The sequence below is a fragment of the Manacus vitellinus genome, unplaced genomic scaffold, assembly GCF_001715985.3.
Source record: "Manacus vitellinus isolate BGI_N305 unplaced genomic scaffold, ASM171598v3 scaffold_48_pilon, whole genome shotgun sequence".
Classification (NCBI taxonomy): domain Eukaryota; kingdom Metazoa; phylum Chordata; class Aves; order Passeriformes; family Pipridae; genus Manacus; species Manacus vitellinus.
This window is the reverse complement of record NW_021940593.1, coordinates 2,142,374-2,213,217: the sequence shown is the minus strand read 5'-3', so window position 1 is coordinate 2,213,217 and position 70,844 is coordinate 2,142,374. Positions and strand designations below refer to the sequence as shown.

The 70,844-nt window shown below is 47.2% G+C and overlaps 3 protein-coding genes across 3 annotated transcripts in view; 1 reads left to right on the top strand and 2 right to left on the bottom strand.

The window, feature by feature from the left end:
• Nucleotides 1-12,201, bottom strand: part of TSPAN15 (tetraspanin 15) — a 16,176-nt gene extending 3,975 nt beyond the window's left edge. Inside the window, 7 exon segments of the mRNA XM_029962623.1 lie at nt 1,577-1,693; nt 3,287-3,382; nt 5,334-5,408; nt 7,301-7,486; nt 12,107-12,118; nt 12,120-12,177; nt 12,179-12,201. Of these exon segments, the coding sequence (XP_029818483.1) occupies nt 1,577-1,693; nt 3,287-3,382; nt 5,334-5,408; nt 7,301-7,486; nt 12,107-12,118; nt 12,120-12,177; nt 12,179-12,201 (567 nt within the window).
• Nucleotides 12,202-16,872: 4,671 nt separating this feature from the next.
• On the top strand, nt 16,873-26,455 carry TACR2 (tachykinin receptor 2). The gene is made up of 5 exons (XM_018079855.2): nt 16,873-17,270; nt 20,869-21,063; nt 24,128-24,284; nt 24,899-25,095; nt 26,260-26,455. The coding sequence occupies exons 1-5, from the start codon at nt 16,873-16,875 to the stop codon at nt 26,453-26,455; spliced, it is 1,143 nt and encodes a 380-aa protein (XP_017935344.1).
• A 2,410-nt stretch (nt 26,456-28,865) lies between these two features.
• Nucleotides 28,866-65,537, bottom strand: LOC103764998 (hexokinase-1). Its single transcript, XM_029962577.1, has 18 exons — nt 65,368-65,537; nt 58,562-58,724; nt 53,785-53,933; nt 48,953-49,072; nt 46,234-46,329; nt 44,966-45,065; nt 44,677-44,860; nt 44,306-44,461; nt 42,552-42,785; nt 40,778-41,082; nt 40,030-40,178; nt 39,808-39,927; nt 38,926-39,021; nt 38,019-38,118; nt 35,912-36,095; nt 33,735-33,890; nt 32,797-33,030; nt 28,866-32,073 (listed from the first exon to the last, which is right to left on the bottom strand). The coding sequence occupies exons 1-18, from the start codon at nt 65,428-65,430 to the stop codon at nt 31,929-31,931; spliced, it is 2,754 nt and encodes a 917-aa protein (XP_029818437.1). The 5' UTR covers nt 65,431-65,537; the 3' UTR covers nt 28,866-31,928.
• Between the last annotated feature and the right edge of the window lie 5,307 nt (nt 65,538-70,844).

Sequence of the window (70,844 nt, the reverse complement as noted above, 5' to 3'; positions counted from 1 at the left end):
AGAGAAAACAGCCTGTATTTGGAAGCATTTGTCAAACATACAAGATTTATGCATCCTCTGGTTGGCTTTTCCCCGAGGCAGCCATCCTTGCAGCCCGGTGTTGGTGTTACCCTGACGAGCAGCATCCGCGCCGCTCGGACTCCACAAGGCCCAGCAACACCATGAGTGTGGCAAAGCCATGAGCCCTAAGGCACTGCAGCATCCTGATCAACAGCCTGTGCTTAAATATGAAGCTTGTTTATGATTTGGGGGCTTCTCCTTGCCTCTCAACTAACCTCCCTGAGCTTACCACTTTACAAGTAGCCTCACCCTCCCATCTCCAGCTGTCAGTGAAGCACATGGAGAGTATATTTTCCCTTGGAGAAGTTTTTATTTTAGTGCTTTCCCTTTCCTGAGGGCAAAATCCTGAGTTCTTCTGCTCCATGCAGTTCTGTCTGCAGATCAGCAGACACCATCTTCATATACACAAATTTCTTACTCTCAAACACCCAAGACTCAAAGCATAACTGTTTAGCTTTGGTTCCTGAGAACAAAACTGTTTAGCTTTGGTTCCTGAGAAGCTCACCACGGATTTAAACAGACCCTTTCTCACGCACCAAAAATGTGTAAGCACATGTAATAAACACCTTCATATGAGACACATTTCTCAGGAACACCTACTGATGCAGCTATTGCGTTTATTTTCCCTGTTTGTAATTAAACAGCCGTGCTCAAGGCAGATGTTGAGAGGGCAGCCCAAAGCAGCCACAGCAGGCACCACGAGCTCTGCTGTGTCTCCTCTTACACACTCAATTTTTCTGCCTCAATTTCTCTTTGTTCTGTGTTCAGAACAAAGACAAAAACCCAGCGAGGCAGGGATTGCCTGGACTGGTTTTAAATTGAGGAATAATTCTTTATCAAATTCAGCATTGTACATCCCTCAAAGAGCAATGAATTATAAGATTGAAACATATTTATATGAAACTCAATGCCTGCTCCTCCTGCTGTCAGCACCAGTTAATACCAGTTCATCATAGATGGAGAAACTGGTCCAGACCCCAGTCCTTCCAGGATTTTAGAGAGTGGGAAGGCAGGTAGTTTTCAAGGACAGGTTAGGGCCGAGCAGCAGCTCCAGTCTAGACCTGTGTCCACAAGCATGCCCTGACCCTAGGTCAGTTGCCCACATTTCTGGAATAATCTGGATGACGAGGTCACTCTGGGTTTTAACTCACACAGCAGCTGGTGCACATCACTGCAACCCCCACCCACGGAAGCAATCAGGGCCCAGGCTTCCTGGCAAAGCTGGAACAGCAAACCCTGGGGAAAACACCAGCAAAACTTTAAGCAGCTCTTGTTCAGGCTCGCCATGAGATTAGAGGAGCTCCCAAGATCCCTTCTGGGGCTGTGTGGTGGGTCAGTACAATGAAGCAGAGCCAACACATCTAACTCATTTTATTTTCTCCTTTCCAAGCTGTCAAGACCCACAGATCCATTAGGGGAGGGAAGGACCCATTTTCCTTCACTTCTCACCCCAGAATTCCTAAAGTAAGGTACCTTTCTAAGCCAACCCCAGTGATGCTGAGGGGCCAGGACTTACCTTATTTCTGATGCAGCAAGTGTAGGGCACCCCACAGGCCAGCGGGCCCGGCGCCCCACAGCTGTGGTAGGCATTTTGGGACCAATCCTTGTAATCTTCCCCACCACAGCACTTAAACTGGAAAAAAAACCAACACAAAACTCAATGATCTTAAAGGTCTTTTCCAACCTAAATGGTTCTATGATTCTAAAAGGTAAAAGGGGGGGAAAAAATTGTATCTTGAACTCTTTGAATAAGTAGAAAACAAAGGTAGAATAAAACAATTTAAAAAGCCCTGAGCCACCCAAAAAATCTGCCCTTTTGTCAGCAAGGCACATATGAATGTATATTATAGACAGAATTAAAAAGAATTATGGATATAAGTGGCACTCCTCCATCATTCATTGAGCTGGGGTGCCAGAGCAAAGTAAAGGTGTAAGTTCCACTTCCCATCTTTTCCAAGTTGAAAAATTATCTTTCCGGGTCTGGACATCACTAAGCAATGTTTTTAAATTCATTCTATCTTGACCTGTAATAAATTTCTGCAGCTGCTTGAAGGATTATGACTACATTTCCAACTGGGTCTAAAAGACAAAAGCATTGCTATAAGGCATAAATCAATCTCACCAAAACATTGTGAGTGTAATTTAGAAGAACTGAAATCTGACAAACAAATACTGTAAGTTTATGCTGACTTCATACAAATATTCACTTTATAATTTAAACAAAGGGAAAAGCAGCAGTTCATTTAATCAGTAAGATGTATACTGGCTGTATGTATCCATAACTTTGGGCAGTGCATGGAAAGTTTAAAGCATTATGAAGTCTAATGACAAAATTTCCTCGGGATGGTTTGCTTTTGACAGACTTTCCATGCTAACTTTGTTTTTCAAAGCAGGCTGCCATCTCCATAACGATGTCCTAAAACACATGTAACACTTCCTAAGTTAATTTTTTTTTTTTTTAATAATTATTTGGCACAGTCACGGACATCACAGGGGCCCTGACATCACATTTCTGAACATTTTCTGCTTCTTCTATAGTCTCTGAACTGCATGGCAGAACTCTTCAATAACCCAATAAACATTTCAACAGACCAGCTTATTAAAAAAAAAAAAAAAAGGCTATGAGTCAACTTCACATGCCATTAAGTAATGCTCAGCTGGGCTCAACAGCATTTCTGAAGTTTAATTACAGGTATATACAGTTCCACGGGCATTTCCTTCCAATAACCACCTTGTTGGAGAGCTCTTTGGGTGCCCTCAAGTGAGAACACAACATGTTGTGTTCTAACAGCCTAAATGCCACCTCAATTCTCTTTATCCAGTGCCTCCTGTTAACGAGATGCTTCTGAATCTCTTGGACCAGCAGAAACACTGAGTGCAAGGCCTTGGGTGGAATTTAGGCTGAGCTTGTCTGAATCCAGCTGTGGGGCCTCCATAAGCCCACGTGTTTGTAGGATCTGACCTTGAGCATCTGAATTGCACCTGCCAAGGCAAAAGCTGCATTTTGGCCCCCTGTTTTTGCAGTGATGTAGAGGGTTTTAAATGCCAGCTGGAATGCTGGATGAGCCCTGATCTCAGCGAGACCAGAACAGAGACACACAAGATCCCACCCCCCTCATCAGGGACAACTTGATTATCACATCACCAGAAAAACTCAAAGCTGTTGCCGAGGACCTGCTGCATCTCGGCACCAGGTTAGTCCCAGGGAAAAAACCCAACAACAAACCTGCTTTTGAACAGAATCCATGATGTTCTTGAAGTCTAAATCATCGTAGTAATTCTCAATTCCTCTTCTAATGTTATCGTTCAAAAACTTGATTGTCTGAAAAGCAAAAGGAGAACAAGATTCGTGGGTTGCACACACAGAAACAAAATTAGAAGAGCAGGTTAAAGTGACAGGTGTAACTGATGGGCACAAAAGAAAAGGCTTTTTTCTTTAAGGAAAAACAAACCCTAGTTAAAAACAAATCTTAGCTCAGCCCTGCAGGGACCAACCATCTGTTCTTTCTTATGGAAGCAGCCACACTGCTGGGTTTGTGATGGGAAGTGCCAACAGTGCAACACTTCTCTTCTCTGAGACTCTCCAAGCACCTCCCAGACGTGGTCCCGTTATACCCAGGCAGGATCCCTCCCTTTGGGCACTTGGGATCCTCACCACCACTTGGGTGACAGAACAGTGGATCTTGGGTCTGCACCACACCCCGAGCAACAACACCACCTTCCATAAATTTTATTTTCTGCGAATTTTCCACTAATTTGATTTTACAAGGAGTCCATAACTGCCAGATAAGGAGCTTTATTTCACCTTAAGCAGGAAAAAAGTATATCTGCACGTTTTACAGTGGTTCTTTTGAGAAATATGGCAGCGGATTGGCAGATATAAGATGGTATCTCCTCAGCATGGCAAATTAGAAATTTAAGCAATAAAACATCTTTAGAGTTCAGAAGATGAGGACAAAGAAAAAAGTATTTGGTTTTCAAGACCAATCACAGCACAGCAAACACAGGGACTAATCATGACCAGAATGTAACGACTTCCCTTTCAATCCAGCTGCTAAAATGCCCAAACCTAAAAACCCTTATAGGTCAGAAAACCTGAAATACACCTACTCGTCTTCTCAGTATTACAAACTGCAACACTTACAGACAAACCAGAACAAAAAGCATTAGCACACTGGTGATGAGAAATAACAACTTGCAGGACCATCCTAACTCACCAAGACCCTACAGATCTGAGAAGGCAGTAGAGAAAGAACTGGGGAAAAAAATCAGTGAGACATGCAAGACAAACAGCACCTCAGTAGAGGCTGCTACCCTAAGCTTTTATAAATACTTCCTTGTCCTCTCCATACTGACCTGAACATCTCCATTAACTTTGAAAAACAAAGAAAGAAACCTGTCCCTAAGCACAGCTGTCCTGCTTTGGTCCAGTATGGAGTAAGAAGAAAGCACCAGCCAGAGAGAACACAGTATTACCTCAAAATACAAAGTTATTGCTTTTTTTAAAAAAAAATCTTTTTTTAAGTTTGGTGGTGTTTTTTTTAATATCACATGTACATATGTGGTAAAGCCACATGGCTTTTGTGGAAAATGAGCTTGGTAGGATTGGGCTGGGGAGGGAACATATCTTACTATTCAGCATCTCCTTTTAATGCTCATATTTTGCAAGATTAGAAAAATAAATCAAACCACAGCAATCCAGTACTTGCCATAGCGAATACATTTATGTTTTAAAGCATTTCTAACTGAAAAGAATAGTATGCTGCTTTCTGTCTAGAAAAATCCAAGGTTTTAATATAGTAATAGCATGGTTGTGAATGATGGAGTCTCCTATATAAATTAGTTACGTTGCTTATGGATGTGGGCAGGGAAAAGCTGTCCTTTAGGTGAGGTAAAACATTTTGGGCACTAAAAAATAAAGTCTCCAAATCCATCTGGAAACTTCCCAAATCAGCAGTCAGACCCAGATGGCAAAACAGAAGAAAGCACTCTGTAATACACGAAGAGCTGGAAACACGTTTTGCCTGTATTGCACACTCGTAGTTACCAGATTTTCTTCAAATTCTTTAATCTGGAATTCATCTCCAGAGCAGATGAATGGCAAATCCCACCACTGCTGAACCCTGAAGGCCCTGAAAAGCCTGGAGCTTTCTTCAGATCTCCATCAATTACTGCCCAGTGACAATTTTAACACCTTTTATATTGCACACCTGTAACTTCATGGATATTAAGTCACGTTCTCTGTGATCAAAACCTAAACACAAGGAGCTCACCTGGTTTCTGAAGATCAGGGCCACCACTCCACCGGTCAGCTCGATCAGCAAGCAGATACCAAGGATGTACATGAACTGCAGAAAAACAAGTGCAAGTGAGTCATTAGACAGAACAAACCTCAATTATTCTTTCAATTAGTGCCCCTAAGTCTAACATTCAGTTGCCAAGAGATCTGGCTTTCAGCAAAGAAGATGGCATTTTAAAAGAAGATATGAAATTATGGGTCTGTTCTTATAAAACTCTACATGTCACGAGAAAGCCTTTTTTCCTTGCTTGAGTTATTTTGGGTTTTGCCCAATTGGCAAACGCGTTATTTGTCTGCTTTGAATGGACTCAAAACCATTAGATGTATTTATCATGCCGAGACACTTCTTTCCACAACAGCATCGCAGAGAAGCACACTGATGGACTGCTACAAAACTTCATGGTTTTATGTCTCCTACAAAACCAGTGCTTACCTGTTTGCTTTCAATTAGTGGGTGAAACAGCACCTTAAGATAATCCAAACCACCTTCCACTAAATTGCCAGTGCTAAATCAAAGCAAAGTTCCAGGCTCAGTACCTTTTAGTGTGCTGCTGTACACATTTATTTGTGTGTGTACCTGCAGATGCTCACAGATGCACTCACACCACATGTGCAGCCGTGGCTGCTCATCCAAGCATGTGCAAAATACGAATAACATGAAGAAATCCACAGCACCATGAGATGGTTGCAAGGTACCAGCACTTGAAATGTTTTTCCAACGCTTCAGGCATAAAAGATGGCTGTTATGTGAATTTGGGTCTGCTGTGGAACAATGAACTTCATCGGGAACGGAGTTTTATGATCCCTCGTCTGAAAATAACCCCTGATGCTCACCTCTGAAAGCTGGTTTAACTTCTGTGTGCTCTGTGCCCAGTATCAGTGTCACGAATTCACCAGACAGTATCTTTTCTCCTGCTAAATCTGGAATCAGCCTGAGAAGCAGGAATCAGGGACTGGCTTTGTTAAATACCCATCTGGGTTTGCTACCAGAATGGGAATGGAAAATGTTCTCAGCATCAGACACACCACCACACTCAGTGGGAGAGAAGCCCAAGGATGGGATCTCAGCAAAATTCCAGCATCATTTCAGAATCCACCGTTACTTCTGGCTTTGTGTGTTGTGGTCCCCCACAACATACCACGTATTCAGAATTTCATTGGACTGAGCTGGCATGACAAGGCCAGGCTGGGTTGGGTTTTGAACAACATGGTCTAGTGCAAGGTGTCCCTACTCATTCCAAGGGAGTTGGACTAGATGGCCTTTAAAAGGTCCCCTCCAAACCAAACTATCTATGATTCTGTGGAGGTGAAAAAGATGTTTTCACACTTTATTTTTAATTAGTCGCATGTGCAACCACAGCATTATCCAGGAATTCCCCTAAAATTTACTCTTTCAGAGGCACTGGAGAGAAAAACCTTGTCCCTTTCATTTCACCCTCAGGGCCCTTCTCTCAAAGGCCCAAGCTACTCAGGTAACCTTGTACCATGCATTTCCACATCTACCCCTACATTCTGCTTCTCGGGGAGGACAGACAGACTCCAGCCACCACCAGACATCAGCCTGAGCCAGGGTTTCCTTCTTGAGATCCTTCCTCCAGGTCCAAATGAGAAGCCAGTGTCAAATGGTATGTCAACAGCTGAGTTTGCACAACATACACACTGACTGACAATAATAAACATTCCTGGGTATTTTCCATAAAAACCTTAACTACTGGGAAGCTGGTTTTCTCAGCACAGGGGTCAGACCCTCGCCGGTCCTGTCGCTGGCTACTGCTCCCTGATGGAGGGATCACTGCCATTAAATTCAGATTTAATTAAAATAAAGCAACTTTGTTAAAATATTTTTCAATGCAGACATAGTTATGGGGTGTGAATTCAGAGGGCACTGAAGAGCGGAAGCAACAAGCACTGGAAATCAGGAATAAAAGTCGCAGCACTTACTGCTTGCAGAAGGCATAAGTTGTCTCTTAAGGAAGCCAGCACACCCACAAAGGATACCAGGAACATTATAACACCCAAAAGTATTAAAATAATTGCTGGGGCTAGAAAGGCACTTTCTAGAGTTTTGTACTTTTGTCTTTCGATTTCTGCATAAATCCCCACGGCGAGGACGAGGGCTCCGATGAGCTGGAACAGAAACAGAGGAGAGCACGGATGTTACTCCTTCTCCCAGTAAACACTGAGGTGACATGCTGTGAGCACACAGGAGCCTGGGACTGCTCACTTCAGGATACATTATAAACAGCGAAACACACAAAGCAGAAGTTTGGACAAAGAAAGGAAAAAAAAAACAACTCAAAGACAAAGGCAGAAAAAGAGCTGTGGTAGAAGAAAAACAAATCAAACTTGTTTATTTCAAAAATATATTTCAAAATGTTTTAGCGTGCTAGAAGTTAAACAAACTGAAACACTGGTTGAAATGTAATTTATTACTCATCTGAGATCACATGTATGACATACATGAGCAACTGCCATGGCATTAATGTGTGTCTGTCTGTCCTTCTCTCTCTCTATGAATACACATCTATAAATAGATATATATTTAATATAACACAGTTTCTAAGCCCATCTGCAAACAGTTTATCCATCCCTTCATGCCAGCTCCTATTGTATTTAGGCTCAGTAAACACAGCCAGGTATATCCTGTACCTCCACTCCTGCCATCAGGAGAGAGGCACTGGATTAAAAGCAAACAAAAAAAATCCAAGTCTGAAGTTACATCACGTTCTTGAGCAAGTACCTGATAAAGCCAGAAGTGAAATAAGAAGAAACATATTTAGTTTAAAAAAGGTAAAGATATTTCAATCAAAATAATTAGTTAAGTCATTAAATCACTTGGTACTAAGCCTATGGCAGGTTGCAAATCACTTTGAATTATGCTGAATTAATTAAAATAAAAAATAGCCCACAATACTTAATCATGAAAATTGCAGTGGAAAAACCTTCCTGCTGACTCCAACAGCCAGACACATTCTCAGGGAAGAGACCAGATACAAATCATTTTGGCAATGTGATAAACGACATTCCCCTTTTCTGACCTGACATTTCCACGGGTCTGCTCCCTGCACACCAATGCTTCTTAATTATACTTCTTCATTTTTAATTTCGTTTCTTAATTTTGGATATGACATGGGCATATCCTGGGCAAAGGGCTAGGTGAACACACAACATGATTTACCAGAACACGAGCCAAACAGTTGAAATACTTTTTTAATTATGGGATATCTTAAAATAATTAACAACATACTGGAAATTCTTGATTTTCTAAGGGAATGAATAATAACCCCAAAGGACAATATGTGGGGCATGCCACCAAGTTGTCATTTTAAAAGAAAATTCTCAGAAGGGCTCAGCCATAAAAATAAATATACTGAAGCTATTTAAAAAGCACCTTAAAATTTGACAGGAGCAAATCGAGAGTAACTCGCCCTCTGACAAATGCAGAAATTGTGCTGTAGTGATGACAGAAGAGAAAACATGCTGGACAAATAACAGGTAATAAAATTACCACTTATATGCTTCTACTGTAAAACTGTAATTGGGGTTTTTTTTATTACTAAATGGTCCATTTGTAATGTCAGCTTCATGCTTTAAAAAAAAATGTAGTGATTTGGGTAATAAATTATTGATTTCTTTTCAAGCAGATGACAAAATAAATCAGTTAGAAACTTTTAAATGCAGCTCTAACAGTTGAGGAAGAAGTCTCAGCACCATACAAACCTAATACAGATTCTAAAACTGGGGACTGTACTTGTACACATGACTCGGGAGTTCTATTATTATTATTGTTATTTTTTTAAAAATTATTTTAAAAAACCAAAACTGGATTCTCCTGCAAACCTGAAATACCATTAACAGAATCAACACTAACTCTTGCCTAGAAAAGTAAAAAAACTCCAAACACTGGACACATAAACCACAGCTATTAAAGCTTGAAGAGGATTATCAGAATTTCAGAAGAGCACTGTTTCAAGACTAGAACTTCTTATCGAACTTTCTTTTTCTTAACCATAGTTTTCTCATCAAAACATTAAATTTCAGAGTTTTTTGGTTGTTTTAGAGATTCAAAGGTGCCTGTGAGTAAAATACAAGACACATTCCCACTTTAAGAGCTTAAGATGTATAGACACATATAACATCTTGTTGGACACATATATGCTCACCCCTTTTCACTTGCACTTTTGCTCACACAGCCTCCAAGATCTATGCTTTTATTATCTTCTACTTCTTTTATGCATTTAATAAAAATCTTTTGAACCTTTAATATGGTCAAGCCAACAGCAGCAATTATTTATGACGAGCAGATGTGGTAACTCAGCAGTCATCACACCCGAGTCTCCTCTCGGACCTGTGCTCTCCCTTCCTGTGACTGGGGCTGGAAACACAACTCTTACGTAGGGAACCCACCGATACAGGGGCTGTTTACATCCTGCATCCTTCCTAACAGCTCCCAGTTTGGCAATTCCAGCTGTGCACGCAGGAAAATTAACTGGCCTTGACTCACATTAAATGAGCATCCACCAGCAAATACCAGGGGATTTCTCTGGGGCTTTTGCATGCACAGAAGCTGCTTTCCCAAGAGAAAGCAAAAGCATTTATTTATTTATAAGCAGAGGTTTTAACCCTGTATATACAGTACTTATTCTTAAGTAAAGCAGCCGCTCAACAACAGCACCTTCTGTTTAAAATGCTGGATTTTCTTTCAGCTGGGCAAGAAAAATTACATTACAGTGTCATGCACCAGCAGAAGAGTTACCTGGAAAAGTTACAGGGACAACCAGTTTTTAAAAAAGTGCTGGGTAAGACCTACGAGAAGACACAGGGCCCTTAGCAAATATCCCCTCCAACACTCCCAGTGATGTTTTAATTTCCTCTCTGCTTTGGATAAGGCTGATTATTTAGTTCCTGGTGGTTTAAAACCATCCTGGGGATTCGAATCTGGGCGTTCATCGCTCGTAATGTACCAGAGAAACAGCTACAGCAGGGAGGGAATCGAATGAACTCAGCATCCAGCAGGTCAAAGCCCCAGACAGCAGCAGAACATCACAAACCACCCAAAATTTAAGCAAGCCAATACTCCACAGCTAAACTTTACTTCCACTTACACCAATTTAAAAAAACCCCTGAAAACAAAAAACCCAAACAAACAAAAAAACACCAACGAACACCCAAACTCAGCAAGAATCACACAGCTGAAAAGAGAACCAGGCGAGTGGCATTTACAGCTGATGAGATCTGCCTGGCTAAGCTGGAATAAAAGGGAATTTCGCGAGCGGAGCCCACAGGCTGCCCCTTACACAATGCGGGGTGTGTTCGGCCCCGGCCCCGGGATGATGCCCAGCGCCAGCCTTCCTTCCCCCGAGCAAAGGCCAGCATTCCCAGCCTTCCTTCCCCCTCCTGCAGCCCCCATCCCTCCCCCTCCCTCTCTCCCTCCCGGAGCAAACCATCTCCCCGGCAGAGCCGACAAATGGAAGCTCTTGGTTATAAACAAGGGCAGAGCATTGAAAATCCACAGCGAGCAACTACAAAGAGTAAATAAAATCCTCGGGCTGCCTGAAAGAGGCTTTGTCCTCCGCGGACGCCCCGAGAATCGCTTCAGAAGGGCCCTTTCTCCGCCACCAGATGAATGTTCACATCCCAGCACCCAGGGCCCTCGGTGCCCGTGGAAAACGCGGAGCAGACAACGCGCACGGCCCTTCGCGAGGGACTCGCTGCAAAAACACGGGGGGGAAAATAACACGCCAAATTTCTCTCTCCTGAAACTCGCACCTGCGGAATAGCCGCTGCGGAGCAACGCAGGAAAAGTGTCAGAAGCCTAAACCCAAGGGTTGGCTTGTCTGCTAAGACAGACAAAAGATATTCAATATCCCCAAAAGCCTGAACTGTACCCAAACGCTTCGTGTTCCAATCTTTTTTTGTTAAATCATATCTCTAATCAGACACCTACTATCAAACCTGATGGATCTAAAGGTCTCCTCCCACGCAGTGCACTAAAAGCTTTACCATCCCACTTGGCAAACACCGTGTCAGACAGAGACAGACCAGCCAAACAAGAGCTTAAGCAGCGTTTAAACTGAAAGGGCCAGAAAGAAACCCCGCCTGAGCACCTCCGACATCAGTACAGCCTGGAGCCGGCATCACCCCAGTATCCCAGAGTCCGAAAAGGCACCTTTTAAAATCATGGTGCTTACAAAGAGTACTTTAAGAGAGCCCCAAGGGCTCCTTCCAGCCCGGAGGGTGCCTGGTCTGGGTGGATTTGCCACATGTCAGAAGTCAGTGGTCGTAGCCTGGCCTCTGCGACTTAATGGCTTTATCCAGCACCTGGATGAGGACAGCAAGTGCCACACACCTGTAATTCTACAGCCTCGCAGCCTCATCCTGCCAAGGCTCGGGAGAGGGCTTGTCCCATACACAGGTGAGTGACGTTGGAGGGCAAAGGCTCTATCTGCCCATCTCTCCTGGAGGAAAGAGCCGCATTTTAATTACGCGCACGGACGACTTTTACCTGCCCAACTTCCAACTCCTGCAGCTCCCCATCCGCCAAAACCAGTTCGTCAGTCCCTAGGGAAGGTCGGGGCGCTGCCACGGCGTGACACCGCCACCTCAGCCGTGGAAACATCCACCGACTGCCCAAGCCCGGGGCCCGGCGCGGGGGGGACCCCGCTGCCCGGGGTTCGCAGGGACCGCGGTCCGGGACTCCCCGCTCCGAGCCCAGACCCGCACAGCCCGCCCGCCCCCGCCGCTCACCCAGAAGAAGGTGGGAGTAGGTGATGAGGGTGAGCTTGAGGCAGAGGTAGGAGAGCCGCCCGCAGTACCGCCTGCTCCGGGTCCCCCGCCGCCATCCTCCCTCCCGCCCCGCGGCACCTGCCGCCGCTCCCGCCGCTCCCGCCCTTCCGGCTGGGAGCGGGGCGGGCCCCGGGGCGCCGCCGCTTCGGAGCGGGACCGCCGGGGACACACGGGCAGCGCCGGGGAGGGACCGGGGACCTCCGGCTGCGGCTGCTGCTTTCTTCTCTTTTTTTTTTTTTTTTCCGCTTTTTTTTCTTCTCCATTCCCCGGCAAACACGCCCGGCCGCTCGGCCGGGGTTAACCCCGCAGCTGGAGTCGGCAGGGAAAAAGCAGACCCGGCTGCTCCAGCGCTGCCAGAGCCACGCGCGCACCCCCAGAACCTCCGCGGCCGCCACTGAAACAGCCCGGACAAAAACACTGCGGTGGGAAGCTCCTGCTGCCCGTGGGTGCCGGGATTTTGGGTCGAGCATCCGTAAACACGGCAAGGCAGGGTCCCTGGGCGCTACGCCGGCACGGTGGAGCGATACCAGGGCATTTACCTTTCGCTGTAAGACTCACGCGATTGTCCAGCACGTCCTGCAAATAACAACAGTTAATGGGCGGATTGCACTGGCCACGCTTTCTGCCTGCACCGAGGTTTATCCACGTCCCGCTGCTGTGACAGTGGGACAGCGCTGGGTCTGACGCGGCGATCATGAACTGCAAACGCCATTCATGCCTCCGAGATGAAATAAGCCTTTTCAAGCCCGCAGCGCTGCACTCCTGTCCCACAAAGGGCTATTTTTCCCCCGGGGAAAAAAGTCTCATTCAAAGTGGCAGACAACTGTCACAGAGTTGGTTGTTGCATCCTGGCCCGGAGCAGAGACAGATGGCGTTGAAAATCAGCGTCTGGTGTCAGAGGAGATGAAGTGAGGCAGCATTTGTCCTTAAGTTACCTAGGAAAGCGACTGGAAAACCTCCGAGCTGTGTACGTAAAACTGTGTAAGCAGTCAGTCACACATCATTTCGTTAGGTCATACAATATACCAAAACCTTGTTTATAAAGGCTAAAAAATATCCCTGGAAAATTCTGTTGTGAAAAGCACCATTGCTTTTCCATGCAGTGCTACATTCTGCTTCTGGAAAACAAATAATCCAGCCCAGGACCCAACCGGTAGCTCTTCACCTGTAACGTTTCTGACGATAATTCAATGCCCCAGAGCATTCATCCTCTAAAATATCACAACTTCAATTTTCAGACAGATTTGCAAATATCCCTGACACTCACAGCGGTGTGCAGGCTGGAAATCACATCACATACTGTGTAGGTGCTGGGAATTAGAGTCTGCCACAGGTTCTTCATGTCTCGTGAGTGTCATTCACATCCAAACATGTTCCTGTCACTTAGACATCTTCCTTGTTTGAGTATTTAATTAAATTAATAGTTTTGGTGTGGCTTTCTTAATGCCTTACCTGTTCATTTGTGCTGATTTCTGCAAATAAAATTTCAGGGCATGTCCAGCTGGATGGGGAAGCTGATTAAAAGGAGTGTCCGTTTTCCTGTTGTTTTCACTCTGAACAGAGCCAATGCATCAAAACAGGTTCCTGTTATGAAACTGTATGAAAATAATTGACTAATCCCTTTCTTTGCTGAATCCCAGACCTCGTCTGTATATTGAAATGACAAGATTTCTGGACACAATTAGTACAGTTCAGCAGCAAACAGTGGTTAAAAGTAAGATGTTATGAACTGCCTGTGGTGCTGAGGGTTCTTCTTGGTTGCATTCTCTCCCCCTCAGCCCAAGGCAGCACAGAACTGCAGTTTTCCATCAAGGAGTCTGGCATCTCTGCCAGCATCGAGGCAGATCCTGCATTACAGCATCTGCTCCCGGGGCCATCCAATAGCTCAGCTGGTGGTGGTTTTGTTCATGTTACGGATCAGTAACTTCCACATGTCCTCACTCATCTCCAGGGCTACCAGGGTTGTCCTAGGGACAGTCATAAAAAGCCATAAACTGCAGAACATTTGACTCAGGGAATTAGGAGCACTGCAGAAGAGGAAGTGAACCCACAGTTAGCCCTGCATGAAAGTGTGTCAGAAAGACCCAAAGCTTTTCAGAGCTACCAAGAGGCATTTTTCTGCTTCCTTCCAGCCCATGCCTGGCTGACAAAGCTGCAGGCCAGCTGCACTTTCCCCCACCCAAAGTGGATGCTCATGGTCCTGCTCTCAGACCTGTTTCCTGGACAAAGGTTCTTCCTCCCAAAACAGAGTTCAACTCGCAATACAATTAAAGCCTCTACTGCCTGTATTACCTTGTATTATGTTTCCAAAACACAAAGCATCCCTCAATCACCCTTCCTGACCTTGCAGATCTGCATCTTTTCTTTGCACCTCTCACCCTTTGCTCAGACCTGGGATCAGTGACTCAGCACAGGAACGTTTGGCCTTGAACAATCCTGCCCATAATAAAAACAACTGTGAAAACAGCCAAACCCAAAACCCTTTCTCCCAGATAGTCTCCTTCTCTGGTACAACTCCAAAATCGTTGGATAGACAGGTTTTACCCACAGTCCCAGGCACATGCAACTTCCCTGAGGAATTTGGAGCCCACCTTTATCAAAAATCACTCCAGTTTTCAAGTCAAAAGGCCGATAGTACACACTAAGTCACTGGCAGGGCTCCAGGATGATAACCTTGTCAATGCACAACCAGCAAAGGAATAAAAGGTGTGGGTGTGGATAAAGGAAAGCAAATCCCTCCTAACTTGTACAATGAAATATTGACCAAAGGGTGACTGCTCTCCGATTATCACCTGAGTAACAGATCAGGAAGCAGGACAGACAGTTCAGAAGAAGGTTCCTAGGAAACCTGGGCACTCTGACTGTCTTCAAAGTCAGCCGAGAAAGGTTATGGTTTCACCATTGAAAGGTCAATAAGTACAGCCCTTTTTCCAAGTGCTTGCTTATGTTTTGCTTTCCTTGACTGATAAAGCACTTAAGCTGTGCTCCCAGCTAAACATATGGAGGGGTTTGCTCAGATTCTCCTTTGAATTTGCAGAGATTTGAGAGATGAAGAAAAAAAAATAATCTGAAGAACACTATTAGCTGTTGAATTCATGTTGCAAATCAGGAAGAGCCCTCCTGGACTGTGTACAGAAAGTGAAAGGTCCATAAGCTGCTTAATGAGGTGTCAGCGGAAGACTTTGAAGAAGAGCCTGGAACAGCCTTGCAATGCATGCTGGAAGATATGGACAAGTGTGGTTTTGTAGTTTCTGGGTGGAGAAGTGAGTGGGATTGCCTGCAGGGAAGTGAGTGGGATTGCCTGCAAGGAAGTGTATTGTGAAGAGAAGGAGATATTATATGTAGTACTACAGGTATTGGTTTCTTAAAAAAACAACATTTGGGCAATACCGTATCTGCTTTAAAGAGTTGCAGGTGTTAGGTGATGGGTAATCTCAAGGTTGCCTCCAGAAATTAATGAAGGAAGGAAAGAGTCCAGGCTGAGCTGGTTGAGAGGATCCTGAATGGATAAATACTGCCCTGTTACAGGAGAGGCTGGCACAAGCTGCAGCTCCAGGAGCTCGAAAACTACTGCCCTCCCAGCACCCTGCGTGCTTCCTGAATTGTGAAAGCAGGTTTTCATACCTGAAGCACTTTCAGCTTCCAGGAGAGCAGGCACGAGCCAGTGCCAAGTACTCTTGGAATTCTCAACCTCAGTGTGTTGCTTATGTTTCTGCTCTGAACTTTAGAGCTGGCAGCGAGCAAGAGTGTGTGCTCCGAGCAGAGTCAGGGGTTCCTCTTCCCTGAAACTTCTGCTTGTGTGAGGGCACTGCATTTCTAGAGCATACCCTGGGAAAGGGGATCAGCCATCCAAAGAGAAGGACCTTGCTAAATTGCATTAAATGTAGCTTCTCTCTTGCTGTGAGAGCTCGTGGGAAAACAAGGGAGGGTCCTGGAAACTCAAGGACTGCAGGACCGGTAAACCTGGCAAAGTCACTACCCTTGCACTTACGCCTGTAAAATCCTGATACAGCAGCGTGACCATTTCAGAGGTTATTCAAAACTGGGCGGGGGGGGTAAAACTTCAAGTACCACTTTGCCACGTTTCATTTGATGTCAAATTGGTTGTTTAGTTTTTCCCCAGAAGAGACTCCACCTCCTTTCAAAGTCCCCTTAAAACCTGTAGAGATTTTATCCCAGCGCGACTCCTGCCTCACGTTCAGTGGTTACGCAGGGAAAGAAAAGCAAATGTCCTCAGTCCCGCTGCAGAGGATTCAGACACCTGGTTCTTTGGAAAATCCCTGCCCTGGAAAAGGATTTCCACTTGGATTGAAGTGTTTTATGCCTTGATACTTCTACTTGTATTTTCTTGACCCTAAAAGTAATCTGAAGGAAGACACCGCTTGTCACCGACCTGGAAAACACCTTCCTTCCCTCCATCTTTTTTCTTCCTTTTTAAAGGAAAACTAAACTTAAGGGAGAGAGTTGTTTGTTAGGTTTTACTCGTCAAGTGGAGGTTAAAATGCCAGGGAAGAAGGAGGACGCCCTTGGCATCGCTCATCTCCTCCTGGAACTGCATTGCATCACTTGGAAAACAGGATGAGAGGATGAGACACCTCAGCCTGATGTCTTTTTAACAGCCCTTAGTTACACGCATGGAAATTCATACCACCAGCATCTACTGCAAGAAAATGAGCAGATGCCAGGAGATTTTCCTTTACACTTAGACGAAGAAGAAAACCACGGGCATGTTGTCTGTTTTTAATGCCAGCAACGTTTCACAGGCTGACTCCCTCGAGGACAGTGGCAACTGGACGTGGGTGACCCAGTTCACCCAGCCAGGATGGAGAATTGCTTTGTGGGCTATCACCTATTCCTTCATCGTTATCACATCCATCGTTGGCAACGTCACCATTATCTGGATTATCCTTGCACACAGGAGGATGAGGACCACTACCAACTACTTCATCGTGAATCTGGCTCTTTCGGATCTGCTGATGTCTGCTTTCAACACCATCTTCAATTTTATTTATGCCAGTCACAACGTCTGGTATTTTGGTGAGGAATTCTGCAGGTTTCAGAACTGGTTCCCCATCACTGCAATGTTTGTGAGCATTTACTCCATGACAGCCGTGGCTGCAGAGAGGTAAGAGGAGAATGGAGAAGATACGGTCCAAAAAATCTCCTGTAAGTCATAAAAAATCAATATTTTGTGCAATTGGCCCCCACGTACCGTGTCAGATGCCTTATCAGCAAAGTGGGACAAGTGCCAAACTATGGGGTTTGATGCTAATTATGATGTGATCTTCTGTTTTATCCCTGGCCTGAATCACACACAAATCTGTAACGAGTGGAAGTGGCTGGTATTTTGTTGTTCCCACATTATTGACCATAAATTGTTTCCCAGCCATCCTGCAAAATCTTCTGTGGGTTTGGGGTGGGGTTTTTTTGTTGTTTGTTTTTTTAAACCATCAGAAGGATATTTCCAGAGAAATGAGGATACGCTGTGGGATGCTGAAAGTGTTAGCATCCTCAGTCCTGCTGTGAGCCCAGCAAAACACCAGAAATAATGGGAATCAGATCAGAAATGGCAGAGTCTGCTCCCATAGTTCACTAGAATGACTTATTCCAAGAGGGAGGGAAGTAATAACAGTGATTTTGTTTGACTTCTGGGGTAATTTGGTACTTCCATAATATTCTCTTCCATCTGCCAAGTCGCTTTTACTTGAGCTTAAATTTGTGGAGTCTGACTGTGTTTACAGCTCATTGTTAAACAACATGGAGCTGTTTTTCTTTTAAATAGAAAGTGGCCAAAAGTTCGTGGGAATTTCCTCCCTTACAGGCAATGGTGTGTACAAGAAGTAGAGGAGGTTAAGCTCCCTTCTAGGCTTTCTACCCTCCTTCCTTCCATCCCTCCTGTCTTCCCTCCATTACTTCCACTCTCTGCCTGGCGCCAGGAGTATTTCTGTCTTTTCCATACTGTGTCCCTGCCACAACCCCACGGTGAAGGTCTTCCCTGGGACAGCCAAACCCCCCATCGAGAAACACTGGCAGTCCTTTATCAAGCCCTGCTGTTGACTTTGCAGTTTCCTTCAGGTTTCCTCTGTTCCTTATCAAGCAGGGCCCTTCCAGCCCCCTCGGGAGGGGAGCCAGTGTCCCTCTGGAGCCATCCAAGCTCTCTGAGTTATCGGGGTCGCTTCCCTAACCCCCGCCCTGCTCGCAGCTCGTTCACACCGGCACGCCCAGCCTCGGGGAAAAAATCAATACACAAAAAAATCAATAAACAAACTAGGAGAGGAATGAGGGCTTTCCCCTTTGGTTAATTCCTGCTGAAACCCGCGCCGGAGCTGGGGACGCTGGAAGGAGCACTCACGAGCACAGGGATAGGGATGAGTGGCGTGTTTGTCAGTCTGCAGCTGTCCAGATGAAAGCAAATCCCTATTTGGAATCAATGGCAACTCACTTTTAGACTCAAAATACACTTTTGCTGCTCCTGGCTTTAAATCAAGGGTTGTTGGTAACTGCTGCTTTTTATACATGTTGTCTGCTAAAGGATATTATTTTTCAAAAGCCCTTTCAACCTGTCCTCATGCCTCCCTGCTCTTGTTCCTTGGGGATATTTAGTGAAAGCACCTATACAGCCAAAATCTCTTTAGTCACGTGGCACAGACCAGAAAGAAAACTTGGCACCTCACTGCAAACCATATTTAGCTATTCTTTCCTTAGCCTTAAAATAGACCCTGACACTGTCTCCTGGAAACTCGCCACTTCCATTTATTGTTATGAGAACTTGCCCACTCGGGCTCCAGTGTTTAACTTCGATAAAACAATGTCTTTTGAAGCAGTTTATTGTAAGGAAGAAGGCTAAGAAGTGACAGCTCTAAGTCATCTTTGTCTCTGTGGAAAAGTCCCTGGTGATACTGCTCACCACTAGGTTTAGGATCGCTCTGTTTCCCCATTCCAAACTGTTTAGGGTTTAGGATCATTCTGTTTCCCCGTCCTGGAGCAGCTCTTTCCACTGCAGTGCTCCAGGCACAAAAGTAGTCTATTGGTTTCCCACTGCAGTTAGCAAAGGCTCCTAGGACCTGTCTGGAAAGTGTGCAAGCGTGCCCAAAATTGTGTTTTGTCTATATGGGATGAGGACCAGAGAAAGGGTGCCACGACTGCAGTCCCAGCATCCTGGGATGTCACATGGAGCAGGGCACAGAGAGAGAGCACAGGGAGCAGGGGAGCAAAGGCAGTGCTGCCACACAGCAGAAGCAGCCAGGAGATCTCAGCAGGTTTGGTAAATCTCCCAACTTGCAGGACCTCGCCTAAAATCCCAGGTCACCTCAGGGGTGCACCCCTGGCTGAGTGGAAAGCCTCCACCCAGCAGCCCTGTAACACCCTGCCGTGGGCTATGACAGCACAGGGACTGGCATCATTTATTCCCAGGACTTGCCGTTCACCGAGAGCCACAGATCATCATTTCAGGCGCTTCTGTGGGCAAATACTCTGGAGAATATTCACCACTTCCTGACCAGACTTGAGCACTGCATAACACTGCCTACAGCAAGCTAATGAAAAGCAAGGTGACATGAAAATTTTATAGCTAAATAAGGCTCTGCTGCCGTGTGGCCCTGGATCACTCCCTGTTCTGCAGAGCTCCCTCCCACTGGCCTGGCCAAGGGACAGCACAATTTGCTATGACTTTTGCTATGAAACTAGGAGGCAATAGGCATTTGCCACTCTATTTTGCCTTTGTAACAACCATGACAAAGAACAGGGGAAGCATGACAAGAAATGCATAATTGATTATGTACTTGTTACGACACCGTGTGTTTCCACACAGGGAACTTAAAACCAGAGAGTGCCCTGGGCTCGTGAGTAATCCAAGAGTCAGAAGTGCTGTGAGGGCTCTGAGCAGGTGTGGGAAGGAGGGGCTCAGCACTTCCCTTCCACTGCAAGCACAAGTGCTCGGGCTTTTACAGACAGAGGTGATAACACAAGTTTTCCACGGCTAAAAATCAGTGGGGAAAAATTCAGGGTAAAGGATACTCAAGACCCCTGTCTGCTCTTGTGATAATATGAGGCATCAGAGATTGGCATACTTAGGAGGAAACAGCATAACAGGCTGTGCTTTTTCTGGTAAAGAATTTGAAAAATTAATTAAAAAAAAAAAGAGAGAAAAGACTTTTTACAAGGGCCTGGCATGACAGGACAAGGGGGAATGGTTTCACACTGACAGAGGGCAGGGTTAGATTGGATATTAGGAAGACATTCTTCCCCTATGAGGGTGGTGAAGCCCTGGCACAGGTTGCCCAGAGAAGCTGTGGATGCCCCACCCCTGGAAGTGTTCAAGGTCAGGTTGGACAGGGCTTGGAGCCCAGCTCAGGTGTCCCTGACCATGGCAGGGGGATTGGAACTAGGTAGTCATTAAGGTCCCTTCCAACCCAAACCATTCTGGGGTTCTATGAAAAATTCTGTAAGGGGAATATTTGCAAAGACCATATGCAGAAGATATAGATGACTGCTTCCTCCTCAGACCAGAAGCATCCATCCCCACGGGTTTAATGCATCCTGCCCTAAGACTTGCAGTCATTCTCTTCAGAAAGGATTCAGTTCCATGATTTATGGCCTGGAGCCTATCAAAATATCTCTATTAATAAAGCCCCCTATGCAGTCCTGCTGAGTTTTTACAGTTGCTCTATGTGCTGTATAGATTATCAACGTAACTGTAAAAGCCTTACCTATGTTTCCTGCAGGTATGTGGCAATAATTCACCCCTTCAAGCCCAGGCTCTCTGCTGCAAGCACCAGAGTCATCATTGGGATAATCTGGCTGGTGGCATTTGGGTTGGCCTTCCCACAGTGCTTCTATGCTGAGATCCTGACGGACAACGGGACCACGAAATGCATCGTGGTCTGGCCTGACGACGCTGGATCCAAGCACCAGCTCACGTAAGAGAAACAATAAAACCCCCAGTTCAGGCAGAAGTTAACTAAGGAAATTAATTTCATCTTAAGCTGCTGGTTATGGGGAGTGCTGGGAGAGAGGGCAGGGGAACAGAGGGCTGGGCAGCCAATCTATGCTCAGTTTAAGCCAACTGTGGAAAAAGCTCCTAGGTGATCGTGGTTCAGGATAAAGAAAGGCCGTGTGCCATCCTGCCCTGCTTTGAAAACTGGTCATAAGGTCTAGAAACTCTAAATACAGAGCTCGGTGGATTTAAGAGAAAGGAGCGTGAAAAGTCTCTAAACAAGCAATAAATGCTGTTTGCAAAAATTTTGGATTTTCTTCCTCCCTGGGGCAGGAGGGAACTGGGTATCTTTAATGCTGATAAGCCATGTAATTAGTTAAAAATTATGCTGCTCTTTTTTGGGGGAAAAGGAAAATAAAACCTGAGAGGAGCATGCTTCAAACATCCTGAGGTTTTATAGCCTGATTTATCTGAGCACACATCTGCGCCCCCAGAAGTTCCTAAGCCTCACAGAGATTTCCTCCTGCTTTTAAACAAGATTGGTCAAACAGATGAAACAACCCATACCCTACATGTAGGGGATCTGCTGTGATTACTCATTATTCAAAGCATGTGATACACAGAGCAGTTTGAGAGATTTATCAAGCAAAACATATTTATGCAAAGTACTAATGGAAGAACTGGGGAAAAGGAACAAATCGATTAATAAAGTGGAAACAATTTTTCAAACCAAAACCACAAGCTAAACTCCCTGAGTTCACTCTGCACTCTGAACCCTTTTGCCCAGCTCCATGCACATTTTTCCTTGCTCGGTCTTAATCTCTGGCAGACAGCTGGATGCCTTCTAAGGTTAAGTTATTACCAAACTAACAGGTTTTCACACTGATATGTGCCAAGTTCCAGGAGCTTCACATAATTTTGGCCAAGCTGCAGCATATTCAATCACCGATAGCCAGTTGTCCCCAGTCTCCAGAGTCACAGAAGAGCAAAGAGTAAAATCAGGCTCACGTCACGTTGGGTGATGCTCCTCCTGGTTGGTACCCCTTGGCACATGGTGTGGAGCACAGTGTGCCAGGCTCCAGCCAATTGAGAAGGTGGGAGAGCAGATAATCACTAATAGATGAGTCACTGATGACTATTTCATTCAGATGAACTGTGTGAGGTTTATTTCTCCCACATCCGTGGTTTGGGAAGGATTGAAACAAGTTTCCCAGCATGCCAACGAAATCTCTGTGGGCTGGAAAGTCTGGTCCTGAACATGGCAAATAGCAGGGGCAGGTTCTTTCTGGGATCCCCAGCTGAAGAGCAGCAGCTCCTGACCACAACACATCATTCACTCACTCACTCTGCCTGAACAGCCTCATATCTGCGGGTTTCAGCATCTCTCCTAGAAAGGAAGTTGGAAGCACTGCTCCCAGAAATCATACTGAGGGATGGATTTGCTGGGACAGATGCCTGCAATACAGACCATGGAGAAAAAGCCATGTGCAGCCATTCATGTGCTAGTCCAAATAATGAGGGACAGAAATACTAAAAAACCCAAAGAAAACCCAAAAGAATGGAGAACTGGGTTCCACTGTTGACTGTGGGTCCTCCAAATCCTTTGCAATTGAGTAAAACCAGCCTTCAGGATTTCTAGATAACAGAGCAAAGGAAAATCCTTTTCTGTGGGAAAAATGTGTATAATTATGATTAGAAACAAGTAAGAAAAACCCCAAACAATGCACTGTGACTGCCAGTGCCTGAGAAATATTGGCTATGAAGGGAATGAATCCACAGAAGTTTAACCAGAATAAAGAACCTTAACAACAGAGGATTTTTTTTTCTGGTGACAGGTTAACTTTGCAGTGAAGCAGTAAAGCTACAAGACTAAAAGTTGCTTTTTGCATGTGCTCAAGCTTAGCAATAGGATGTATGCTTAGTTTATATCCTCTCCTCCTCCCTGGATGGGAACCCTAAAAGGGCTTTGCTGCACTCCACACACATCATTAGACCTTCAAAACCGGCACTGCTCTGAGGACAACTGGAAAAGGTGGAAGACAGGCAGGGACAAACTTGCCACATTTCACAAATACAGTATTTTTCTCTATGCAGCCAGTGCTGTGGTATTTACAGCCAACCCAAGGAGCAAACACCACCGAGGGCCCCAACACCCATTTCAACAGCGCTGTCAAAGCAGCTGATGTGGGAGTAACCCCAGAGCCTTGTCATACTGAGAAAGACCATTTCCACCCACCCAGCCTTTTGGGGTCACTGCCAGCAGCGTGTGCCAGAGCCCTCCTGCCTAATCCTGGTTTTCACACTGTTTATGTTAATTTGACAGCTGCTGTAACTGAGTGAGCAGGTTGTTCCCTTCCCATAAATGGTGCTTGCTTAAAATAATCAACCCCCAGCACGAGGGAACCAGCAGAAGTTTGTGGGGTAACGTGGAAATCTGGGAAGGGCTGAGGTAAAGTACAGCTGCAGGAAATGCCAGTGCTTTCAGCTGGAGCAGTAACCATTAGCCTGTTGGTGATATGTAACTGCACATATAAATAAAAACTGCCAGCTACACAAAGAGAGGCAATATTCCTTCCTCACTCTCTGCATCTTTGTGCACACTGTCAGCAGCCTTTTGCTGTCCCCGATCCAGGTTTTTTCCACTGTTGCCACTATTGCATTCATCAAGTTACTGTATAATTTTTGGACTATTCCTTTTCCATTCCTGTGATTTAAAGGCTGAGAGTCTCAGCCATCTCTCTCCTCACTGCAGTGGGACAGCAAAGATCAGTGCAGGTGACCACGGACTGTAACCTTCCGATAAAAGATAAATTATGTTACTCTGTCTTGAAAGAGCAGTGAATCCAGCCCAAGGACTCCTCATCACCCCACAAGAGAGACGAGGTTTTGCTGTTTACAGAAGTCTCTATTACAACGATTGTAGGCAAAATTTCTGCTTTGTGGTTGAGGTTGATGGAAGCCAGCCATACATGTCCAAAAGACAATTTCTGAAAGAGCCCTCCGAGAGCCACACCGACTGTGAAAACCTGCTTGTTCTTCTCTTTCAGGTACCACATTGCCGTGATCGTGTTGATTTATTTGCTGCCTTTAATGGTGATGTTTGCTGCATACAGCATTATAGGAATCACTCTGTGGAGAAGTGCAGTTCCAGGCAACCACCTCCACCGAGTCCGCTATGAACACCAAGTTAATGCCAAAAAAAAGGTCAGAAGTGAAACTTAAAAATCATTCCCCTCAGCACACCAGCCCTGCTGGCTCCAGTTCCAAAACGGAGCTTGTGGCGGGTACAAAATCCTGTGGGACTGGGCATGAAAAGTTAACAAAATATTCTGGGCCAGGGGTAAAGAGCATCCCCCAGCAAGTTTGAAAAAAATGGTGATTAGATGCACCAGCCAGCCTGCAAGGAACAAAGGCTCACAGGAGCAGTCCAGTTCCCAGCAGTCCTTAGAGAGTAAAGCCTGGTGCCCAGTGAGTCCACACCTTGCAGGATAAACCAGGGTAAAACTCTTGACAGGCTGAAGAGGTTTCAATGTAACAGCAGTGTTCTCATTTCCCTGCACATCTCCCTGATGCAGAAGCAAGCAATTCCTCTGCAGGACTTGGTGCACCTGGAAACATTTGCTCTAACTCCCTCCCTGTTCCCAGTTTCTAACGCCACAGCTGGTTTCTTTGCCATAGCAGCCCAGCTCTACATTCCATACACTGCACTTCGTGAGGGCAAACCAGACCCAAAACAAAAGCAGCACTTCCCATTGCCCCAGAAAGCTCAGACAACCACCCAGAGGCCCCGGAATAAACCCCTGGTTTTGTTTTCCTAGTTTGTGAAGACCATGGTGGTAGTGGTGATCATTTTTGCTGTCTGCTGGCTGCCCTATCACATATACTTCATCCTGGGGAGTTTTAAGGAAGACATCTACCAGCAAAAGTACATTCAGCAGGTGTATCTTGCAGTCTTCCTCCTTGCCATGAGCTCTACCATGTACAACCCCATCATATACTGCTGCCTTAACCAGAGGTGAGTAGTGTGCTCGTGTGTGCACAGAGAAAACAAAAATCTGTCTGAAAAAGCATAAGTTTCTGGAGGAGAGAACAGCTGTGATTTTCAACTGCAGTCCATAGGCTGAGTGGACAACTTAATTTACACTTTGCTGATAATGTGAGATGGGGCACCCTCTGAGCGAGATTTTAAGTCGGCCCTTAAGATTTTCTGCCTCGGAATAAAATGCAGGCAAGCACATGTAAAATCAGTGCAGCCACATTTGCACCCAGTTCCACACGCAGACCATCCTACTTCCAAGGGAGGGATCTGTAATCCCTGCAATGCATCTGCTGAGCTAATGCTAGGCTGGCTCAGCCACCTGCTCCTCCCAGGCCATCCCCCCAGCACAGCCCTGAGCCCCCCACAGTCTGGGGAAGCAGGAGCAGCCCAGGGGCATCCTGCTGCAGGTCCCATCCTGGCATGCACGAGGGAGTCCCCACGAGGGAGCAGCTGGGAGAGCACAACCCCATCATGCCAAGAGATGTCCCTCTTGCTCTGTGCTGGTGTGTCGGGATGCAGAGTGTGGGAGCTGCTCCAGCTGCCCGTGGATCTCCAAATCCTGCACCCGTAGCCCGCCTCTCCCTTCAGCCTGGCTGCATGCAGTTCGAGGGTAACCAAATGCCTAACTCCAGAGGGACACTGAGAGGCTCGTTTCAAACAGCACCCTGCCTGTAAGCTTGCAAAAGAAGATAGTTTTGCAGCCCATCTAGCCAACCTGCTTTAACATGTAACACCCAAACACGTTCTCTCCCTCCTTTCTCAGAAAGCAGACAGCTTCCTCATTTAACAATTCATGTTTTTTTAAAAAAGCTTCCAGTGGGTAAACACACGTATTTTCCTCAGATGCTCTCAAATGCTGTTACCAGCATGGTCAGCATCATCTACTGAGCACATCAAACAGCCTGCCATTTCACTGATCTTATATATTTACTTAAAATATATGGAAATCTGATCATAAACTCCTATTGCACCTCCCTCTGTGGTTTTATGCATTTAGCTCTTCACCTCTCTCCTTTGATTTCAATAGAAATTTTTTATTTCCATGGTCATCCACAGGTAGAACCAAGTCATGAATTTGTTCATTCTCTGTGCAATTAAAAAGATCATTTCACCACTTAATTTCTTTTCTTGCATTGGCAGGTTTCGTTCTGGTTTCAAGCTGGCCTTCCGGTGGTGCCCGTGCATAAAAGCAACTGAAAAAGACAAACTTAAACTTACGTCCCCATCTCTTTACCAGACAACCCACAGGAAGTCAAGAACAAGCAGTTTCGACACAGGAACTCAGCTGAATGAGAAAGAGAAGACATCATTTACCCTCACCCAACTGAAGCTCTGATTTCCTCCTCCTGGTTCTGGCTCTATCCTCACACACCACGTCAGGGCAGCAGATTTGTAGAAGCCCAAGGCAGATTTTTTCTCTGGAGCAACTGTTTCCTACAAGACTTCTTTAGACGCCATCAGCATTAAAAGCAGCCTGCTGGTAATACTTGTGTCCATGTAGGTCCAAATATCACCCAGCTATGGATGTAGGTTTAGCTCTCCCATACATCAACAACTGCAATACAGAACAGAGATCATGCCCCTGAGGTCAGAAGAGCAGCAGACCTGAGGCAGTGCCCATCAGTGGAATAGCAATTATTCTCTTCCACATAGTGATCTTCTGCCTTCTCTTCCACCAAGACACTTAAATCTGGAAAAGAGGTGCTGGAGCAGCAGCAGAGGTGCTGGGGCTCACCTGGCCCAGTTTGGATGGACCACCGGGGCTGTGTGGGCAGCTGTCCCATGGCTCAGCAGCCCCAAGGTGGGTAAGACTGTGGATCAAAGCTTGTTTATATCAAAGGCAAATACTAACACCTCGAGACTGAAAAATCAGGCCTGCCCTGAAAATTTTCTGAGTTCTGGAATTTTCATGCCTGCAATTTCCCCAGCACTACCTCTCATGAGTTAAAAGAGAGAAACAGTTCCTTAAGACATCATCATTGCATGGATTTCTATAACCTTGTAGCAAAATACGATGTCATTTTCCTATTAAACTCCTATTAACAAGTGATTCCTCCTTCACATAGTTAATTGTGGAGCCTAATTTGGAGAGTGAGGCTCTCTGGAGAGTCAGCAGCCAGGTGTGGGCTGCCCACTGGTTTGGTCAGTGCTCATGGATGCATTCTGAATCCTTCCCCTCCTTTTAGTCCTAACAGCAGCCTGACCCATCACTGTCTTTTCCCAGATAGTCCCTTCATCTTCTCTTTCCAGACTTACCCCATATTTATCCTCACTGCTCTTCTCTTATCAGATATGAAAATAAAGGCTGAAACATGTAATCTTCCAAGCCTGAGGCATTATGTGCAGGCATGCAAAACAGGAGGAGCTGAAATCTAAACATTATATAAAAGTAATACAGCATTTAATACTGGTGTGATAAGTAGCACCTCACAATCACCTTCACCTCTCACTAATGGTTTGTAAAGAATATCACAGAGCCAAACCTTAGTGATTAAAAAGCTCCTATAATGTCAACAAGATCATTATCTGAAATATTCCCCTTTGCTCTGTGAAAGTAAAACTACAAAGTGCTTCCAGGCTTAAATTCTGCAGAAAATCCAGAAAAATGATTTGCGGCTTGAACTGAAAGAGTACTCAGGGATATGATCTTCCCAAGACTGTTTCAGTACAGGAACCAGTAGATATATCTTCCTTGTCCACTTCTCCTCCTCTCTGGCTGCTGTGGAGAACAGTTATGTTATGCAGAGGCCCAACAAACTTGTTCCACTAATGGGACAATAGAGCCCAGGGCTGTATGCCCTTCTGGAAAAGTTCACAATTTTATGTCATTCCAGCAGGTAGTTTCTAGTCCAGATGTTACCTGTCCAGCCCTCCTACCTGGCCAGCCTGCTTCTCCCAAGGTTGTGCTGCTGGTGTGTGCAGGGGGCAGAGGGGGAGCAGGAAGAGGCATTTACAGGCAGCCACCAACTGAAAACCATCTGGGAGGGATGCTCTGCCAGGCACACATCTCTGGGATCAGGCTAGAGGTGGGCAAAGACTTCTGCTCAGAGGAACTGCAGGACACCTACAGAGTTCACTATATGATATACATAAGCTGTACCTCCCCCTGCCCAGCTGATGTGATTCTAAGGCAGTTTTCTAATGCAGAGCTTTTCAGACCAAACAGGCCTACCTTCAGCATCCCCCCCTTCCCCTCCACCTTCCATCACACCTGAACAGCCAGAGCCTATTTCAGATGTCACACGTGTGCTGCCAGTGCAGCCCCTGTGCAGCCCCTGACAGGCACCAATGTCTGCTGACAGCTCAAGGCATCCTTCTCTTGTTTGGTGCAGAAAGCAGGGGGCGATTTCTTCAGGTTGCAAAAGGAATTCCCCATGCTCTGGCGGACTCCCACGGCAGATCCTGAGGTTTCATCCCACAGAAACAGCTACAGTTAAGGGAGCAGAGACGCTCTGAGCCCCTGTTACACTGGAAGAAAAGGCATGCCAAGGCAGGCTACATTATTCCTGTGATACATGAGGTAACAGGAACACCATGCTCCACAGTAAATACATGCAATTCTTCATATAAATATAGACAGGATTAAATACCACGCAGCAGTAAAGACCTCCAGGGCAGCACCAAATCCCTCCTCTGCATGGTTTCTTGTGCTCTAAGCAGCAAAGCAGTCCCTGCAGTCAGTAAAGAAAATATTTGAAGAATCTCATTTTTAAGGCAAAGGAATGAACAAAAAGCACAGAACGGGGTTCAGAAGTTCAGAAACACTTTATTTTGCCTTCTGCTATTTTCTTAAGAAAACAAAACAAAACAAGGTCTGCTTGTTTTAAAACTCATTCAAAAGGCTTCTGAGAGAACCCTCAGAGGAGGAAGGAGCAGATGACATTACAACAGTGGTATGCAAATGGTCTTTTCCCCAGGAAATATAAGATTTTTGTGTTCATATTGCAGTAACTACAGCTTAACAATTAAGAGGACTGTGATTTTATTCACCAAGCCTAAAAGCTTTAAGAAAGACATCTCAGTCATTGCTTGGATAACATTGGAGACATTTCTTCAGACAGTTATAGCGTGTGATTCACTTGGAACAGTTTCCTAGGGGTAAGAAGTAGTCTGGAAATGAAAATCCCACCAGGTGTCCCTTTGGAAAAGAACTGCTGTGTCTTATCAAGCACATCAACTATGGTCCACGGTAGGAAAAGTTGCGCTGTTAGAAACACAAACTCACTCCCTATTTGTTATGAGCTGGATCCAATAAACAAAATGACCTATGCCAGCATCTCCAAAATTCACAGTCACCCTGAGACCGAGTTTAACTTCCACTTCTCATTCCCCTCTACCCTGCACTGAGCCTAGCTCTCAGATGCCAAAGAGCTCCAAACCCAGGTCCCCAGGCACGGCTCACACCACCCCTACAGCACTGCCGACTACGGGCAAGCACAAGATTTGCAAACCTTCAAGCAATTCAAATGCAACATGTCCCCTGTGCCCAAAAAGTTTCTCACCTTCTTCTGTCTCCTGTTTGGGGTCATAGCTGCACATCAAGGGTGTCAGAGACTATTCAAGCTGTAACGTAAAATGGGTTATTGAAGAAGCACAGCTCTAGTGTATGCAAAAGGGGCTTTCATCTACAACAACTCCAACACAGGCTGTGCCAACCAGTGGTGTACGAGCACCTGACACCAGGATTCTGCAAACGTTAACCCTTTGCACACAGGGAGCTCACCGACTGTGACATGATGTATCCATCACTGTGTATCTGGCAAAGCCTAATACAATCACACTGCTCTCGGTGCAGTGGGCTGAGGTTTTCCTGCACTGCAGATCCCCCTGCACAAGACAGGGCATGAGGTGCCCCCAGACAAGCTACGTGCCCCCTAAGATTTGGGCGTTGTCAGCGCTGTGCCTCTGCTGAACTACATTAGGAAACACGAGGCATGGGGACCTGGGTGAAATCCACCCTGTTTGAATCTGACCCCGAATGCCCGGGAATAAAAACACACACACAAAACACAGGCACCACTGGGATTAGGTTGCAGCTCTCCCTACACAATAGCTCTTCCCAAAGCACTAAGCCACCAGCCAACAGCACCTCTTCCAGAAAGAACCACTAAACACCAGTTAACGCACATCAAAAAAGTTTAATATTTTCACAAGTATCACGTAACACTAGTACCAGAGCTACTAGTGTGCAAAGTAAAAAGACTCTCTACCTTTGCAAAACCAGTTAGGCATGCAATTTTTCAGGTAGACACACACTTAAAGCTGCAATGACTGTTTGTGACTCACATGTTACTTTACAACATTCACTCACAGTGCACCATAATGCATATTGAAATGTTATTGATAGGTAGGGCAATCCAAATCTTAGAGGAGTGGAATGAGGAAAAAGAGGAGTAGCCTGCAAATTTCCATCTACTTTCTGCAGGAAAAGGCAGCAAGGAAAACCATGCAGATATCTCAAATTCATTTTTGGTAGAAGAGTGGGAATTAAGGAGTACTGTGTGGTCTCCCTCTTTGCAGAAAGTGGTGTGACTTGCAAATGTTACTCGACATTTACCTTCCTAACTGCTTTTCAATTTCAGTAATGCAACTGGTATGCAAGTATAATAATGGCATCGACTCGACAGAGGACAGGGGACACCAAGTGTGTATGATCTTTGCTGTTGCTTTCATCCTTGGAATAAGCTGTGTCCAATTTTGGCTTGGTGGGTTGTCTATACGCCCAGGTCCTCAAAGGCAAGATCAAAATCAAACCCTCCTATTCCTTTCTGAGCACTAACTCTAGCTGAGTGTTTGTGTTCTGAGTGATTGCTGAACAGTATTAAAGATTAAAGCTCTGTGTGGAAGCAAATACCCATTTAAGGCGAGAGACGGAAGTGCCGCATCCGAGGGACGCAGGCGAGCTGCAGGTTCCGTGGAAGGGCAGCAGCAGTGCCCTGATCCAGACTAACAAGAAGAGATAGGAAATACTTTTTATAAGAACTCTTAGACAGAAGAGCACAGCACAGCCGTGCAGGGACCATGAATCTGCCGATCTCGCAGGTCTGGAGGTTTGGATTACCCCAATCACCAACCACTTCATTTTACTCTTTGGGGATTTCTTGCCGAAACGCGGCGGATTTCGCCCAGTAACACAACACTGCTCACAGAAGCAATGGGAAATACCAGTGGAACCAGATCTGTGGGACAAGGGCGTTTACTTTTACCATGACAGAACAGGCATTAAGGAAGCGAGTAAGTCGCGGTGTCAAGTCCCACTACAGAGTTACGTGCGTGCACGGTGCTGACACACCATAATGTTTTCACAATCGCTTTAGACGGAACAACAGCAGGTAGATATGCAGGAGGGAACTGTTGCTTCCCCTTCACTAAAAGCATCAACACCCAGGTCTGGTGGTCAGTGTGCTGGCAGTGCGCTCACAGGGATGCTGCAAAGGACACACTCGGTACGATGCAACGGTAGCTCTCAATGCACATCACTTGGGGGCAATTTCGTCTCAGACAACAACTGAGTTTTGACAACTGCAGAAATTATAGACTGATTTTTTTTTCCATGACCTACAGATGGGGAAGGTACCAACAAGGTGAGTAAGAAACATGCAGATTGGGGTCCAGAAACAGGAGATATTATTAACAGCACACATTCTATCTTGTATCCTATTTTTTTTTCTTTTATGTCATTAGTTGTAATTTTTTTTTTTTCCCCCCGATAAAGCAGTGAGTTCTGGGTTTTTACCAGTTCTGACTATGCAGTCGCTGCTTTATGAGAAAGTGCTCACAAGACAGAATCGGGGCCAGGGCTGTGGAGTTCAGTTCTGCTCGGCCTCGCGCAGCCGGCATCCCACCGCTGTGATGAGCGCGGCCCCCTTCCCGCTGCCGTCCTCCGACAGCAGGAAGGTCACGTCGCAGTTGGGTGCCAGGTCCTTGACTGTTTGGTGCATGATCCTTGAAAAGCTGTGAAAGGAAACACGGGCAGTGGGTGAGGGAGGCCTTGTACCATCCGCAGAGCAGAGCGCTGCCATGGGCCTCTGCGCTGCATCCCCTTTCACCAGGGAAAGAACTGAAATGTTGGAAACTAGGGTGGATTTGAAGACTGGGCACAGTAGGAGTTAAAGGAAAGAAGCACTGGCATCCCGGCCCTGCCTCTCTGTCTGTGTGGGGTTAACTCAGATCACTACTACCACAGCAAAGGGAAGAGTACAGATCACATAAGTCATCTCCTTCCCACCCATCTCCCTCCATGCACACTGGAGGTGGGCACTAGTCCTCTCCTCCTGCCCCTGCTCTTTTAGACTCCTGCCCTCACCTGCATTGCTCCTCAGCAGCCCATCTCGGCTGTGCCCAGAACAGAAACATCCTCCACAGAGGCACCAAGCATTTCAGCACTGCTCTGTCATTGCCTGTGCACAGCCAAGAGATCCTTCCCTCGCTGTACAGCTTCCACCTCATCCAGCAAAGGCTGTGTCCCCTTCAGTTTGTCACCACCCCAAGAATCTTTCACAAGTCCTTCTTGACCCTTTTGTCGCCCTTCAGAAAACCCTGAATCCCCTGATTAAGACTTGTTCTTCCGTGGCTCTTATCCTAAGCAAGTAGGAGAGCCCAGTTTGGCACGTCAAGAGAAGGGATGTACACGCAACGCGCTACGGGCAAAAAACTGCTGAGAAGGCAGATACTCACTGAGGATGTAGTTTGTACAGAGTGCCATCCACACCGACCGTTATCTCCAGGCGCTCCAACCCTCTGTTCTCCCTAATTTTATCTACGACAGCAGCCATTCCAGCGCCACACAGCTGAGCTGCTCGCCTTGACACCGCCCCGCAGACCGTCTTGACAATGATACTGTCGTCGCAGGTGCTGTTGAGCCCCAGCTGCTGCAGGATGGTCCGCACCTGCAGCAAGGCCAACCTGTCACTGCAGAAGGAGAGCACAGTGGTAAAACTAAAGGTTCCCCTCGCACAAGCCAGTGCCACAAACCCCAACTGCACCCATGGCTGCATCCACGCACCCCCACCAGGCAGCAGCCTTTCCTGACAGCACTAGAGACCTCAGGGAATGCAAATTCATTCGCCCCAGCACCATGGCTGCAGTGTAGGAGAGGGGTGCAAGCAGCCACAGAGGCTCCAAGTCCAGCTCTGCATTGCTTCCCCTTCTCTTTTCTTACCATGAGGCGTTTCAGGAAAATATTTTTCATGATGAACTTGGGTTTTTTTTTCCCCCATAAAGACTCAGAGATTGCTTTAAAATACAGAGCCCAAGCAATAAAAACACAAAAACGCCCAGTAAAAAGTGCCCACTCAGCTAGTGTTCATTCCATCCCACAACTATACCTACACACACACAAGGGGCCCAGGAAAATGGCTTGATTTCCAAACAAGCAAATAAAACAATACAGTGAGGGAATCCTTAACGGCCCTTTCCAGGATTTAGCAGTGAGCATTGATAGAAATTCAGATGATGCTGTAAAGAGTCCTTCTGCACACACAGAGGCTCTTACTGAAACCAAAATAATCTCTGGAGGAGTAAGCAAGGCTCTCCAGCTGTCCCTCCCCTTCAGGAGTGTCACCAGCCAAGCACCACCACAGTATTTCACACTGAGCAGCCTCCCATACTCTTACCTCTCAATCTGAGAAAGGAACTTGGTTTCAAAGATATGCCTGGTCTTCAGCGTCTCTGAAATCTGGCCTCGGAACAGGAACCCCCGTTTGGTGAAGTCGATCAAAATATTGCGGACTATTTCCCCCAGGTACATCCCACTGATCATTTTCTCATACCTGCAAGGAGAGACAGCGGTGCAGCTCAGAGGGAACCTGCTCACGTTTGCAAAGGCAGCATCACAGCTCTGTCACTCACCAGCCAGGTGTCCTGCCCACACACTTTGGGGACATAAGATACGCAACCCCATTCACACAGAGAGGCCATTTACTAGAAAAAGTAGGCAAGAAAAAGCATGAAGACTTGGTGGGAAGCCTCATGAGCCCATCTACAGACACTTCCTTTAATTTCTCACTGCCATGTTCCCCTGGCCAGGCATGTTAATGACGGCTGGTATTTCTCCCAGATGAAAGAAATGAAAACCTGTCACCAGAGAGCAGAACGGTGCCCAGTCAAAAGGCACATTAGCCACGCATCCCCCAAGGACAGCCCTGAGTGGACCCCAGGAAAACTTGTCTCCACATTTGGGAGCCCTCTTGAAGCAAGGCTGAGGCCTTCAAACAGAAGAAGTTCAGAGGTTCCATGCAGCAAAATTACAGGGAAACTAACAGGGTACAGTCACTGCAAGTGCAGTGTTTTTAAGGGAGTCCTGTGCTGCAAAACCAACCCTGTGGAAGATAAAGGATGTGAAAAGGTACATCTGGCATGTTCACAGGACCACTGACCCATAAACCAGCAAGCTGGAGGTCCAGGGTTGGCTTATGCTCTTCACTTAATTCCAGCACCTGGTTTCCAGTAGGAAACCAGTAGTCCCAAAACCACAGGGAGGAACCAAAGTGTCTTGAACCCCTCTCACACCCCACTCTGCACACAGGACCCAAGTTTGCCCCCAGGCTAGAGAGAGGGAATATCTTGCAGCTGCAGACCTCCTCCCAGCACGACAAGGAGTGGTCCCGGAGCGATGCTCAGCACTGGCACAGGGCAGCCCTGCTTTGCACTCCCGCCCCTCCAGCACCATCCTGGTTTGAATGGAGCTTTCTGAGGTCTGCGAGTTGTGCCCTCACCAACAAACTGAATGTTCTTCCATTTCCTGAGCAGGGCCATTCAGTGATGCCTCCTTTATTTCACCTCCTGAAGCTCTACAGCAGTGTCAGTGCCCTGGACTGAGTGGAGCCCAGCACACCACCCTGCTGGAAGCGGGCCACGCAGTCCATTTAATACTGTGAACTCTCTCAGGCTTGTACCCAGCAAGAGTCCTCCCTCTTGAGTGCCTAACTATCTCAGGAATAAATTATTCCCCCTGGCAGTCTCCATGACTGCCTTTGGCTGCTTACTCCATGCCAACTCTGCTGCTGCATCAGGCTCGCCCAGCATCTGCCTCTCTGGGTCTGTTTGAGCCTCAGCTTCTAAAGAGCTTCCCATGGGACCTGCCAACTTGTCTGTATTCCCCAGGTTTCTGGGCAGATTTACTCTAATCACAAAATCTTTTTAAAAGCTCCTGGCATCCAAGCATTGCTGCAGAGAAATGATGAAAAAGTGTAGTCCCAGCATGCAGCAGTTTCAGCCCAGTTCTATCAGTGCTGGGTACACCTCCCACCAGCCCTTTCTCGAAGGGGACAGGGAAGCACTTGCCCAAACAGGAGCTGAACCCCCAGAAGAGGACCAAACTCCAGGACCAAGAAAGGCAGGTCCTCTAACATGACACATTTCATCCAGAAAATGGCCTGAAATAAGAGCCTGCAACTGGCTGCAACTGCTAGAAAGCTCCTGACTGCTTTACAGCAAGCAGCTCCAAGCTCCAACCACACCAGCTGGTACAGGCTCAGGATTTCTACAGGCACAAAAAGAGAGTTCAGCTAAAAGAGATTAACCTGAGATCAAGAGCAAAAGTATGACAAGACATCTTAACCCCCTCAGTATAGCACAGGATAAGAAAAAGGGTTTCTTCGTAATTTCAAGACTTTTGAAGCAGGGACCAGGAAAAGCACAGGAAGGGAAGATCCCACAGGATAGCAAGGCTGCAGTCATTTTCCACCTCTCCCTTCTCCGACTACAAGAAATCCAATTCTCTCTTAAAAGCATTTAAGACAGCCTGGTTTATATCCACAGCACACAATTTACAGAATTTATAGCAAAGTACCTTTGCTTTCCAGCATTCAGTGAGTAGTCATCAACTGCTTTGTCATATATTGTCCTGATGTCGTCCAGGCAGCCGTTGTCCCCGAACGCTCCCCACTCCGTGTTCACGCACATCCGCCCTTGCTCACCATCCACCATCTCTATGTTCCTCATCTCTTCCATGTAACAGGCATTGCTGCCCGTTCCTGGAGGAAGAAAATACTGACATTGCTCTTTGTTTGGAACAAAACAACACTAGGACCAGCACCACAGCCCTGAAAAGCCTTCTGGGGGATCCCGATCGTGCTTCCTTCTGAACGACGAAGTCAAATCATCATTTGAAAATATCAGGGAAAAACCAAAACCCCACACTTCAGTAATCCTAAACTGAAGGAGAACATTTCTGCTGTGCTGCACAGCTCAAGGTGACTCAGAGAAGAGGCTCACCCTGGCCACCCATGAGGGTCCCATGCTGCAGGGAGGGGCAGCAGGGCAGCACTTTTGGTCCACCAACCCTCATGGTGTTTCTGAACCCAAAACCACAGCAAGCAACCAGCTGGATTTTGCAGTTAGGAACCACCCTTTCAAAAAGCCCACAGACCCAGAGAATCCAGGGAAAATGTGCTGAACTGAAAACCTCAGCAAGTTCTGAGGTATCAGGGCTTTTACCAGCTGATTGCTTGGGGTTCTTTTCTGATTTAAATTGCTTATTTTCTCTGACAGGAAGGTTACTTCCATGTTGAAATGATACCATATCTGATTCTGCTTAAAGGAGATCCTAAGGAGTGTGGCAAGTGCTCCATGTACACAGAGATCTTGGGGAGCAAAGCTTTATTATTAGCAATGAGAGGCAGCTTTAGCTGCTACTCAGGGCTAAAGTTTTCTTGAAGTTACCTGAGGAACTCCATTTAACCCTGCACCACAGATTCTGCATCAGTTATGTCAGCAAGTCTGTTTTCCTTTGCCATTTTTGTAGGGAAATATATCAATACAGTCTGAGCTAAAATAGATCCTCCCACAGTACTCCCTGCTGCAGGAGAGATGAGCCACAGCACAGGGTGTGGGGGGGACGTCTGGGTTTGCAGATTGAGACTCAGGACTGCAGGACCAAACCAGACCAAACCCAGCTGTGGGCCACCACCAGTGTCCAACCTCCCCCACCAGGTGCCACCAGCCCGGCCCAGGTGATCCAGGCAGGGCAGAGGGAGCCTGTCAGAGCCCAGGGCTCTCACTCCCATCATCCCAGAAGTACCCAGACCACCTCTGCCCCCCTGCTCTGCACACAGACACGCTGCTGCAGAGCATGCCTGGCAGGGCTGCAGCAGACAGTCCTGAGAGGATGCTCCCAGCACCCCAAGGACACGCTGTCCTTCCCGTAGGGAACTCTGGTTCCTGAACACACGCCACCGACGGAGCTGCGCAGACATGACTTCCTACCCACACTGCACTGTGCTGACTCATCCTGGACACCTTCCAACGGCCTGGAGGAGAAACTGGTGGCGTTTTATTTTCCTACGAGCCACCTCACAACTTAAAGCTTGCGGGTGCTTTGTCCCCTTCTCTCCCCCAGAACACTCACTTCTCTGGATAGCTTTGGGAATTCACACCGCCCCATGGCTCAGGCTCCCCGGGTGTGTGGCATTTGCATGTCACCCATGGTATTACTTCAGCTGTCTCGCTGCTGGGAAGGCAGCTCTCAGTCACTGCACTCTGTCTGTCAGAGCTCTCCATCACATGCCATTTGGGAACTGTGGCTGTGCTTTGCAAGTTTATTCTGAGAGACCACATGCTTGAGGGAAGCTGTGGGCTACTGGAACACCCTGGCAGGGAAACTCTGACAGGCTGAACTAACAGAAACTCCAGGAGCTGGTGAGGCTGCCCGAGCCCACCTCTGCTCTCTTCTCAAGCAGCACAGTGCCTTTACTAGATAAAACAGGCAGGATTTGTTTGGCACCACAGCCTCTGCTTATCTCAACTGACTGCAGGCAGAACTAAGCTGGCTGTTGAATTTTGCTCTTTCACTCCTGAACACCCTGGTTTTATTTTCAGTTAACTACAGGGGTGCCTCCATGAGAATACACACAGATGTGTTGACGTGCTGTTCAATAAAAAGCAGCTCTAACACATACCCACAATGAGCCCGATTTCACAGTTTGGGTCTTCGTAAGCACAGGTCATCATCGTGCCCACTGTATCATTCACCACAGCCACCACATCCAAGTCAAATTCCTTTGGGAGAGAGAAATACAACAGTGAGAACTCCGGGCTTGGGGCAACCATCACACCAAAGGGGACACGAAAGGAGCATACCATAGGGGATGCTGTTGAAGCACACTGGAAACAACTAAAATTATCATCCTGATTTCACACACACACAGAAATAGGAACTTAATCAACCAGCAGGCAGCTAAGGCTCCTCACATGTTGTACCTGTGATAGACTTGTCTCCAGACGAAAGAATATTCCTGACTGTTCTCTTTGGTTTAGGTATGTTATGTACAGATCTTGTTCAGAGGCACATGGTAGAGGACTATCAACATTCTCTATTATAGCAATAAGGTAGCAAATCCAGTAACAAAGGTTTTAAGACCTCCTTTTCACTGGTTGACAAAACCTCTGCAAAAGTAATGTCCTCCTCAGGGTATTTTTCTTCCCTTCCTAGGAAGTTTTGGCTAAGTTGGTTGAGGCATTTTAAAAATCAAGGAGGGGAGGGGGGAAAACTGTCCTTTAGGGTGCACTGAGGTGCATTCCTGCAATCACCATTTTGAAAACTCCTGCTTTCTCCATGCTCTGATGCATGTGAAATTGCCACATGGTTTGAAAGAAGTCTTGAAAGTTTGGGCAAATTTGGAAAGTTAGAAGCCTCTGGGGGAAAAAAATAATCAACCTTCTGCGCAGGACAGGAAATACAGCTCGTGTCCACAAGGCACACAAACCTTGTGAGAGGGAGCCAGCCTGACCCACAAGGTCTGTCAAGTCTGGAGGGGACGGAGGAGCAGGAGGAGAAAAAGAAAACAAAACCAAAAGAAAAATCACCTCTCTTCTTTTAATTCCTTCTCTAAGCAAATATACCACATCTTCTCCCTCGCAGTCCGTAGCTTTGAAGCCTTTTGTCCAGTTGAGAAGGATACCCTAAAAAGCAAGAAAATAAGTTACCAAGTTGCTAAGACTCAGATGTTGCACTTCATACTTCAAATGATTTAGTTTGAGGTTTTACAGAAGAGCCTCTGTGAATTTGCATCTAAAACTACTAATCGTGCTTGGTCTCTGAATTTCCAGAGCAACATATGAAACTCACAAAAAAAAAAAGTGACAGGAACAACAAACTCAAAAAAAACAAGCGTGTAACAGAAAAAGTGTCTTTCTTCAAAACAAACAGCTAAGTAGACAGGAAAATATTAAGAGCTGCACAGGTGGGGTTGGTGTAAATCTGTGGCAGCGAAGAAGTTAAACACTAAGAGAAAAGAACAAGGGCACACTTGTCAGGGACATGCTGCAGGCCACACTGTCACCTCAGGGTGACACAGCCCACAGGCCCTGGTCCATCTGCTCCATCCCATGAGACAAGATGAACCAGGAATAGGTGCAGGGATGGACTTTTGCTTACTGCTTGCAAAACTAGGGAAGTATCACAGAGCAGCAGGTTTATATGGTGGGAAAAAGCACAATGCCCTAAAAAGTGGTATCAGCACCACGGAAAATTTAAATGCTCTTATCTTCACAGCCATGGGCTGAGCAGCATTTGCATTACTACCCTTAAAGGAACTATTTATAGGAGCAGCTCTACTGATGAGGGTCAGAGCATAAACCTTCCCCTTGTACAATCTTCCTGTAAGTGTCACGTGGATGATACGAAGACAGAGAAACCAGGCCTGATACAGGCACAAAAGTAGATTCAAAAGACACTAAGGAACTTACAGCATCCAGACTGGTCTGCTTGCAAGGGAAGGAAAAGGTGAAGCCAAGAGGAAGACGTGCACCTTTTATCCCCATATAATCCAGGAAGTCAGAAATGCAGGTAACGATGTGATCAAACAGCTTTAAAGAGAAAAGTCATATTATTTGAAGGTGTACATGTTACTTGCTCTTAAGAAGTTATTTAAAAAGCAGCACTGCAGCCAGAGAGAAACACACAAATACCTCTTCTCCTGTTCCCTGCATCACCTCTATAGGAATGGCATAGATCTTGTTGTGCATCTCAACTGTTCTCCTTTTACCACTGCGGATTTTCACCAGCAAAACTCTAAAGTTTGTCCCCCCAAGGTCAAGTGCCAGAAAGTCTCCGTTTTCTGTAAAAGAACATGTGTGTATATTTAAAGAACCATAAGCAAAATATGAAAGAGTGCTTTCTCCAGAAAGTACTTTGACAGAGAATCTCTGAGAAACTCAGTTGGGAAGATCTTCATCAAAGGAGGATTTTAGATGCTGTTCTGATTATTCTACCTCCAATTTTTGTGCGTGTTTTTGTTTTATTTTTGGTTTTGTTTTGCTTTAAACTGACAAGGAAAAAAGGACCCACACAACCGTTCCCTGAGAGAAAGCAGAAATTTGGCCGCGCTGATGGGCAAAGAACTGCCCACTTAGCGCGAACAGGGTTCGTGTGGGTTTGGGTTTATGAGCCCAGCCGTGGCTTTATGAGCCCAACTGTGGTTTTATCCCCTCAAGCTTTGGCTTTGCTTGCACCACGGGGTAAGAACATCGGGCCAGCAACCAGCCCAGGGCAGTGCAGGCTGAGATCTCCTCCTCTGCACAGCCCAGATTCCTCTTTGATCGCACCAGTTCTGCTCCCCCTCCATCAAACTCAACCCCAAACCCCACGGCCAGGAGCCGGTTTTGGGCACCCCATATCCGAGCCAGTGTCCTCTCTCCAGCGAGTCCATGCCTCTACCTGTCCCATCCGGCGTGCTGCGGACGAAGGTGGGCAGCATTTTCACTTTGGCCGTCTCGTGAGTCTTCTTCTTCAGCCCCGCTTCCATCTCCGCCCTCATCCTCTTCTTGACCTGCAGCAGCTGCTCGTGGGTGAGCTTGAACTCGGCCAGGGTCTCGTCGATGAGGCGGTGCTGCTCCGACAGCCGGTAGGCCACGGCCGTCACCATGGCCGCCCCCTTCCCGCTGCCGCTCTCCGACAGCAGGAACCGCACCTCCGAGTCGGGCACCAGGCGCCGCGTGGTTTTGTGCAGGCGCCGGGCGTACCTGGGGGAGAGGAGGCTGCGAGCCCCACGTCTGCACGGGCTCCCCCCACGTCTGCATGGGCTCCCCCCACATCTGCACGGGCTCCCCCCGAAACCTGCGCTGCCAGCACAGACCGACTGCAGGCAGTGAGGACACTCGTCGTGCCCAAAATACCTACAGCCTCCCAGGCAGGGAAACTGCCAGGGAAGAGCAGTTCTTCCCTGTGGCCTCTTTGCTCTGGAATTTCTAAGCAAAGCCAGTAAAAAGCAGGGAAGAGCATCAGAGTCCCATCCCCTGACCACGAGCCCAGACAGGAGAAATCCCCTGGCTCCTCTGCTGCTCTGATCCCCTCTCCTGAGGTCATCTCCTGAACTCACTGGTTTAGATGGTGTGGGGAAACAGTTCAGAAACCAAAACTGCCCATGTATGTTATCTTCATAGAATCACAGAATATGCTGAGCCGGAAGGGACCCACAAGGATCACTGAGTCCAACCCTCAGCCCCGCACAGGACCATCCCCTACAGTCACACCATGGGCCTGAGAGGATCATCCAAACACTCCTTGAGCTCTGTCAGCCTTGCTTTGACCACTGCCCTGGGGAACCTGTTCAGTGCCCAGCCACCCTCTGGGGGAAGAACCTTTCTCTAATATCCAACCTGAAATTCCCCTGACACAACCAGGCCATTTCCTCAGGTCCTGTCACTCCCTAGACCTGCCCATCTGGAAAAACTAGGCAAAACAGGATTCTTGGAAATTCTTTCGTTTGCCAAAATTTTACGGTTTTCTTTAACTGAGGGAAACACTGTTTTCAACAAAATAATGCAAAACTGAAAATGAAACACTAACCATATTTCTCCTTTCAGAAGTTTCCTCATAAATTACACCTTCTGATTTCTACATAACTCTAAGCAGCTTAAAAATTGAAAATATTATTTGATTTAAATATTGTTTGATTAAAAATATTGTTTGATTAAAAATATTGTTTGATTTAAAATATTGTTTGATTTAAAATATTCACTTTCAAGATGCAGAAAAAAAAGACAAAGCCAGTTTTTTAAAGGCCACGGAAATGTAAGCACAATTTTTTTCCCCTGGTTTCCAAGAATATCTTCAGAAAAGACCAGAAAAAATAGGGTTCAGCACGGGCATTTTAAAACCAATTGAGTTTAAACTGGAAATGGTTATGAAGGTGAATATATGTGGGTCTCTTCATAGCCCAAACTAAGGGCATGAAGTAAGATTGCATACAAAGAAACTCTCCTTCTGAGAGGTCTACTGAGATCCCTTAAGGTATCTTGTCAGACCACTGTAGCTTTCCCTGATGCTGCAGTACCCAATTACTCAGAGGTCTAGCTCTTTTCTATGTGGTTTTTAAACTCTCACACTGCTCCTTCACTTAAAGACATCTCTGCTTTCCCCTGAGCTCCCCAGCTCGGCCCAGACGCCCACATTTCGAGTTCCTCATTTCCCACCCAAAGCGGGGACTCACTGTGGGTGCATCTTGTAGAGGGAGCCGTCCACGCCCACGGTGGTGCGGAGGCGGCCGACCCCCTTGTTGTCCCGCAGCTGGTTGAGGATGGCACCCAGGGTGGAGGCCACCAGGTTGGCGGAGCGGAAGGACACGATGGTGCAGACGTGCTGGACGGCGATGCAGTCCTCGTGGGACGGCTCCACCCCCAACCGCGTCAGGATCTCTTTGGCTTTGTTCAAACCCTCTTTGCTCCTACAGAGAGACAGCAGCAGAGGGGACTCCTCAGCGGGGATGGACTGAGGACTGAGGTGCATCCAACCACGGGTGTCCCTGCCCGGGGCTTGACAAGGTTAGGAAGAGAATTTCTTAAGAGATCTGGACTGGGAAGCTCTACGAGGCCTGAAACAAAATGTTCTAAACATGCATTCATTCACAGATGGAAACAGCCTTCCATTAAAGCCTGGTGCAAATATGCCACCTACAAACGGACCTGGAGGAATTAAATGCTTTTTCATCACGCTGATGCTTTAAACTTGAAACAGCTTCTCTCAAGCACGAAGCACCAGCCCCATATTTCAGCACAGGCCTGAGCACACACCTAATCCCACGCTCGCTCACTCTTATGTCTCAGTAAATTAAACCCAGTGTGAAAAACAAAACCCTGAGCGAAGGTTGCCTAAGCAATTTCATGCTAACGGGTCTCTTTTCAGGCTTTTACAACCTCACTGAATCTCTGCCTCTTGCACTGCTTTTTCCCTCATTAGCATCCAGCCTGAGAGGAAAGCTTCTGGCAAAACTTCTCCACGTCCAGCTCGGTCATTTCCCAGACAAAAACACAAGGAGTACATCTTGTCATCACTAACTGCACTCCATACATCTTTTTAAGGACTCTTGCATTTTCCTAGCACCAGCTAGAAATTTGAAGCTGCACAGGGATGTGCTTTCTACTTATAACCAAAGTGCTCCTCAGGAAGTGAGGTAGGATTTCAGGGCAAATTTTACTCTTAATAATTGAATTTCTCAATAACTGTTTTTCTCACTGCTGTTCAAAGTTACCTTGGTCCATGACACAGACCTCAGTGGTTAAGAGAAATGAACACACACATTTAGTGGAAAACTATTTGGAAAAGACGGTCTGCAGGGACAGGAGTAAAATGTGGCAGGAGGAACAGGCACTGTAAAAGTTACTGGCTGTTTTCAAAAACAAAAGCCGGACCAGTGACTACAGCACAAACTATCCCAGTGATGTGAATTTTAAAAACACCAGGGAAAGAGCCTGTAAGTAATGACCAAAGGGGTGATGACACCCTAAGAAACCAACTGGCACATAGCCCAGAGGTCACCGCGCAGCACCCGGCACTGCCTACGAGACTGAATGCTCTGCCTTGTCATGCTTGTTTTCCTTCTGCCCAGCAATCCCAGGGATACAGCAAGGAGCAACACAAGTATTTGCTAGGAGGCACTAAGCCAATTCACTCCTATGTTTAGCTGTGGGGTGGTAACTTTGGAGATTCTGTGAGCAGGGTGAGAGGTAGTGCAGCTCATACCCTGAAGCTGTGCAGACTGGTAGACTTTACAGTTCCTCTCAACACCGAAAAAGGGAGAAATCTTGGGGAGGAGGGCACAGACAGTCTGGGGGTCCCCACATGCCAGCTCTGCACCTGCACTGGAGGATGGCAGCCACCCCCAATGCAGCACATCTCCCCACAAAGCTGGAAAATTAACATTCAGTGTCACTGTGAAGCCCAGGGGAAAACAGATAGATTACTCACTTTTCTATGGCAGAAACATGCTTTGTCTCAAACTTCCCTTTGGTGAGAAGCTCAGGGGTGATCCTCCCCTCAAAGAGCAGCCCCTCCTTGGCCATCTTCACCAGGATGAGCCTTACCAGCTCCCCCATGTACAGCCCACTGACCATCTTCTCAAACCTGCAGGAGAGGACAGCAGTCACTCACAAATCCATGGGCAACACCAGGAGGCAGAGCCCAGCTGTGGCACCGCAACACCCGGCCCAGCCAGAGGTTTGCCTCACCACAGGCAAGGTCAAGCTTTCTTGAACTGCAGAATTCATAACACAGGTGGAAAAGGGAGCACAGAGCAGAAAAGAACAGAAGCAAAGTTCCCAAATAACTGCCTCACTCACAGCTGCTTCCCTGGGTTAAGAGATCCACGGTCGATCTCCCGATCAAACTCAGTCCTGATGTCTTCTAGTGAGCCATCATCTCCAAAGGCCCCCCACTCCGTGTTGATGCACATCCTGCCCTCGTCCCCTTCCACCAGGTCGATGTGCCGCATCTCCTCCATGTAACAGGCGTTGGTGCCGGTGCCTTTGGGGAAAGCACATCAGAAGGTGCTGACCGAGCCGGCCAGGCAAGGGGAGAAAAGCCACGTGCAGCAGCAGCAGCAGCAGCAGCAGCAGCAGTGTGTGTTACCAATGATCAGGCCAACTTCGCAGCGCTGGTCGTCAAAGCCACAGGTCATCATCGTCCCGACGGTGTCGTTCACAACAGCCATGATATCCGCATCGTAGTCCTGAGGGAGCAACAGACATCACTGGGGCCCTGTGGGAAACACTGCTCCTGTTCATCACTGGTTTGCTTCCACAAGGAACAGGAGACAAATACCACTCACTGCTCAACTTCCTAAACATCCCCTGCTCCATCTGCCAGTCCCCTATCCCACGTACCCAAGAAGGCAACAAGAGCAGACCGATGCACCAGGCAAACAGTAAAACAGCACTAACATCATTCTAGACAGCAGAGACCTGCTCTCACATCAGCACCCTTAGGCAGGAAAGAAAAGGGCTATACATGAAGGAGGAGGAACTCTGCGTGGAGTGATTTGAAGCAGTTGCTTGAGGAGCCAATCTGGAAAATATTTCTCCTAGGATTCACTTAAACCAGGAGTTTTATTTCAAGTGAAGATTTTGATACAGAAATAATGTAATTAAATAAGTTAACCACATGACATGCACCCACTGCTTTCCAGATTCCTCAGTGTGTGATTCCACCAACTATAATGATAGTAACTGACTATAGTAAGGTTGTTTGGTGACAGCAAAACTCAGGTGTGCTTAAGAGTCCACGACTGCCCAAAGAAAGTAAATACTCTCAGCTCCTGATGAATATAGATGTTGAGTAATCAACATATCACCTGGCTGCAAGCATTATGCAAACCCAGATTCATGCTATCTCACGCTCAGTGCCTTCTTATTTGTTTAAATCGGCAACCCGGTCACCTTCACTCTCTATGAAGTCAGCAGTGAGAAACTGCAGGGAACAACACAGTTCACTGAGCCTGAAATCCCACTTCTCTCTGCTCCTGTTCTGCTCCCAGGCACAGCAGGTGCACAACTGAGCTGAGCCCAGTACGTGAGACAAAGTTTCTCAGGAATGGGATGCACTGGTATCACTGAAAAGCCACTGCACTCTCTCAGTTTTTGGAGACTGATAGGTTTGCTGAAGGTTGCCAGTGAAAAGACATGTCATAACAACTCAGACCTGTGCTGTGAGGAAAATCACAGCTTCCACACAACAACTCTGACGTCACTTCACTTTTCCAGCAAATGGCAAAACCACACCTTTTCATGCAGGAAAGCAGAGCTCCACCATCACTCAGACCACCCACCCACGTGAGTGACATGAGAGGCGGTCCCTGACAAAGCTGAGATCCAGTTAAAAAGAAATTAAGTACAATTTACCCCACGTTTCTTGATGGCCTTGTTAAGCAGCCTCACAACATCTGCTCCCTCCACTCCACTTGCTTTGAAGCGCTTCGTCCAGGTTATCAGAATACCCTGATAAAACAAGACAGCAACATTCAACATAGTACAATAATAAGGCACACACTGATTACTTTTTTTCCTTCAAAACAAGATTTGATACTGCAAATGAATCTTCATGTCTCTTTTCTTATATGGCCTAACAACCCAACGTGAGACAACTGGTGGTCTTTGAGTCTAGTCACAGTTTGCTGAAAGATGGAAAATTGTTTTCCCCTCCCATGCTAGAAAGTGGTGTGTCTGCATTTTGTATTTTCAGCCTACTCTTCTCCCTGTTACTCCTCGACAGTTTTTCTTGGAAAACCATTTAATCCTTTTGGACCATGGAAATAGGCTGCTTTCAGAAAAAGCTGACTGTGCGGGACCGACCACAGAGCAGGGATGTGCTGTTGGTATGTCCAGGACTCAGGGCAGTGGGGATCAGGCTACTGCACAGCTCCTGCCTGGCTTGTTTAACTGAGGGATCACGTTTATGGGCTGAGGCAAATGGAAATACTGGAAATGTAGCAATGTATGTCCCCAGTTTACAGCACGGATCAAAAAGGAAATCCTGGCATTGAATTCTTTGTCTGCAAACTGTCATGAAGAGCCTGCAAATCCCCCAAAGTAAGGACTTCTGCTATTTACATAATGACTGGCTGAATCAGAGCATTCAGTATACAAGCAAATAGTAATAAAAGAAAGAAAAGAGCATTGACAGTAGTCAACAGGAAAGACAACTCAAACCAGCTCAGCCTTCCATACCCACAGTATTCACATCTGTCACAACAGAAGCCCAGGAAGCTAAAAACCAGAAAAGCTGAAGCCTGTAGGCACAAGCAGACATTGCCCAGGTGTATGTTTGCCCATATCTCAGCTTAAAAATCAAATTTGCCCTCCAAACTGGGATAGCTACAGGAGACAGAGGGTCAGGGCAGCTCTTTACAGACCAGGAGGTATTCTCCTACCACTAGACCACGATCTCAGGTTATTAAAGTTTTGTCACTGTGCTGCCCTCATTTAGAAACCTCATTTGACATCATTTAGAAACCCAGCAAAGCCCTGTTCTGCTGTGCAGGGAAAGCACAGGCAAAGCCCTCTCTGCTGGCACAGCTTTAACGGGCTAAAGGGCACCTTGTTCCACATAACTTTTATAAGAAACTGGTCAAACCACACTGGCAACGAGCAGCTCCTCTCAGCTGTCTGTGACACTGTGCTGGAAGGAGTTTTTGCTCTACCAGCAAGGCCTTGGCAGCAGGAAGGAGCCCTTGGAGTGCAGCAGGGTTGAGTGGGACCCAACCATGCAGTGTCCACCTTGTCACCCGTGGAGAAACTACGGACCACCCTGCCTCCTTCTGCCCACCAAGCACAATGAAACAGCACCCAGGCAAGCACAGCCTCACAGAAGCAGCGACTCAGGAACAAAGCTGGCCCACAGAATCCAGAAAAATGTATTTTTCAAACAGCCAAAACATCACAAAAACTCTCAGAAAGAGAGGTGAGGGGTTTTGCTGGATTTGTTTGGGTTTTTTTTTAATTAAGAGACACCCTCCCTTGTCTCTTACTACCCCTACTGCACTCTGCCCCTGCACCCCACATGCTGCCTGCCTGCCCCTGCCCCACAGAAGCATCATTCCATCCCAGCCGGCTTCAGCAAACCAGCCCACAAACAAGTGCCTTCCATCGTGCAGCTGAACAAACCTCCCAAGGGCAACTCAACTGCTCAGCCACACCCCCAGCACGGCTGGTCAGGAGTCTGAGCCTTACCATGCACCATGGCCAGACAGGAGAGCTGCACTAAGGTCAGCTCATCTCTCCTGATCCAAGGCAGGGAAAGGCAGCTCCCTGTTCTGAGACCCTGAGGTAGTCAGCACCCTCGGGCTCAGCTCTCAGCACCGCTCAACGAGTATGAAATGTAATAAAAATCGTGCCTCACCTGGCCCTCAGCACCAGCATCTGGGGGGCTGTTGCACCAGGCTAACCTAGAGACCTGCAAGCTGGAAAAGCAGGTCGGGCTTTAACAGGGCAACCTCTGTGTTTGGTGAAGGTTTAACTTTCCTGCACTCACTTGCTACTCCGTTGGCATGGCAGTGCTGTACCAGGAGGCTGCTGAGTCACTTGTGATACAGCGAGCAAAAGGAGGAAAATCCCACAGCATCCTTGCGGTGGGAATCCAGTCAGTGGCTTCACAAGGCTGGTTATTCCTACCCTTTTTAAAGCAGGCTGGCCCCAGGTGACCTGCCCGATTGCCCTCAGTGCACCCAGCCTGTGACACGGCTCATGCTCAGGAGGGACACCTGTGGGTACACTTGTGAGGGTCAGCAAAACCTGAGCAAACCCTGCTGGGCTGGGTCCCTCCCAGTCACACCCCACGGAGAGGTGAAAAAGGCTGCACAGGAGGCAGGAAAAACCACCACCGTGTTTATGGGGTAAACCATAACGCTGAGCTCATCCAGGGACAGCACAAAGCATCAGATGCCTCTTCCTCATGTTACCTAGATGTTTCAAGTAGAAACATAAACACAAACACAGTCTGCCAGTGAAATATAACACTCATTTATCCCCAAAATGAGCCCTGTCTGGGATGCTGCTTTCATCGCAGTGTTTTAATAACACAGCAGCTCTTCTACATATTAAGAGAATTGTGAAATCTTCTTACCTCATCTAGCTTGGACTGTCGACAGGGGAAAGAAAACGTAAACCCGACTGGCAATTTCTTGTCTTTGATCTGTTGTTTCTCCATGAAGTCTCCCAGGCACTCAGCAACGTGATCAAAAAGCTATAAGAAAGGTATAAAACCACCATGATTAGATGTACAGCTTTGGAGAGAAAATGCTTCAAGTTCCATAATGAAAACTGCACGGGGTGAGGGGAAAGGGGAAAATAGCTGCTGCTCCAGGTTTTAAAAGATATATAAATGGCATAGCTATGAAAATACTCTCAGGCAGTGCACATTAACATTGTAATAATTAATAAACTATAAAATACATTGTCCTTTTACACACCTAATTCTGCAGGCATCTATTACACCCATATAAGAACACTTCTCATGAAACAAGGGGCTCTTGGCTCTCAAGCCTGCTGCAACCCTTCCACTTAATATTTGATGAGATCAAAAATGTTCTTTTAACCTTTCAACAACAGGAAGGAGAATCTCAAAAGAAGACTTGGGATCCAGACCCACGGGAGGTTAAGCACTTATTATAATGACGCAGAGAAGATAACATCTGCTTCACTCAGGCATTGCTGAGACCACAGAGAACCCAGCACTCTGCAGGAACCACCCAAAAGAACATCCTCTCTCAATCTACTCCTAAAGCACACAACAAACAAACAAAAAGAACACCCAAGGGATTCGTCCAAATATTTTACATGCTCTGAGAAACAACCCAAAATGGGGACATTTTCTGCATTTTTCGAACTGCTGAACTATGCAGGCAGCCTGCACCGGGCTTGTGGGTACCAATTCCCACCCAGTGCCTTGATGGCACCTGTGACCACTGCATGATGTGTCCCTGCCAGCCAGGTCTGGAACCAGCTGGGCACAAAGGCCTCTCACACCAAGCCTTTTGGAAAGCCCCTCAACACTCAAAGCTGAAATCAAGTCCAAGCAATTGAAGCAACAAACATACACCTTTGTATTTACCAGTACCAGAAAGCCAGACATGCCTTGAACTGACCCATACCACAAATGGATGGCAAACTATTAACAAGTCACTGCCTGCCCCAGGAGATAACTGGGCTTCACATTTTAACTCCCTGGAAAAACAAACAAACAAACAAACAAACAAAACCCCCCAACCCTATCTGCAGCAGCATTGGTGGGACAAGACCAGGTAAACTGCCCAGGAGACTGGGGCTAACTGGGAAGGAGTACAAAAAGCCATCTGTTGTGGTTCCAATTAGCCCACACGGCCTTATTAAGAACAATTTAGAATCTTGGAGAGGTGGGAATGCACTATAGACAGGCTGCAGCAATTACAAATAACGAATAGGAATATTTTGCCCTTCGAGGCAGGTCAAGAATCGGTGTGTGTAATGTTACAATTAAACTGAACACCTTAAACCCATTCTTTAATTGAGGTCAGATTTGATTAAGCAGAAGAACAGTAGTTTCCCAGAGAGAATGTTGCCATTCACTGTCCTGGGCAAATCAAGGGCATTTTGCTGAGCCCACGCAGTGAAACAACATGGGAAAGAATGTACACTGCTGCACTTCTGGAAGACTACTTTCAGCTATTCAGATTAATGAGAGAGGAAGAGGAGTTATGAAAAGAACTATAGTTAAGTAACAAAATATGAGAACTTCTCCAGGAGGAACACAGAAAGAGCTGGAGTGTGTGTTTTGATTATGCTTTTCATCTGAAAGTATCTTGCTGAATACTCAATACTACTAAACTTTCAGCTGCTTCCAGGATTACAAACAAAAGCCAGGGGCCAACGTCAAACCCCTGGGGAGTTCAGAGAGCAGGAAGCAGAAACGTTGACTATGTACGTTGCTACAAAAATCCCTCTCATGCAACGAACCACAACTGCACAGAGAAGAGACGAGATATGCTTTGTAAGTCCAAAGGCAAAAAATCCCTGGGCGTTCCCCATGGACTCCAAAGAGTCCGTGCACCTGCTGTGTTTGCCCAGGCAGCCCTGGCAGGACCTGCTGAGGCTGAGCTCTGAGCTGGCAGTGCTCTGGGAGTCGCTCGGGCTCTGGGCTGGCAGCGGGCACGCGAGCGTAACCCGGGCAGGAGGTGCAGTTAACTATCAGCCACAACCTGGGCACTGCAGGAGCTGTGTCTGCTCAGTGAGGCACAGCCTGCCTGAGCTACTGTTCTTCACACAGCACAGAGGGAAGGCACCACCCAAAAGCAGAAAACAGACAGGCACTTATTCATTTTGTACCACGGATGTTCGTAAGACTTTCCCTAAGGAGACTCGAAGTGTCTGTATGTGCCCGTGCCCACGCTAACATCCAAACCTCCCCAGTGCCAGAGGACTCTGACAGAAATCTGAGGGAACATTACAATGTTCCTGTGGATTTCACTAAAGCAGGGCAGGTGGACTGAGATAAAATCCAAACCCCCATTCACCTACAGGTGTGTGGTAGGGAACAGTGCAAGCCAAGTATTTTATCAGATGTCCGAGACGGACAGAGCGAATGCCGCAGCCAGGAGGGAAGGACCAGTCTAATTTCACACACTTATAGAATTGAAGCAATGCAACCATGAGATGCTGAGCAATAGATCAGGCTTCATTAATTCCTCCAGCCATGAAGTTGCCTGCTCAGGCTGGGCTCCAAGAGGGCTCCACAAGGACACATTTAGCTGGCAGACAGGAGATTTTGGCAAGCAACTGAAGATCCGAGCTCAGGCTCAAGCTCCCAAATGGGGATGTTTTAAGGAGCAAGGAAACCACAGTTTCAGATCAGAACAGCCACAAATCCATAACCTATCTCCAGTGGCAGCAGAACACAAAAAGCAACAGCAAAATCAAGCCTCAGGTACGCTCCTCTTTGCTGAGCTGACACAGGAGACAGGCTTCTTACAAATTTTACACCTGCTATTTCACCACTGAAATCAATGAGAGTTTTGCCCTTGATTTTGACAAGGAATAGACTCTGATTGGCAAAGCTGTCAGCCCATGCCTAACAGATGGGGGAAAAAAAGAGGTTTGAATGCCATGAAGTAGAAAATATCAAAATGAACCATGCTAGTGAGCCGTGAAGCCATAAATCACAATCCTGCAATAAGCTGATTATGTACTAAGCTTTAAGAGTATAACTCACCTAAGTTAATGACACAGCTTGCTGGAAATCATTAGTAGCCTACCCCAGACAGGCAGTTCAGTCCAAGTATTCCACAAACCTGGCTCAGAGGTTTCAGGAAACCTCCACCATATCCATGAGTCAGAGGCAACAAACCATCACCTGTCTGTGCCTCCTGGGCATGCCCCATGCTGCCCTGTGAAGTCACACAGCAAGCACTGGATATTGTCATGGGACAACTTCAAACCTGGCTGTAATTCTGATGATGCTTCCAGTTCTTCTTCTTCTGGTTCTCAAATACCAGGAGCGACTGTGCCCACGGGGTCAGTGGAAGCCTTGCTTGCCTCTCTTTCAGCTTAAAAGCCATGACAAAGCCTATCAGCCTGAGCTCCACACTGCTGCTTCCTGACAGCCAAATGGTCTTTGGGTATTTAAAAATTAAAACACAAGCATGACACAGCTGTGGAAAGAAAGCAGACCTGATATCTCCTTTCTTGGCTTCTCCTGATCACCCTTGTCATGTCTCCATCAAGTCTCCCCACACCCATCCATGGACACACAGTCCCCTGGTTCCCAGCCTGCCCCCAAGCAGCCCACCCAACTTCCCCCCCTCCACCAGCACCAGGCAGCTCAGCTCAGCTCCCCTCCAAAACCACTCTGTGGGAAAGCCACTGCACGACCTCTTGGCCCAGAAATAAAGCAGTAAGGTAGGGAAAGTCTTTACAAGAAGGTTATTTTACTGCTGTGGTTCAGATATCACAGTAATGCTGTCACCAGTTCTACTGACAGGCCATGATTGCCACCTTACACTCACTACTGCATAAGAATGCAGCAGGTACATACATTAAGGGTATTGAGGTGACTACAGAAAATATATTAAAGGTAGAAATGCTGTTCCCAGAATTTTTCTTTTTCTCCTCCTTTGTTTATTCTTCTGAAACAAGCTTTAAGTTACCTGCAGGTCTCATACTCCTAAGCAGCACCTCATTCTAGTAAAAAGTGTAAAAACCTTGCTGTTTCCAACAATGAAAATTATTTGTTTTGCCTTATGCTGACACGGAGACAAATCTGTCAGTAAAATATTCATTGTAATCCACTTCCTGATCATAAAAAGAAAATAAATTCCTCCAAAGAACCCAGTTTGAAATCCAAGTGAATGGATCCAAACATTTTCTACTCTTGGAACAGGGGAAAATAAAAAAAAAAAACAAACCAAAAAACTTTCAATTATTCAGCAAAACTGAAGTTGAAGCTGTGCCAAAACATTCTATGAGCTTCCTGTAATTTTTCTAACGTACTTGTACTTTTCATGAGTGCTGAGTTGCTCAGACTGCCAGCACAGATATTTGGCTGTCATGGGGATTTCTGTCCCTCACTTAACACTACAATTGCAGGGCTGGTCATGCTCATTGCTTACAAAGACTAAGTTGTTTTCCTGCTCTCCATTCGTGCTCATGGAAAGTAACTTTACTATAAAAGCCAGAATTTTTATTTCCTGGTCATTTTTTCCCTAACTCACCCAAAAGTCTCTCACAGGATGACAGCAGGTTTGCAGCAGCCATGCATGCTCTGTCACACTAAGCACTGCTTATTTATGTTCAGTACCGACACAGAAGTCAAGTCCATGCACGCTACAGGTGCAACTATTAAGATGCTAAGGTCATTCCTATGGGGTTTTCCTAAAATCTAAGTAGCTAATCTTCCCAGACACCTCCGAGGGAAGAGGAGCTTACCCGTGTCCCGCTGCCGTGCATGATATCTTCGGGGGTGTTATAAATTTCACTTTCCATCTGCACCGTCTGCTTCTTCTCATGCGACACCTTCACCCGCAGAATTCGGAAATAAGAACCACCAAGGTCCAGTGCAATGAAGTCTCCTTTCTCTATGTGGAAAGCAAGATACAGGTGATTAAAAACTGTATGCAGCACAAATCTGGAAAGTTAAGTGCAACACAGAAGCGAAAGTCCAGTGCCTACAGCAGGGAAGTTCTACCCACAGGGCATCCATGCGAACATCAACCTGATTCCCTGCAATTTAACGTGAAGTTGGTGGAATGGCAAAACCAACCCTCACAGGCAACTGCAGTGAGGGTTTATCCAAAAACATTGGACTAACAGTGGACAGTGTGTATCCAGATCTCATGATGAAGCTGCCAGATCAAAGATCTCAGGAGAAAGGCAAAAAAGATGTAGAAAACAGACAGTAAAATGAAGGGATGCCAGACCACTGATGAGCAGCCTTTTGCTGTAAGTAAACCTGTGTCATTTTGGCAAATAACCCTCAATAGTGGCTGGATTGTGCTTACTCCAAATTATACACAGATGTAATTAAAGTAGGAACCACTTACTTTGCACCCAGAAAAGCTGAGATTCACTGCAAACTGCAGTCAGATAACACAAGTCAGAGAAATGACAGCCTGAAAAAACAGCCCTGTACTGCTGGAGGAGCTATTCACAAGTTGTGATGCCTTGCCCAGAGCTCCTAAATACCTCCCCAGGAGCCAGGGAAATACTTAGAATACCTCCATCTCCCTCTGTGGTGGAGAGGTCTGAAGGCAAATGCACTACCCTCCAACCTCCACAGACTTCAGGGTGCAGTTCAGGCCTGGCTATCTGAGGAATGACACTTTCAGCACCCCCGGGAGAGCAAGGCAAATACATCTGACTAACCAACTCACCTTATCAATGTTATCTCACCTTATCAATGAGAGAGCAAAGGCAGTGATCGTTAAAGTCCTCAAAAAGATAATATTTACGGAGGCAGAGTGCACAGTTTATCCCCCAGGAGCGTGTGCCCAGGCTGCAGGGAATCCCCAGGGCTCTCTGCAGGCATTCCTGTGTGTGCACAGCATCCACCAAAGGCACACAGAGTTTTCTCATCCTACTTCCTCGTCAGCTGTGACTTTAGGAAGGCCACTCCTAACACTTTTTCCACTTCTACCTAAACTCAACGTGGAAAGACCTTTGGCAGCTGGGAAGGCAGTTTGGACGTGTTATCTAGAACAAACTCCACAAGGATTTCCGGAGCCAGACCTGCCTCTGAGATTACTCTGTCTAATCTCAGATCAGAACTCCTGAAGTCTGGTTTAGTGAGCTGTTCCTCCTCCTCATTGCTCCATGCACCTCTGGGAGCCTCATCCTGCTCAGCAAAGCTGATGAGCTGGACAAGGCGTGCCTCAGGGCAGGATCTTTAACAGAAACAGACCAAGAGAGGCAAAAGCACTGCAAATGCCCTTATGGTTTTCTAAGGATGCAATACAGAAACAAAACACTGTCACATGAGAAACCACAAAGAACAATAAGCTCCGTACAGAAAAATGTAGCAAAATGACAGTGGGAGCCCCCGACTTCTAATAATCCTCCCAGTTTTACTGTGCTGCAATGCAACTTCTTCTTGCTGCTTAAGACACAGGCAAACTCAGTTTGCCAAAACACAGATCTTGCAGTGCTTCCCTACCTGTTCCTGAGTGGTGTGGTTTTAAACATCACGTTTTTTACCAGTACAAATGTCATTTAAAACATGAACATACCCAAACACATCCAAAAGGAGATGCAATTCCCTTTACTGGGCTCAGCATAACAAATTCAGCAACTCATAACCCCTTCACCACAGCAAGTCCACCAGTCAAACATTGACCACAAGTGTCTCATTAAGCCAAATACTCATAAGATAAAGCTTATTTGGGTATCATCTGTTGAGTGCAAGCCACTACCTCCACTAATGGGAAAATCAACAGTGGAGCAGATGGCCCTTTTTCAAGCCTAAACGCACATCAGTACATACCTCAAACAAATACTGCACTTCAGAAATATCTCCCCTGTAAAAAAATTAATGGGTTAGCATGCTTGATTTCCAGTACCATCAAGCTCATTGCAAGGTAAAATTTAATAAGAATTATCCTTGTCACTCAAAAAGATCTCTGAACTAGACGTAAAGCTTTCTTCATTGCAAAGTAGTGGATTTCTTTTAGTGTATTTCAGGAATTAAGCCCAAGTAGCAGCATTTAATCTGTGCTTTGCAACGCCAAGGTGCAATCAAACCTTCCATGAATTTATTTAGGAAGAGCCTCTGAGAGCATTTTGAATTAGCTTAAGGTACCATTCTGGGCACTCTGCACAAAAAAACCTTGTGGCTTTTGTAAACAAAACCAAGTCTGAATGAAGCAAAAAAATCCCTGCTAACACCAACACCTCCAGGGTCTCCAGAATTATTGCTCACAAACTTCTTGTTAGAAAAGTACACAAGCAAAGATCTGAAACTAAACAACAGTATTTTTCTGAATAGTCAGCTCCCGTAATAATAATTGGACTCAGAGGAAAGAGCTTACAAGGCAGTAATGAGAGACAGGCCAGAGAAAAAGGCAGGCTTTCAGCCTCTGGCTTTCACGGAGGGACAGCTGAAGGCACAAATTGCCATCTTTGGGCACAGCAACACGGTCACATCCGTGAGGGCCCCCCAGAACCTTCTGGAGGAAGAGGGCAGGGGGCTCCATGTCTGCCCTGGCTGCACCCGGGCGGTGGCTGAGCCAGGCGTGACAGGCACAAGGGGGAGAGTCAGGGAAAGAAACACCACACCCACCCACAGCAAATATTGCTCATACCTGGGCTCAGAATATGCCCTGTCAGGGAAAGAAGGGAATGGTTGTGCCTGCTTCACTAACAGCTATCCAAAGATACCCTCGCTGCCCGTATGGATCACTACTGTGTTCTACAGAAACTGCCTGGCCAAAGCCCTGCCTTGCCATAATCCCTGCTGCAAAGCCCTGCCCACAGCCTGCCCATCCTGGAGAGGCTGGCAGGAGCCAAGTGGGCACAGGATCAAGAACTGAGCACCCTGTACACAACACACAAGGCTGCTTTTTTAAGTAGGTGTGTCATACATGATCTGAAATTAATGTCTTGGCATACACACATGCCCATGCTCAGCCAGGGCTACCCACTGCTCTGCCTCGTCCTCAGTCCCAGCAGCATTCAGCAATCTCTCAAACCTCTCCTGGCCAGGTGCACATCCCCTTTTTCCTGTGCCATATGGCATCTCAAAGTCTTCCCAGTTTGTACCACAGAACAATTCACAGAATTATCTGACATGCCGCCAGCAGCTCAGACCTGATGCCCTGCAACGGCTGATGGAGCAGGGTAGGGGGACAGGTCACTGCTCAATTAAACTCAAACACACATGGAGGAAAACACAGGGATTTCTGAGCCAGTTAAATTGCTGGGATTCTATGCAAAAGCCCTCAAGTCACCTCACCTCACCTGCAAATCCTCAGTGCAACCCCTGCCCGTGACCCAGCTGTATGTGGCAGCTTTTGGCTTTCTCGACAGGCTGCAAATTTCAACACAGTATTTCAACATAACAGCCAGCAATGCTGAATTAAGGGGAACACAGCATTCATACTCATTCTCCTTTTGCTTTTTTTTTTAGACAGAGACTCAATTCTCAACTAAAATGTTTAAGGTGGCAGAAAGCAACAGCAAAGCAGAACTATCAAAGATTTCCACCTGCCAGACAGCAGCAGGAAGTTACACAAAGCACCAGGCCTCATGTTCTTTCACCAATAAATTCTTGATTTTAACTCAAAAAAAAAGAAGGCGGCCTCAAAACAGATAACTCTGTTATGCAGTTCTTGCAACCTTGCGATTTCTGCACACAGGGACATAATTTGTGGTAGGCACCAAACTAGTCAACCTCCTCACACTAAGAGAGAAGGAAACCCAGTGTCACTACTAAATAATAAACACTATTATATAATGTTTATAAATATATTTATGTACTCTATATATAGTATTTATTTTTTCCAGACATCAAGTAATTTAGAAGTAACAACAATAATTAATAGAGGTAATCTTGGTCTCAAATACCAACACAACATCTTTTTGGTTTCTGATAGCTCTTTGTGCCACTTTTATCAGTACAGTGAGCACAGAAAAACCAAGTCCTACATCTGGATGGAAAAAGCTCGGTGCACCAGAGCAGCAGCTTTGGAGCCACATGCTGCAACCTCCTTGAGTTCTGTGACTTTTCCCCAAGACAGTCTGCAAGGGACAGCTACAAAATGCAAAATGAATGCCAGGAAACTCAAATTCAGACTTCCACTGGGGAAAAAATAAGGAGAAGGAGATGTTGAGTGAAGCAGCAAATGACTAAAAGCCACTGTATTTGTTAAGATCTAGATGACACCGGTGTAAACTGCACAAATCAAAAATCATCCTATCTGAAGTATTGATTGTTGGCAGACAAGTCTCAGAGTACATGTATTCACTGATAGTGAACTGTTTGCTAGGAAGGCCTCTTCTATTGGCATCAAAATGGCTTTGACACAGGAATCACTAAATCTTCCAGCATCTGTGGGAACAGACCTGCACACAGAGGGGGAGCTGCCTTCAAAATGCTGCCTGGGCTTGCCAGGAAGCAAATCCCTCTTGTTCTTGGTGGCAACTGGAGTATTTCTAACAGGTTTCCATGAAGCACATCATGTTTAACACAGAAAACAAACACTAAGCTTCTTACCTGAACCATCAGGAATGGACCTGACAAACGTGGGAAGCATCTTGACTGCAGCCGTGGGGTTAAAATCCCTGGAGAGGCCGTTCTTCATCTCCCTCCTGAAGCGAGCCATGACATCCAGCAGCGTTTCGTCGGAGAGCCGCATGGCGTAGAGGTATTTATCAATCTGGGGACAAACACACACCACCACGGAGTGGAAGACTGCCCTGAGGCACCCAGGTGGGGCTACTCCTCTCCCTAATTGCAAGGAGAGTGTATAGCCCCAGCTCACCCTCAAGGCTCTGGCCAAGCTCACAACACAGCCACACGCTTTGTGCCTTGTCTTTTGACTCCAAGTCATGGAAAACGGGAAAGCTGCACATGAGCTGAAGCCCACCCCATCCTACTGCTTCCCAAGGCACAACCCAGTCCCACACCACTGCCTCCTCTTTTCCACTCAAAATGGTCTGCCCATAGCCTCTCGCTACCTCCAGCCCTTGCTCCACTTCTCAGCTCTCCTGACTATCCATGAGCTGAGCTAAAAATCCCTCTTTTGGCACCCTGTCCCAGCTGGGGTGATGCAGATGTCAGAGGTGCTTTGTATTTAAAGCCTTACATTGGGAAGGACTTGCCACACCAGTTTCAGGGCTACATCCCAGGCTGAGAAATTATTTCAGTGCAGCAGACCAAAGCTATCACAGCCAGAGGGTCAGGAGAGGCAGAATTTGTCTGTGGGCAGGTGGCATCTTCCTCCATCAAATTAAAAGTCGTTGATTTTTCCCTTGTGGCTTCCAATGACAGGAACTTTCTTTACCTCCCTGGAAAAAGGAGGCGGTTCTAGTTTTCCAACAGTATTGCTTTCCATAGTATTACAACCACCTTCACCATCAGGAAGACAGAGATGCTTTGATGCCCAAAAAATACAACTTGTCCTTGGGGGTTCTTGCCAAACACACCTCCCACCCCTTTCATCTCAGCTGCCAGTCTATTCTCGCCTTGTTTCTTTACTTGCCTTGGAAATTTGATTCTGTAGATGGCTCAGACTGAAGCCACACCTTCAGGATCACTTTTGCTTTCAGCTTAGCAGGACCAAGAAAATAAAACCCTGCCCATGTTTTCTGTCCTCAGCAAAACTGGAGAAGCCACCTCGTTTTAAACCCCAGGCCAGCTCTGTGCCAAGGGTGCTCTGGAAGCCTCGAGAGCAACTCATCTCCAAGCTGGCACTATGTCTTACAAGACCAAGGCCACAGTAAAACACCCCATGCAACACATACATATGCAAGTGGTCCATATTCCAGGGCCTTTGAGACGGGAAGTGATGACCAATGCCATTCACAAAAGAAATGCAATCAAAATGTAATTAAACTCTAAACTGACCATAAAACCAGCGCTGATTAATGGCTCGTGTAGAAAGTCCACCTGCCACGTGTAGTCAAGGCCTGTACCAAAGATAGTGTATCTCCCTGACCCAGGCACCCTCAGTGACCCAGCAGTTACCTACACAGCCAGGGAGGAAGGCATGGATGGTGCTGCTGGGCACAGCTACCCAGCCTGATCCCAAACCACAGGGCTGGTGCCAGGCAGGCCTGGGCCACAGGGCACACAGCCAGAGGCTGCACAAGCTATGAAGTTTTCCATGTCATTGATTGCAGAGGAAGAGCAGAAGGGGCTGTAACAGTGCAACAATACCATGATTGATAACACCACGATGAAATGAGACCGTGCATTTTCCCCACGAAGCGGTGACGTGACAGTGCAGGCGTACAGCTGAATGGCAGAAGAGCTGAGCTCAGGTTGTCTGCAACACAGGCCAAATGCAAGACCCCAGGGCAGCATCCCCACATCCCAGCTGTGTCCTGTGCCGCCCCGATGGGCTGACAGCCCCTTCACAGTGACAACTGCAGCCAGTCACCAGTGTCATTTCACTCCAAGAATAAAATCCTGGATGGGGTGTGCCCTTTCTACAGCCCCAAACGCTGTGGGGATGGATGCAGAGGCTGCTGTCAGGCTGAGTAGGAAAGTCTCTCCTCTGTGGCAAACCCTGACATGTTTTTTTTAGCAGAGTGTGTAAAGCCATGATGTCAGAGGATGAGGTTATTCCTTTTTAAAGGACGGGGGAACCAACTCTTTTTCAGGCTGAGCTTTCAGCAGCCCACGTTGCCGTTCAGAGGGGTGATCCCCCAAATCTCCCAGTGAAAGCTACACTAACACATCATTCACACAATCAGACCTCACCGTGCAATTAATACACCCCTCTACAAAGCCCCACTGCTGCAATCCTCCTCCCAGAAACAGGAAGGAAGGATTCCACCCCCCACCGAAAGTCCTGTTGTGAACGCAGGTTTTGGCGTTTGCACAGTCAGGACTGACAGACCCATTCTCCCCACCTCTGCCCCTGTGCTGCCCTCAGCAGGGAGGGAAAATGGGAGGGAGGGCTGTTTTTGCTCCCGTGGAAACCCAGTGAGCGTGTCAGTGCCCTTGTACAATTGGGCTGGACCCTCCTGCACTCGGGAGCATCGAGTAGCACCAAGGCCATCCATCTCCACCACTGAGACCCACAGGGAGGAAGGCAGGGGACACGGAGCCTCTGCTTGGAAAAAAATCACTCCTGTGTGTTACAGCTTCCAAAACAAAAAAAAAAAAAAAAAAAAAAGGCAGGGTTTTTTTTTCTCCCAGGCAGGAAAAGGGTTAGTCATTCCAGCAGTGTGGCGGCAAGGGAATAAGCGCTGCTCTCCTGCGCTGGCAGTACATGCTCCTGTTTTCCCTCCGAGGGAGAACTCCCAGCAAATAGCCATAAATAACTTGGGGCAGGGGGAGCTGGAGGCTGGATTACGGGATGGAGATTTAATAACTCCCAGCTCTGTCTGCAATAAAAGCCGATCAGAGAGCAAATCTCAGCCTGATCCACAGGGAAGCTGTGGAGAGGCTGGCACGGACAGACGGGAGCTGCTGGCAGCACCCAGACACACCCACAGTCCCACTGAGGCTCCCATGGATGGGAGTCAGGTGCCAGCCCTTCCCAGGGGATGGCAAAGGGCAGGAACAATTTCAGGCAGGCAGTTGTGTGGGCAAGGAGCAGAAAACACTCCTTTATTTAGCTGCCACCTCAGAGACACCCCCCCAAGAAGGGCACCTTCCCAAAGTGCCATATAGGAGTCCTCCAGAGTGCTATAGGAGTCCTCCAAGAGCTCTACCGCTTCTTTTTTTTTCTCACTGGCTTAAAAAAAAAAAAAAAAAAAAAGACAACCAGCCAGACAGAATCTATGAGCAATTTTTTAAAAATAGGATTTCATAATCTGAACCACATTCACGTAATTTTTCCTAGTCACATAGGAAAGACACTCTTTGTAATTGGGGAAAAGAAGTTTCTGAAAATCCAGGCATTTCAGCAGTTGTGAGTAATTATAAGTGCATAATGAAACAGGCAGCACTTAATGAAACAGGCCATTCCTTAAAGGCATGCCTCATTCCAGGGACAGTGACAACAGTCACTGGTATCCAAGAAGAGAGCACTCCCACAACAATTTCAGAAATTATTAGCACTTATTTTACTGACATAGCCTTTGCACCAAAACCCTTCACCAATGTAAACATTTTTCTGCACAGCTAATCCTTTCAGATTCATCAGGAGCCAAGGCATGTTAAAACAAGTAGTTTAAGACATTCTGAAACTGTTTATGCTTACTTATGATTTATCTGATTGGTTCCTAAAAAGCCTTTATAGGGGCAGGTCACCAATAAGGGCTCTTCTTGATGCCAGTTGTTACATTTTACACTCCATTCCATCACGGTTTTTTCAAAGTTAAACAACATTTAAATGTGACTCTTGGATTGCAAGATTTTTTCTTCTCTCTTCAGGTAAGACAACAAAAACATATTGTTTCCCTGACAGGCAGAAACCAGGCAACACCCAGAGGCTCCCTTTGCTGGGCTCAGCTACTGCAGGTACAAACCTGTTGGAAACAAAGGGTACTCCAAGGCAGTTTTACAAAGCTCTCCTGCACATTGGCCAGGGGCACAGCTCCCAGGGATGCTCCATGACACCCTTGGCCCTGAGGATGGGAGTTGGCCCTTCAGAGAAATCAGGGCCTGGGTTCAGCTTGTGCAAAGTGCCCTGTCACAGCAAGGGTGCTGAGCTCCTGCTGCTGTCCCCACAGTGCCACAAACATCCAGGGAATAGACGTTTTCAAAAATATCTGGATAATTTAAGCTGCTTGGAGCAAACCCACACATGTCTTTATACAGCACAGGGCATCCCACATTGCCAGCTTGCTGCTGCACAGAGAGGTGACATACAAGTGCCATCACAGGTGGATTCACTGGAAAATGCCCCCTTGCAGGAGCCACAGGGCTGCCAGCATCCAATGAACAACCCCCTCCTTCAACACTACACAGCCACCCTGCCTATTCCTCCTGCTTGCCACGATTCATCCTGGAAAATACTCTAGGAACTACAAATTTGGAAAACATTACACTCAAATTTAAGGTGGTGCATAAAATTCCAGCAAAATCCAGCACAGAAGCATTAGTTCTTAGATCCAGGGTACCCCAAGGGCCTGGAACCACCAGCCCTATCCATGTCCCTCAGCAGGGCTCCCACTGTGGAAAGGCAGCGTGGAGCATTAGAGCCACACAGGGATGGGAACACAAAAAAAAAAAAGCAAGGATGGGAATTCCAAAAGAAAAAAAAAAGAAGAAAACAGGGTCACAAGGGAAAAAGAATGCTCGACCTTGGCTTGCTGGTACTTTTAACCTGTTCACACCCCTCCTGTGACCCAGAGTGGCACCCTGAAGGTGACCTGCCACCTGTGCCACCAAACGCTGAGCCGATGGCTGTGATGGACCAGCGAGGCAGAGGAGCTGCCACCATGGCCAGGACACCCGGGGCACAGCGTGGGGAGCAGGGACAATGCCTTGGGTGGCAGCCCTCGGCCCCAGGCACGTACCAGCAAAGTGCTGCCCTTCCGGAAGCAGAGAGGAGAGGGAGGGACCTGAAATGAAGCCGTGCAGGCACGTATCCCTCAAAGCGGCACACTGATGGAGCACAGACCTCGGAAGCAGCACGCTGAGATGGAGTGAAACCATTTTTGCCCCACGGGGAACCAAGGAGTGGAGCCCACCAGCTCCCAGCAGCTGTGGGGCAGCAGAGCCTCTGGCTGCCACTGACACCCTCCCTACAGAACAGCCAAAGGTGAGCGGCTCGATATCCGTTCCAAAAGCAAACAAACAGGAAAAGACGTCTTACATCCTCCAAAAACAGTAGCCTGCCTTTTTTTTCTTTTTTAATTGGGCTTAATTTTTTTATTTCCTTTTCCAGACAAAACCAGATCGATCCATTAGAATGCTTTACAGCTCCCTGGCCAAACCATTTCCCGTGCTGTTAGACAATAGGAGCCCCACGGTGCCAAACCAGCCTGCAATAAATAACCCCCAGAACACCACAGTTTCCCTGTGCTCCCTCCATGCCTTCCCTACAGCCGTTCTGGGCTGCCGTGCTCCCTTGTGCTTATCTTGGCTTTCTAAATATAACCCACAGAGCGAGACAGAGAAGGCCTTACCCAGGCATGCATGCCTGGCACAGCAGCAGCACTTACAAATCCTGCGGGAAAAGGAACATAATGGGCCTGGGGCACAGGGAGAGCCACGTCCCTGGGGCCAGAAGGTGCAGGACAGTGCAGGCTGAGCAGTCTCCGGCCCTCGCCAGAGCCACTGGGCGGAAAAGCAGAAGACCTAAACCACGGAAGGAGACGTGGAAAACATGGGGTGACGTGGAAAATATGGGGCGCTGCCTCGGGTTTTCTCCGAGGGAGGAGCGGGCACGGGTGAGCACATGTGGAGTGGGGCAGGATGGGTCACCCGCACACGGGAGCTGAGGTATCCCCCGGCACAGCTGGAAGCCCGAAGGGAGGAGGTGCTCTCCTCCTCCTGGCTGGGGAGGTTCGCAAGCCCCGGGAACAGTACAAATCAGCGCTGCTCACGTTGCCATTGCGGCTTGCCCAAAATACTTTAGGGATGCCTGCAGCCACGCGCCCAGGTGGGTCACGCAGCACGGCCGGAGGAGGTGGCACAGGGGAAGCCTCCGTTTCCTGACGTCAGCCCGGCTCAGGGATGTTTGCAATTATTTTCCCAATTTGTGTCCCCACATCCCTCGCCCCAGGCTCCCCGCTTCCTACAGCTCTGCAATATGCTCGGCCGGGCCCTAACTGCCGTGTTTTTATTTATCCTGTGCTCCGCACCCTTTTCCTTGTGGTAGTGCTCAATTCCAGGGCTGCACCAACCACACAGGAGCAACCACCTAACGCTGAAGGAAAAGAAAAGAAGCCTATGGAAATGCTCCTTTTTAAGCACAAATGACAACCATTTCCTGTAAATTTTGAACCTGCAGTGGCACATAATTCAAAAACTACCTGCTCCTCGCCTGCTGGAGTGACGATGCCCACAGACGCCCTTGGGAAGAAGGGGAAATACCCTCTCCAGGGATGCTGGTGCCCACCAAAAACCCAAGGAGCCGCCATCCTCCGCTCAGTGCCAAAGCCCCCCAGCTCCTGCCTCGCCTTGCTGAGCTCAGTCCTGCGGCCTGAGCCGCCGCTGTGCATCCATCACCCACGCCCCACTCCCATCTCCAGCGGGGATGCTCGGGGCGGGGGGGGCTTAAAACCGGGGTTATCCCCCTTTCTCCCACAGCTGGGTGGCTCTGGGAACAAAGCAACGAAAGCAACGAGGGGGGAAATTTTAGAAAGTGAAAAAAAAAAAAAAAAGAAAAAAGAATGAAAAAAAAAAAAAGCGGTGCGGGCGGGGGGCAGCCTTGGGGCGGGGGATGTCCATCTAACCTTTTTGACCTGGTCCTCCTTCAGCTCCGTGAAGTAGTAGGCCAGGAGCTGGGCGGCGATCATCGTGCCGGCTGCACGGCGGCTCCGCGCACGCAGCGATGCGGGGCCGGGGATGGCCGCGCCGAGCCGAGCCCAGCCGAGCACCGCCCCTTCCTCCTCCTCCTCCTCCTCCTCCTCCTTCCTGCGCTCCTCGGGGCCCCGGCCCCGCCCGGCGGGACGGGCCGGCGAGGGCGCGGGCAGCCTTCCCGGCCTGGAGGAGCAGCAGCAGGGCAGAGCCCCGCCGCACCCCGCAGGGCCTGTGCAGCAGCCGCGGAGACAGCCTGCTGAAGGCTGCCCCGGAAAAAACCACACACACACAAAAAAACCCTCCTTCTTGGTGGCCAAGGGCATCCTGGCCTGTATCAGCAAATAGTGTGGCCGGCAGGACCAGGGCAGTCACTCTCCCCCTGGACTCAGCACTGGACTCGAGTGCTGTGTCCATTTCTGGGCCTCTCAATTCAAAAAGGACATGGAGAGGCTGGAGCACAAATCTGATGAGGAGCAGCTGAGGGGGCTGAGCCTGGAGAAAAGGAGGCTCAGGAGTGACCTTATCGCTTTCTACAACCACTGACAGGAGATTGTAGCCCAGGTGGGGTCAGTCTCCCAGGCAACCAGCAACAGGACAAGAGGACATGGCCTTAAGATGCACCTGGGGAGGTTCAGGTTGGACATCAGGAGGAATTTCTTCACAGAAAGGGTGATCAGACGTTTGAATGGGCTGCCCAGGCAGGTGGTGGAGTCACTGTCCCTGGAGACATTTAAAGAAACACTGGACATGGCACTTAGTGCATGGTTTGATTGATATGGTGGTGTTAGGCATAGGTTGGATTCAATGACCTTCTGTCATTCTGTGAAAATACCCTAAACCAAAGACACAAATCTTTGAGAAAATAAGAAAACTTCAGGAATCTCCACTAAGCCCAAGTATCCCCTGCCTGGGTGTGATCCTGCAGCCCTGGACAGACGGCCGAGCTGCTGGAGACCCGCGGGGGGCCCCAGAGTCACTCTGACAGTTGTACTTTCAAGGAGCCCACATTCATATTCCATCAGAAATTCCCCATATCAAAGGTGCTCTTGGGCACATGGTGTTGATTCTTGAGGTGTCCTGTGCAGGGCCAGAAGTCAGACTCGATGATCCTTGTGGGTCCCTTCCAACTCAGGATATTCTACGATAATACACTGATGGAGAGGGCCTCTCCTCCCTGCATGTGATGCCTACATTTTTGCCACACTGGAGCACGTTCCTCAGCACCCCGAGGAGGCATCCACCACCAGGAAGGGTCTTAGGGCCCACACACACATAAGAGAAGCAACACAACATCCCTCTGAAAGCTGAGGCCAAGTGCAGATGCCAAGTGACACATGTCAGCAGCCCAAGGGGCTCTTGCCCGCCCTGTCCATCCGCAGGGACAGGAACACACACCCATGCATAGGGTGGTGATGCTGGAGGCGTGATTTGCATAGAGATTGTCTACCACAGTCTAAGTGATTAAAAACCTGCTTCTTGAGTTTCCGGCTTCCTTTTCAGTGCTACTTTAATTAAATGGTTTCACTGGCCAAAATCAAGAGCTGCTTTGGCAGACACATCCTCCTTCAGACTGCCCTAGTCGCTGCAGGCAGGGTGGGCAGGATTTCCTTCTCCGCCTCCAAGCTCGGAGAGATTTTCATCAAGCGTTTCACTGCTCTGCACGGTGTTACTCCTGCTTGTTTGCTTGGCCAGCTAATGAGCAACATTCCCAAGCTCCCTGGCACAAGCAGGCTGCCTGTCTGCGGGCACAGTGGCATCGCCCTGCAACCAGGCACAGCAGGAGCTCACAGGCAGCACAGGAACGTGGGGCTGAGCTGAATCATCCCAGTGTCCAACGTCACCCAATCCCTTACACAGGCTGACCAAGCTCTTGCTCAGATGTAATTCACTGCTCAGTCACGCTCCGCCCCTTCTGCTGGTCAGAAACTATTTTTAATTCCCAGCCAGGCTCGCTCCTGTTTTCAATCCATCTGTCATCTGCTAAACCGTGTCTTTCATCTGAGATCGCTCTCCTCGCTCTTGAGTGTTCACTTTCTATAAACACACTGAAAGTAACCCTACACATCCCCAGCTTTTGCTTCACTAGGTGAGACAGACTTGGTTCTTTTTGGTCTGAACACTGCCTGACACTGCTCACTTCACACAGGTTCTCTGTTAGTGGAGCTGCCTCTACGCAAGGTTTACAAACCCTACTATCTACCTGCTCCATCCCAGACACCTAACCACCACCTAAAATACACAATACTCCCCTCAGGTACCTTGCTGCAGGAAGGCTTACACAATTAAAACACTTGGACAATCACACAGGTAGACACTTGAGCGGGAGGTGGTTCATGTAAGAATGTCAAAAGCAATTAGGGGACGGCTAAACAAGTATTGCAAACAATTGGGTTTGTCTTCAGTTGCTGAGTGTGGCATTCAAGAAAAACGAACTGAGCACCCAAAAAGCCACTAGAGAAAACGTAACAGCCCATCCAAGGTGAAACAGCTGCAATATTTAAATATGTGGTATTTTTAAACTCCGTGCAAGGATAAGAGAGCCTGACCAGTTTTGATGCTGTAACCAGCACTGGGATGAACAAGATGGAAGGGCAACTAAATATCCCTGTGGACACCCCAACCCTTTGCAAGCCCTCTTTGCATTGCCAGGCCAGCAGTGAGCACCCAGGTGTTATTTTGAGGGGCCTAGGAGGAGCTGTGCACAGGCTGCCAGGCAGGAGCAACCAGCTCTCCATCTCGGGCTGCGGGAGTCTCGAGTCTCGTACCATCCAGCCCTGGGTTTTCCCTTCTGCTTCACTGGAAGGGATCAATTCAGCAGCCAATTAATTACCAGCACCTCCCCTACTCTGCCAGGCATCCAGCAGGCTGTTTTGAAAGCCACTGTCCTTTAAGACAAATTACTGGAGGCTGAACGTGACACCTGATGACTTGCAGCTATTTTGACTGCGCTTTAATCTTATTGTCCCTATTTAACTGTAAAGTGCTTCAAGTGACTCAAGTAACTCTGTGCATCAGCCCTCCTGGATGTGTTTTGGGGTTTTTTTCCCCCCTTTGCCTGTTTCTTCGTTAAGTGTTCACTCTCTGTACAAGTCTGCATTCCAATCAGACTCCTATACAATGTGGGGATTTTTTTTAAATCATGTCCATCACGTAGTTTTGATGCACGCAGCTGCTAGATGCTTTCTACTTTTATAAGTAAACAATTAGGTTGTAGTTGTGTTTGTTGGCTTTTTTTAAGTGTCTGGAAAATGACTAATCCCCTTTTCCTCCCCATTACATTTTCTTTCACAGTTCTCAAAACGAAGTGAAAGAAAGAACCCTCTCTTATGAATAGTAAGTTCCCAGTTTGTGACAGCATCTCTGATTAACAAGGGAATTTTTAGGTAGCCTTTGAAGCTCCCTTTCCAGGGCAGGAAACCACATATCTGCACTAAAGAAATCACTGTTCATTCGTGCTGAACTTAGTGCAGAAGCTACGAAGAAAATCTAAAAGCAGCAGAGATATCGATTGGATGAGCAATTCGGCCAAACAAGGTTAAATACATTATGCAATTTCACCTTGCCAGGGGGCACAGCAAGCAGGCACTACCACACAGCCAGCCAGGGTGCTTTAGCTCATGTTTCCCCTATGAGGAAACAAAATTAGCTAGGAATGCCTTGAGGGCAGCTCACCCCACGCACAGGAAAGGCCACTCCACGTGCGGACAGAGCGGCACACGCTCTGAAAGGGGGTTTTATGCTCCTGGTACAACACACCAAGAGGATGTTTCCAAAAGATGTTTAAGGCACAAGGACTAGTAACGGGTTCTGGCATGGTTTTGGCTTGTTTTGTTGGAGATGCTCCAGGGAGAGGGTGAGCTACTTTTTAATGAAGTCCGGTTAGAAGGATTTTAGCACCATTCGCCACACTGAGCATTTGACGGCCAAACTGCAGGGCTACAGGTTTCAAGAGTTAAATCCCTCCAAAGACACGGCAGGATTTCTGTAAGCTGTGTACTAAGCAATTAAAGATCACAAACAGCCACGTCTAGATTCTAGACTGTGGCCATGGTGAGAGGACAGTGGAGGAGGAAGCAAATCCAGCAAAGGAGGAGTGTTGTCTACTGGTTCACATGGGAACAGAGACTCCTGGGGCAGAGGGAGATGCTCTGTGTCTCAACTCCCCATACCTGAGCATCAGGCAGATGTGCTGGCTTTTATTTCTTTAAACTGGTTGCTGTTCTTCAGCATCAGAGGGATGCAAAGACCATGACCCCCACAAACCCAAGAAAACCAGAAAGCAGATAAACACAAGCCCCAAACCCGTGGCTTACAATAAAGCCCCCCTAATTGGAAGGCCTAGATGATAATTTCTTTTTAAACCTCTTAGTGACCGCAAGGTTCATTAAACTGGGGGCAATTATTCCATCTTTAATGATATTTCCAAAAGCTATGGGCTGCGTGAGCTACATTGCAAAGGACTTCCCAAATCTGCACATAGGTGGGGAAAAGAGAAAACTGCTCCCTGGAGTCACACCACCACAAAACTTAACATCTAGCTCCCGTGTTGCACAGCAGAGCTACTCTATGCTGCTTTCCAACCCACTGAAGTTTTCTAACACATCCAGCCTGCTGACATCCCCTGGCACTTTGTATGCAAGTCCACTCAATTTGCTCTTCCTTTACACACTGAAAGTGAAACACAAGTGTAATCCATCCAAACTCGTCTCCTTCTTATTTCCCCTCCTGTCCTAGGTATTCACCACAGCACCTTCCCTCTCTCCAGTGCCAGAATTACAACTCATTTTACATCTCTGCATAGGAAAGCAATAACCATCCCAGTTTTCTGACTCAGCTGAGGGGTTCTGCATTAGTTAAACATTTTTTCCATTGAGGTGAGAGCTGCTGCATCAAGCAAGCACAAGGGCATTAGTAGTAAGTCATTATTGCAGCTCATATACCCATAAAGCAGACCATAAACACACACACATCTACATGTACACAGAAGCAAATCAACAAACTCAGTTTGTAAGGCAATAGAAGGGCATCGGTCTTTGGGTGATGAACCCAATGTCAATGAGTTGCCTTTCTTGACCAGGAGATTAATCATTTATTTAATTTCATAAAACATCTCAACTTCAGCAAACTGAAATGAGCACAAATGAACATTTCTGACGCCTACTAAAACTCCAGTTCTAGTAAACAATGTTAAAAGAAATTGTATTGAAAAAAGGGCAAAACATAGAGTGCAAACTGGTTTCAAATTTCAGAAGGGATAAGTTTAAAGTATTTTACTTTACTGATATCTTCAGAAGAGGCAGTTCAATACCAGTTAAAGAATGTCTGCATAACCAGCAATTCACTTAAGTGATGAGCCAGTTACAATGATTTAAACAAAGGAAAATATAGCCTAATTTATTGTACTCTATAG

What these genes read in the sequence shown, in the direction of transcription:
- TACR2 (XM_018079855.2), top strand. Translation starts at nt 16,873, where the DNA reads ATGTTGTCTGTTTTTAATGCCAGCAACGTTTCACAGGCTGACTCCCTC. An exon ending in ACAGCCGTGGCTGCAGAGAG is followed by an intron (nt 17,271 to 20,868) that starts GTAAGAGGAGAA and finishes TGTTTCCTGCAG; the next exon opens with GTATGTGGCAATAATTCACC. An exon ending in TACTGCTGCCTTAACCAGAG is followed by an intron (nt 25,096 to 26,259) that starts GTGAGTAGTGTG and finishes TTGCATTGGCAG; the next exon opens with GTTTCGTTCTGGTTTCAAGC.
- LOC103764998 (XM_029962577.1), bottom strand. Translation starts at nt 65,430, where the DNA reads ATGATCGCCGCCCAGCTCCTGGCCTACTACTTCACGGAGCTGAAGGAG. An exon ending in CGAAGTTGGCCTGATCATTG is followed by an intron (nt 44,861 to 44,965) that starts GTAACACACACT and finishes CTTTCCCCAAAG; the next exon opens with GCACCGGCACCAACGCCTGT. An exon ending in TGAAATCGGGCTCATTGTGG is followed by an intron (nt 36,096 to 38,018) that starts GTATGTGTTAGA and finishes TTCTTCCTCCAG; the next exon opens with GAACGGGCAGCAATGCCTGT.